This window comes from Chrysemys picta, chromosome 13 (assembly GCF_011386835.1).
Source record: "Chrysemys picta bellii isolate R12L10 chromosome 13, ASM1138683v2, whole genome shotgun sequence".
In the NCBI taxonomy this organism is placed as follows: domain Eukaryota; kingdom Metazoa; phylum Chordata; order Testudines; family Emydidae; genus Chrysemys; species Chrysemys picta.
The window spans coordinates 40587943-40660031 of NC_088803.1; the positions used below are offsets into that span (position 1 = coordinate 40587943).

The 72089-nt window shown below is 41.7% G+C and overlaps 1 protein-coding gene across 9 annotated transcripts; it reads right to left on the reverse strand.

Annotated features, from left to right (window-relative positions):
* Positions 1 to 5297: 5297 nt before the first annotated feature.
* On the reverse strand, positions 5298 to 58867 carry SALL4 (spalt like transcription factor 4). 9 transcript variants are annotated; one of them, XM_065566010.1, is made up of 4 exons: positions 58708 to 58867; positions 9828 to 12344; positions 8850 to 9157; positions 5298 to 7447 (listed from the first exon to the last, which is right to left on the reverse strand). In XM_065566010.1, the coding sequence occupies exons 1-4, from the start codon at positions 58727 to 58729 to the stop codon at positions 7025 to 7027; spliced, it is 3270 nt and encodes a 1089-aa protein (XP_065422082.1). In that variant the 5' UTR covers positions 58730 to 58867; the 3' UTR covers positions 5298 to 7024. The 9 variants fall into 9 exon arrangements, with proteins under 9 accessions (XP_065422082.1, XP_023964944.1, XP_008170701.1 ...); XM_024109176.3 differs by lacking the exon at positions 58708 to 58867 and adding an exon at positions 26080 to 26366 and having other exon boundaries at positions 5298 to 7693; XM_008172479.4 differs by lacking the exon at positions 58708 to 58867 and adding an exon at positions 26080 to 26363.
* Between the last annotated feature and the right edge of the window lie 13222 nt (positions 58868 to 72089).

Sequence of the window (72089 nt, forward strand, 5' to 3'; positions counted from 1 at the left end):
TCAATCCAGCGGAGGTTGATTTATCACGTCTAGTCTAGATGCGTTAAATTGACCCCCGAGCGCTCTCCTGTCGACTCCTGTACTTCAGCACCGCGAGAGGCACAGGCGGAGTTGACAGGGGAGTGGCAGCAGTTGACTCACTGTGGTAAGTCGATCTAAGTACATCAACTTCAGCTATGTTATTCACCTAGCTGAAGTTGCATAACTTAGATCGATTCCCCCCCACTTTCCCCCCAGTGTAGACCGGGGGGAGTGGTAGGGCCAAACTTGTACTGGCTTCTAGAGAATGACTCAATCCTTGGCTTGACTCCTACTAGTAAATCTGCTGCTTCCACATTAGTAACAGCTGGGACAAATCCACTATGTAGCTGCAGTGGAGCCCTGAGCAATACAAGAAGTACAGAATGCTGCTTTGGGCAATAAGAGAGTCTAATCAACAGGGACAGTGCACTTACTGGCCCCAGTCCCTCTCCATGTACACTGACATAACTCTGTTGGCATCAGTGAAATTCCTCCCAGGCTGCATGAGCATATAAATAATAAAAAGGAAATGTTACCTCTTCAGTAAGTTCCACTACATTGAGTTTGAAAATTGCTCAGAGCACATATTTTTCTGCACTGTAGATTGCAGTTAATTTCTGGTCCCACCTGTTCTGCAAACTTAGCCAACCTGGCACCCAGTTACAACATTGCTCTCCCCTCTTAGAACTTAATTTGCTCTTGCAATATAGATGGGACCTGATTGTAGACATGATAAAAGGTCAGACGTGTCTGTTGCAGTAGCCCCACTGCAGAGTCTAGTTAAGGTCCCATCTATGCACAAACTGGAACCATATTGTAACTGAGCCATGGGACAGTATTACAAGTAGGTCACTGACACTTTAGTATAGATGAGAACCTTGCAACAATTGTAGCCAGAAGCAACACAGTTCTATTCCACCTGTAGACTACAATACAACCTTCTCTTCTGAAATGTTACATGAATCACTTGCAGTAGCTGAGTTGACTCCACTCCAGCAAGTCCATTTTTTTTCAAATAAGAGAAAGCAGTCTCTTTTCAGTTCTTTTAAATAAGTGATCTGCTTTCCCTTGCTTGTTTTGACATCTCTCCTTGCTGTTGTCTGTTTTCATTTGATTGTAACCTCTTTGGGGCAGGGACTTCTGGTGCCATATAACTAATTATGGAATGCACACACTTTAGCTGCACAGAACTATTCCTTTGAATTTAGGATGCCACTGTCATACTATCCCTGGAAGTGTGCATGGATGTACAGGGTAGCAAGTTAAGTCCTCATTTAGGGTAGCTCTTTGGTAATTAAGACTAGGTCCTTGCCTCTGCCATCTCTGACTATTGCTTCCTTTCTTCCAGCAGGTGCTGATCTAAGCAGCTTTTAAGCACGGAGAGCAGCTTGATTTGACCCAAATGTCACTGACATTTTACCAGCAGGGGTACCGAGCTACTCATTGTCACAACAGGAACAGCCTTGGGCTTGGAATCCAGCTTGTTCTAGACCTAAAAGGAGTGTTGTATTACATGAAATATGAATGAGATGCCCTGGCAATAAACTGCTAGAGACAAAACACCTGAATCCAGTTTCCCCTCTCAAAAATATTGAAAGGTTTAGAACTGAGCTATTACAAGAACAGCCTCCAGTAAAGCTAGCTGGAGGAAAATTGCAGCAACTTTCAAAATTGGTTTTCATGCCATATTGGAAAACTAAACCCATCAAATGTTTTTGTAAAAATGAAGAGGTGGTGAAATGTCCACTGACCGATCAAAACCTAAGCGTGTTCTCGTCCCAGGGGTTAGGGCTCTGACCTAGGCTGTGGCGGAGGCAGGTGCAAGGCCCTGTCCTTCCTGATTTAGAGCAGTTTTGCATCCCAGATCACTTTGAATCAGGCGGAGCAAGAACTAGAAGTAGGTTTTCACATGGCAGGCCAGTCCTTTAACAACCACGTTATGCTGCGAGTCTCTCCCGCCACCTCCTCTCCAACAAAATCTTTGCAGGGACAGCTACATCTCTGCAAATTGTTTCAGCGTTGGGGAAAAAAACAGCACATTTCATTTAATTGAAAATGTTCTGATCATGCTAGCCACCTACATGCTGGGGGGATGTAAGTGCATCCTCTTCTCCTCCACAACAGTGCTTGTGCTTTGTAAACTGCAGTCAGTTGTTGATGAAGACATTATATGGAGATATACCTATCTCATAGAACTGGAAGGGACCTTGGAAGGTCATTGAGTCTACTCCCCTGCCTTCACAGCAGGACCATCCCTGACAGATTTTTGCCCCCGATCCCTAAATGGCCCCCTCAAGGATTGAACTCACAACCCTGGATTTAACAGGCCAATGCTCAAACCACTGAGCTATCCCTTCCCCAATGCTCAAGCTGTGTTAACAACTGTCTTCAAAAACTGAAACATAGTTTGTGACACCCATTTTGACTGTGTCGTAAGAGTTGCACCCCCGGAGATAGTGTAGGAGGGAGGGAATACCAAGTGCAGCACCACTCACTTAGGTTTGCCCCAGCCACCTGCCTAGTTTGCCTGTACAGCCGAGTCTCATCTTACGCGGGGGTTCTGTTCCGCGGTTAGTGCGTATAGCGAAAACCGCGTATAGTCAAAATTACATTGAGTTGAATGGTGGGCGGACTACAAGTACAGTATTAAAAAGATTGTTTCTCTCTTTTTTTTGGTTTTTGCGGACTACGTAAAGCTGAAATCACGCATGTTAAATGCGCGTAAGATGTGACAGACCTGTAATGAGAGTAGCTCCTAATGCTATGCTACCTCCCCTCCCCCATGTCCCACATGGAATGACCTGGAAGAGAAAACAATCAACACTGATAAGGTTTCCAGGTGACAGAAATTGGTGAGTGGTAAACAATGAAAAGCACGAGCTTGCTTGGTAAACTGGGTGCACGTAAACAGGGTGCGTTTTGATATGGGTAAAATGTAAATGCACACATCTGGGAACAAAATATAGGCCGTAATTACAGGATGGGCGACCTATCCTGGGAAACAATGACTCTGAAAAAGATTTGGGGGGTGTGGTGGATCATCAGATGAATGTGAGCTCAATCTGATGCTGTAGCCAAAAGAATTAATGCAATCCTGGGATGCACAAACAAGGGAATCTTGCCTAGGAGTAGACAGGTTATTTTACCTCTGCATTTGGTACTGGTGCAACTGTCACTGGAATACTGTGTCCAGATCTTTTGCCCACAATTCAAGGATGTTGATAAACTGGAGCGATTCAGAGAAGATCCATGAGAATTAAAGGATCAAAAAATGCCTTATAGCAGGGCTGGCCAAACTTACTAACTCCTCCATGCCGCATACGACAATCTTCAGAAGTTTGAGAACCAGGGTGCACCTGCTCAGGGGCTTCAGCCCTGCTGCTGCTGAAACCACCAGCCCCAGTAAGCGAGCCCTATGACCCTCCTCCCCATTAAGCGGAAGCTCCTACCCCATCACCCTACTGCAAGGCAGAGGTCCCATGCTTTCTCCCCCCAAGTCTGGCAGGTGCAGGGGGAGGGAGAGGAAAGGGTAGAGGGATATGCAAGCCGCACTTTAACTGTAAAAGAGTTGCATGTGGCTAACAAGCCACATTTTGGCCACCCCTACCTTATAGTTCCAGTGCCTTGAGTATCACTATTTAGATTAAGAGAAGGTTAAGGGGTAACTTTATTACAGTCCACGTACCTATATGTGGAACAAATATTTAATTGGCTCATCTCTCTAGCAGAGAAAGAGCTGGATCCAAAGCTAGATAAATGCAGAGTAGAAATAAGAAAAATATTTAATTGTGAGAATTAACCATTGGAACAATTTATTAAGGGTCACAGTGGATTCTCCATCACTGACAATTTTAAAATAAAGAGTGGATATTTTTCTAAAACATGCTCTAGGACTTATCTTGGGGGAGTACTAGGGCTTGTGTTATATGTGTCAGACTAGATGACCACAGTGGTCCTTTCTGGCCTTAGAATCTATAAATTAAGTATTGACAAAGAAGGGTACCGGCTGGTGAAGAGAAGGAAAGAAGTTACTCTATATTAGCAGAGAAAGTAAGTGGGAGAGAGAGACAGTCTGCATTACAATGCAGAGGTGAAGAAACCAGGCACTTTTATGAATTGTGTTATGCTAAACAGTGACGTTTAATCTAAGTTTAACATAACAGGAAACCATCATTTTTTTTTACATACACTAACGGAGACACTTTAAAGTTTGGAATTTAGAAAGGAGGAGTTCCTTCTCTAGAAGAGAGCATAAGAGACACCTTTGGTAAAGAGCACAGCAGCCAATGTCTACGGAGCAAGTCCCTCAAGCTATGTCATGGTTCTCTTGCGTCATCCAGATGGTGCAAGAGGGACCATAATCTGCCGGCAGATGCCCAGCACTGTTCCTGTCTCAGACAGGACATGCCTGTGGCAAGAGTATGCCAGATCCAGGCCTTAATCTTTGTTGTCTGTTGTAGGGGGCATAGATTCCAAGGCTAGAGGGGACAACTGTGATCTAGTCTGACCTCCTGCATAATACACACCCTAGAACTTCCCAAGATAATTCATTTGAGCTGGCTAGCATGTCAGGGCAGGTGGGGTATGTGGCCAAGAACCACTTATTTTCTATTAGTATAGGGTCCATTAAAGACAATTCATCAGTGACAACAAGCTCCTGGTGACTGGAGCAGCCCTACCGATTTTGCTGTCTAGGATAGAAAATGGGCACATTAACACATCCCATAAACATTCACCCAATCAGTGGTGTGCAAAAAAAAAAAAAAAGGGCCAATCAGACCTGAACAAGCAGCATCTCTAGCTGTTACAAAGGGCAACTTACTCATGCACCTTAGCTTCTGGGCAGCCATGTTCAGAAATTGGGAGTCAGAATTAACCAGTCCACTTACTGAGCCATAGGTCTGCTTGGCAGAGGAAGATATGGCCATACATCTCCAAAACACACACACACACACACCCCCACGGGATATTCCCTTCCTGCCATAGACACCCATAAAACTGTGGATAGGTGTGTCACTGACGATGACCTAGCACTCTTTTCCCTTTGTAGCACAATCACAATATACCTGTTACTAAGAGTTTGAATCTATATGCATGGCATGTTTCCCCTATTAACTAAACTCCAACATGTAGCACACACTAATTAAAAAAACAAAAAAACAAACAAAAAAAAAAAACACACCACACCTCAGTGGAGGTAAAGATATTACTAGGCCTACTGGAATTTCAATTCAAAGGGGACAAGAGTACTTTACCAGAAAAATATAAGCATGAAGTGCGAAAAAGCCATCCCAAATTTATTCTCAAAACATCAACTGAAATGCATCAGATACTCAAAACTACAGAATTCTTAAGTCATACATTCACAATGCAGAAACTTGACACTTGGGATGCCTTTGGCATGTTCGACGTAACAATATCCATTTTACAGTGTAAACAGGTACTGTTGTGTTCTTACTTACAAGTCCAGCAGGAAAGGCACAACATGGCAAAAATAGATCATAAACAAGAATCAGGTGCAACAACATTACATGAACTTTTGGTAATCTGCATTTTTTGGGGGCCTTCCGCAATTGAGACTGGACTCAAAGGATTTCCTGCAGTCAGAAATCAGACTTCTTTCCATCATTCAGTCCTTTAATACCAAATGCTTAATTGGGTTCCAATCTAGCTTTAGATTTTGTTACATATACAGATCCAGCAAGTGTAAGAAGAGTGAAAAATAAGTCCATGAAGTCTTCAGGTGCTTCCACTAATACATCAGGTTTTGGTTTCATATAGTGCATGGAAGCATCTGCTTGAATCTCAGTTCATTACAGTGGTCATTTATAGAAAAATAGACACTACATCTACAAAGAAAAAAAATGAGGTAGATAACTTAGAATCCAGAGGGCTATCCCAATAACCTTCATACAATACACATGGGTCACCATGGTTTTGTGGTGTAATGCAAGTGCACAAATCACCAAGAAACTTAACGACCAAAGTGGGAATGCCATCCAAAACGCCCACAAGACATTAAACTTAGGTGTGAGTACTTTTGTATTTAAATACAGGTTTACACAAACTGATCTCCTAAATAACCCAAATTAAACATAAAAAAATAAAAAAAATAAAATAAGTTCCTCTTGCTAAGGAAACCAGTTCTAATGCCTACATGCAACAGTCATCTGCGATTCCTTGCAGAGCTTTCAGACATGACCTTCTCTTTCTAGAGGAGAAGTATATACATACCTGCCCATGCTTCTTCAGGGCTCTTGGTACAAATAACAATATTTTAGGAGAAACTGCACATCTTTGGAAGGGAGTAGTTTTGGCACTGTTCTTAAGGGACTGTCCAAGTAGTAGTATTAAATAAGCAGCAGTCAACAATACAGGGAGTATTCAATTATTAGGAGCAATGATCAAAAGGGGGGAAAAGGCCAGTAAAAGATCTTTTTACAGCTTCTGAGGCAAATTAAAAAAAAAAAAAAAAAAGTCCTGTAGCCATATAGTAAAAGGTACATTAAAAAAACAAAAACAAAACAAAAAAAACACCACACACCACACAAAGACTATTTCTAAAAAGGTGGCAGACATTCTAGAATATTTACCCGCATAATAATTTTTCATGTCATCCGTAAATACAAGTTTTTCCATGAACAGTAGGTTGTTTCTACTGTGTTCAAAACCCCCAAAGATTTCAGTTTAAACAGAGGCAAATGTTATAAACCTTTGGAATTTCAAGTTGTGAAACTTCTGTAAGGCTGTACACATTAAAGTCACACATAACAAGGAATACTTTGCAAGACCCGCATCTTTCCAAATAAGAGGATTTTTTTTTTTATTATTACTACTTTTGCAAAGCAACATCATGATTGTACTGTGGGCAACTCTTACAAAGACAACCATAAAATCATTTGCATGTCAATAGGAAAATAGGAGGTCGAGATGGAATCTCTTAAAAATATATGTTTGTATATATATTTGTTCTTTCTGCATTTCACCTTCACAAAGAGTTTTTCTAACTAACAGCAATTTTGTTCTCCTCCATGAAGTGAGGGAATTGGTGTTTTGGCACATTGTCTGCAGCAGCACCACCAGCTTTCTCCATATCCGAGCTAATTCCAGACTGGGACCCATCTATCTTGGAGACTGTTGCAGTATTTATTGCAGAACCACCCCCAATGGTGACTGGAAGAGAAGGTATGCCACCACTCTGGATCACTGAAATCTCATTATTCTTCATTGCCAAGCCATTGCTGAGTACTGCAGCATACTGGTTCCATACTGTGGGATCAATGTTCACTGAAGGAGGCACTATATCCTTTGGAAACATTTCAGATACCTTCTTTGGATCATTCCCCAACAGAGCCATGGGATTATCAATGGATAATCTTCTTCCACGCCTGGCAGAGTTATTCCACATGTGAGTTCCAACATGAACCTTGCAGAAGAGGGGGTAGGAGAAGTTAGAAGATGAGAGCTATCATAATTCTGAGCTCCTGTCCTAGTCTATCCAAGTTCTTATACCTCACCAGCACTATGGTATCTGAGCCTCAAGATAAAGTAAAGCCAAACATTCAGAGGAACGTTTATGTAGTTTTGTACTCAAACTACAGCAAAATCTTTGTTTAGATCTTTGTTACTGTAGAATGGCTTATATGCCCTACATGTTCTTGTTTACTTTCACCTGAAGTAGAACAAAAAAGAGGGAAAGCAAGAACAGAAGTAGTCAGTTACTTAGTGCATGGGAAAAGTTTATTTTTTCCTCTACACAATTTAAGATACATTGGTTCTTAAGAATAGGCTACAGGGAATATTGGCAAGTGGTGCTGAATTAAGGCAAGGCAGGGACTTTAGAAATGGTTTTACAAAAAGTCTAGCATGAATAGAATTTTGGCAGCTAACACACTCCCATGTAGTTGGAAAAACCACAAATAGCATATTACTGCACAAACAAACAGAGAACCTCCTGAAAGACCACCCCCCTACAAACAAGCAGCTATCCGCACCCCAGTCTTCATTTTATTTTCTAAGTTTGAGCATCTCTTTTCTCTCTCCCCCTCCACTCTCATCCCTCCTTATAGAGTGCTTATGCAAAGACTGTTAGAGAGGAAGAGTCTGGAAGCTCTACAGTGTCAAACCATAGCGTGGGTGGGGGAAGCGAAGTGTTCCTTAAAAGACAATTAATCTGATGATCAGGAGCACAAGGGGCAATTTTTTGTGCTTAACAAATCCCTGAACATTGTTTGTTGCAGGACTTCGCTCCAGTGACAGCCATTTCAACAGGGGACTTTCAATGTGCTTCAAGCAATAGTGGAGTCTAGAACATGTTCCAGTAAGGTGAACAATGATCATTGCTTAAAAGTATTGGGTTTGAAAGAATCAGATCAAATACAGTTTTGTTTTTTTAAACAGGGGTTTTCCCTGCATGCTGAGGTATCATCTAGATATGGGCTTCAGCTTCTAAATTCAGATCCCAAACCCACACCTTGGTTCAGGAGCATTTGGAGGTAGGGTTGCTAAACAAAGCAGTTAGAAGTTGCAGTTAAAAATTACAGTTCTTCCCCTACAGGGTTTTTGTTTTTTTTTTAAGTGGATTTAGGCTGATCTCAAGGCCTACTAGAGAGTTGAATGTATGATCCTTGCATATTGAGAAACTATAACAAACTGTCTTAAATGACCACCCAGAGGGCCAGGAGAAATTATTAGTCATCTTTAAAGTCTGGATGATTATATTAGAAGGAATAGAAGCATTTTAGAGGGGTTGTTTAAGAGACTTTCCTAGTGAAGGTGATTCCAAAGGCAGGCATCGGTATACCTCAGCCCCCTTAAGAATTGCTTACCTTCAGGTTTCCTTTTGTGGTAAAGGCTCTCCCACAGATGGTGCATGCAAATGGCTTTTCACCAGTATGGGTCCGTTCATGAATCTGAAGAGCACTTGCAGAGGAGAAGTTCTTCCCACACGTAGTGCAGATGTGCTGTTTAGCTGGACGGCAAAGCTTAGGCCGTGGCACCAGGAGAGGAGGAACACCAGGTGATAAGGTTGGTGGGCCAATAAAATGGCTAGTGCTAATAGGACGCTCACTAGACATTTCCATTTTTATGAGGGCCGGTGGTGCCCTGACAAAAGCAGCATGAATGCTGTTGCGACCTGAAGAGAAAGAACACACACATTAGGCTACCACCACTACACGTTTCAGCTCTGTTTAAACTTTGGAAGCAAGATATTGGGTCCAGATTTTTGAAGGTGCATAAGCCCAGCACCCAGTGCACATGCAAGCTGTAATTTGCAGGCACGTAGACAACCCATTAGCACCTGTTTGAGGCGAGAGGGAGACGGGGTTCTTCAAATAGGTCCCTTTGATCAGGGAGAAAGTTGTTAAATCCTGAATGCAAAAAGCTCAGACACAGCATTTGCTATGCTAGCTTTACACTTCATATACTAGTGCTGAACAGTCTGTTCCATGGTTTATCAGCATTGAAGTGTCTGGTTTAGAGAGCTAATTAATAACTTTAGGACAAAATGCAAGATCCTGAGCACAACTACCATTGAAGTAAATGGGATGAGTGTGTGATCACTAGGCAGCCGGAGGCTACAACTTGAAAACTTATCCATTCTGTGTGTATGACTTTACCTTCAAATGGGAATTTGAAATTAGGAAGGAGATTTTCAGTGGCTTGCAGAGCAAAAAGCACCCATGTTCCTTTTGAAAAGGAACCAAACCAGCAGGATAAGTGTCTTACTCCCACTGGTCTGCTGAGGAGCTCCCCTCTAGAAGGATTTGTTAGTTGGGGGACTGCAGCTACTGGTTATAACTCACCATACTCTCCATTTGGGAAGTGTAACCCAGGTTCTTCTTTGATGACCTTTCGACCAATATTGCCATAAGTTAGATCCAAAGCGCCAGCCCCTTCCATCTCTGCAAGATGGTTTTCAGGGCCCTCAGCTTTATTTCCCATGCCAGCATCTTCCTGGCTATTGAAACCTGGTGACTTTGACCTAATGCTTTCAGATTGGCTATTGGTTGGGGACAATGCCTGGAATGAAGCAGATTCAGAGGCAGCAGGACTCCTGCCATTTTGATAATCTGGATCACCTGCCACAGAGGAAGAATCATTCGTCATGCCATCACTTTCTGCCGAGCCATTGTCACTAGACTTCAGGCTGCTTTGCCGTTGCAAGTTCAAAGCTGAATTTACCATTTTCATTTGGTTCTCCAGAGCTGCAATCCCAGAAAATGCTGTGCCTGGAGATTCTGACTGTGCATCATATGGAATTGGTGGTTTCAAAGAGCTGCTAGGGCCATCCTGAGAGTCTAGGTCTTCTTCCATCTCTATGCTTTCCATGTTCTCACCTGGGCGAGTCAGGTCTCCATTCTTCTCGGTCACAGTAGGATCCACATCAGTATTATCACAAGTGTTTTCCGGCATAGGTGTATTGGGAATTTGTCCCCCCATATGCATGCGAATATGCTGCTGCAATACAACTGCATTTGTAAACTTCTTCTGACAAATTGGACAGGAATGTTGCATCTTTAGGGGGGTGTTTGCCCGGTGGACACCATAATGAGTCTTAAGGTTACCTTTTGTTGAGAAGGCACGGCCACAAATTTTACACTTGAATGGCCTTTCTCCAGTGTGAGTACGGTAATGCATTTTGAGTGAACTCTGGCAGCTCAGCACTCTGTGACAGATGAGGCACTCATTGGGGTCTGTTGTGGACTTGTCAATATTCTCAACCAATTGCTGTAGCTTAGATGTTTCTGAACCTTGCTCACTTGCTCCGCTTACATGGAAGACACTCACACTGCAGCTAGCTTGCGGAGAGCTCAGGCTCTGCTCAGTTCCCGACTCATGACTCGCTGCTCCTGATGAGGAAGAACCACCTTCGCTTTCTGGAGAAGGCCTTGGCTGCATGTCACTTGAAAACGTGTTGGCAAGAGACTCCTTGATGCATGCTAGATTGGAGATATTCTGAGGCAAGCCAGTGCCTACTGAGGTAGGCAGTGATGTCAGAATAGGCTTGCTGTCCACAATTAGGTTAGACTCATCCAGTGGTACAGACATCCCATATGGGATTCCACTGCTAGTGGGCACATTGTCCAGATGCTCAGGTACTGGATAGGGATTCATTTTAATGTGAGGGTACTTATCTTTATGACGCTGAAAATGCACTTTAAGGTTTCCTTTGGTTGTAAATCTGTTACCGCAAATGTTACACTTGTAGGGTCTTTCACCAGTGTGGGAGCGGAGGTGTATCTGCAAAGCACTATCGTTGCCGAAGACCTTGCCGCAGAACTTGCACTTATGTTTAAAGAAAGGTTCTTCAGCATTTGGTTTGCTTTCAGACACGCTGATATTGGGGGGCTTCCCTTTCCCTTTCTTTGAGGGATCAATCACTGAAGAAACTGCAGAGAGTGGATTTTGGAAGATGACAGAGCTGGATGATTGAGGTAGTAAAGGGTTTGGAAAACGAGACATAGAACTTGGGAGGCTTCTGTTTGCTTCAGGCTTCAGGGAGAAGGAAGAAGAAAGCCCACTGGCTACCGAGCCAGCAGTTGGAATGACCATGTTAGAATGAGGTAGTTTTCCATGCTTCAAGGATTCCAGTGATAGGCTTTGGCTTCCAGCTTTTTGTCCAATTAAAGCAACAGCAGCAGACAGTTGCTGAGACATCTGAGCACCCAAAGCTTTTAGTGGATCAGTAGCAGCTACTATTGAAGGATGTAGGGCATGAGGAGCCATCATGGCAATTTGGATGCGGATTTGCTCTGTGAGCTGAATTTGCTGGAGTTGCTGCTGCTGCAAGCACACGAGCTGTTCGAGGATCATTGGAATAGCATTAAAACTGGCTGCTGAGGAAGAGATGGTGTCAGAGGTACGCTGATTCACAGCCACTTTAGTGCCACGTATTGTCTGCAAAGTCACATTAGTGTTTGGTACTTTGGATTTTGGTAAATAGCTTAGCCCATGAGTTGCAGTAGGTTCTGTTTTTAGATACATTCCTCCCACTACTTCAGTCTCAACTTTCCCCTCTCTCTTCTCCACAGAACCAGTGCAACTCTTTGACTGACTGTCCTTGGCTGCCTGGCTATCCTGTCGATCATTTGGAAAGCTCTCTGTAGAGGCTCCAGGGAAGTCTTCAGGGGGTATTGTTCCTTCACTATCATTCATGATTAGGACAGGTGGATTTTTAGTGCAATTTTTCTTATGCTCAAGAAATTCAGAGAGATCAAAGAACTCTGCACAACATTTCTCACAGATGTTGGTTTCCTCTGTTCGGCACCTTTTGGAACTCATTTCACCATCTCCATCACCTGGGGCGTTTTGTGGACTCCCTAAGTGGGGAGAAAAATAGAAAAGTCAAATATTCCCTATGTATACATAGATCTAGAACAGAGGTCGGCAACCTTTCAGAAGGGGTGTGCCGAGTCTTCATTTATTCACTCTGACTTAAGGTTTCACGTGCCAGTAATACATTTTAATGTTTTTAGAAGGTCTCTTTCTATAAGTCTATAATATATAACTAAACTATTGTATGTAAAGTAAATAAAGTTTTAAAAATGTTTAAGAAGCTTCATTTAAAATTAAATTAAAACGCAGAGCCCCCCAGACTGGTGGCCAGGACCCAGGCAGTGTGAGTGCCACTAAAAATCAACTCGCGTGCTGCCTTCGGCACACGTGCCATAGGTTGTCTACCCCTGATCTAGAACATGGGTAAGTTTTTTCCAGGTTAAGGCTGTAAGTAAGCCAAAAATTTGAAAGATATAAATGCAAGATAATGGGATCTTAGACACATGGACCAAATGCAAACCTTGGAGACACAATTCTAAAGTCCTACCCCACCTCTGCTACTGATTCACTTTGTAGCTTGCTCAAAGTCACACTACATCTCTATTCATTTGTCTGTAAAGGTGGTATACTTTCCTACCCTCAGCCTTGTGAGGGAAAGAGGAATGGTGTTTTCCCCATTTGAATTAGGAGGTAACTAGTTCACTACAAGTCTCTTTACACATGTAAAAATAGAAATGAGTGTTCTAACTACTCAAAAGGCAAGAAAGTGATGGAGGGCATAGAGGATTGTTTACTTCATATTTAAAATGTATAATTAAGTTATTTAGAGGGTCAATGGCCAAATTCTAGCAAAGCCATATGAAGCTGTGAATCACTAGAGTTAACACATCGTTCCATTTGATAAAGATTCCATTGAAGCACATAACCATTGCAGATAGAAACAATGAAACTGCAATTATTCTCCCATATTACAGTATATTAGGTAGCTTATGAAAGGGGTTGATAGAATGAATAAGCCTGGTGTTATAGTCCATATACTAAAAATCAATGAAGAACTAACCATGTTAAGTAGATTACAGCTCTTCTAATAAGACTTTTGAAACCACTTCCTTTCAAGTAAATCAGACTGTATAAACACAAGAAACCTTTGTGTGAATACTAGTTTGTTTAATGTAATGCTACTTTTAAAGGACTAATAAAGCCTACATTTTTAATAGTCATGTGGAACAACGTTAAAGCTTCATCTTGTTCTAAGAAAGAGCATAATGACGTTCTTTAAAAAAAAAAAAAAAAAAAAAAAAGCAAAAATATACTCTTTTAGCAGTCGGCACATACCAGGAGTTGCCAAACTGCAGCTCTTTTATAGTTAAAGCATGGCTCACAGAGCCTGCACCCTCGCCCCTCCCATTCTCCACCTACCAGACTGGGGGGCAAGCGCTGGGCTTCTGCCCTGCAGTGGGGTGTTGGGGCTAGGGGCTTCTGCACAGTGGGGAGGGGGCTAGGGGTTTCTGCCCTCCAGGAGGTACCTGCTGGGGCTCAGGGCTTCCGCCCCGCTCTTGTTAAAACCCTGAGCACCAGCAGATACCTCCCAAAGGGCTGAAGCCCTGAGCCCTACCACCCTACTGCAGGGCAGAAGCCTGGAGCTGGTGCACCTGGCTCTCAAACTTCTGAAGATCATCATATGTGGCTCGGAGGATCAGAGAGTGTAGGCCAGGGGTGGCCAAACCTTAATAGAAAGGGGAAAAAGTATAATAATTTATTGCCTGGAGTCAAAACTGTTAATTTAACACTTAGAGATCTAGAGTGGGCAACTCACTACAAGATGGATTTGCAGTGTTGTTGGAACTATGCTGGCCTCAGATCATTGGTGAGACAAGGTGGGTGTTCAGTGTCAAATTCTTTCGACTTTTACGACAACTCTCAGGAGATTTGGCATATGCAGTGTAGTTGTAGCCGTGTTGATCCCGGGATATTAGAGACACAAGGTGGGGAGGTAATATCTTGTATTGGACAAACTTCTGTTGGTGAAAGAGACAAGCTTTTGAGCTAGACAGAACTCTTTTCCCACCTTGTCTCTGTACAAGGTGGATTGCAAGATAAGCATTCTACTGTGAACTACACTCACTTTGGGATTTATGCAACAGCACTTGCCTGTCAGACATAGTCTGTGGGGAGCAGGAAGCAGAAAGATTATGTTTTGTAAATTAGACAAGAACCCAAGTGTAACCACTTCCCCCTTCAATGTGCCAAAAGCTGAAGAGGAATTTTCCTGTTTTTCCAGACTTTTTATGTAGTTTGGGGGGTAGGGGAACCAGAAGTTTTAAAAATTCTGCAGAAAGATTTGAGAGGAAATTTTTACCTTGGTCTGAAAAAGGTGACCAAATGACCCTGATTTAGAGCCTTAAGCTCCTTAGGTCAGCGGACACCCAGGGGCCACTCATCATCAACTCACTATTGATGAGTTATGTCACATTTATTATCCCAACTTTAACAAGAGATCCCACAGTAATCGTATATGTCCATCAGTTGTGTTTTCACCTCAGAAGGCTGCAGCCCTATTTTATTCGTTAACAAGTTCCCCTTTCCTGCCACCACCTATACACACAGCATTCAAGACATTCTATCTTCTTCCAGGAAACTATAAAGTGCCCTCTGGCCACACACTGTGTGACCCTTTGATCATAGAGGCACTTTGTTTGAGTTCCATCTTTATAGGTCAATGGTGTGGAGGCCTGACACACTATGGCTTCAGTGGGAGTTCAGGGTGTTCAGCACCTCACAAGATCAGGTCCAATAATGCCAATAACCCAGGGAGCTGAGTTATTTCAGTAGTATCAGACGCTGCATTTTTATTAACTAGACTATAGAGTAAATGGTTATGATCATCAGATATTGTTAGAAGCTTAATTTTCCAGCTTACTTTAAAAAGAGTTCAACTACAAAATAATTACAGCCCCTATACTAGAGATACACATGTTACCAGGCTGCACAGCGTGCATCTTGTGCATGCAAGTAGAGGATTTGCATGGACAGACATTTTTGCACCTACAACTCAGGTGAGTTTATATAGTTTGGGCCAGAATAATTTCATGGGGGAGGATATGGCAAACCTTGACATTTGGCTCGAGTAACAGAGTCACACACACACACACACACACACACACACACACACACACACACACACACACACACACTTTTCTCAGCAATGAAAATGCAAAAAATTGTTTAGTGTTGAAATTTGTAGTTGCCCACAGAATGAAAGGCTTTGAAGGAGTTTCCTTAAGATAGGTCAGGTTAAGAAAAATTCACAGCAACATTATAGTGGAGAGAGATATAATCTCTGCCTTACAATAGCTACCAAAACAAGGCCTGTATAAGAGCAACTAAAGTAATATGTGCCTCAGCGTAAGGGGGCTGAAGGGGCATATAGACTAGGAGATGACCTCTTGGGTGCCTTCCAGCCCTACATTTCTGATTAGCAGAACTGCACATCAAACACTGAGGCCAGGTCTACACTACAGACCTACATTGGTATAATAATGTCCCTTAGGGGTGTGAAAAATCCACACCCCTGAGTGACAGTTATACCAACCTAATCCCCCATCTAGACAGCACTACGTTAACAGGAGAAGCAGCTACTGCCTCTCTGGGAGGTGGATTAACTACCCTGAGGGAAGAGTTCCTGTTAGTACAGAAGTGTCTTCATTTAAGCAGTACAGCCGCACAATTGCATCAATGCAGCATTAAGTGTAAATCTGCCCTGAAATACACAACACAGAGCCCCCCCCCAAAGAAAAAACAAACCACCACACAAAGCATCCCCCCATTCCCTCCCCCGAGCAACTCTCTTAAATCATTTTTTAAACCTAGTGATATATAGCCAGGCAGTCCCCTAAGCAAAAGGTAAAGTGCTAGATCACGGTGACAAACTCTCAGTGCTGCACCCAATACATACAAATCGGCACTCCAAAATAAGAAATAAACCACTGTAGCTAAAAACCCATTTTTCATTGAAAAAAAAATTTCACTCGGAAATAGAAGTCTCCTAAAATAGTATACGAGGCCCAACTTGATTCAGGACTCAGTCAACAGAAATGGACCAACTGAGGTCAAACATGGAAATTTTAGGAGTACTTGTGGCACCTTAGAGATTAACAAATTTATTTGAGCATAAGCTTTCGTGGGCTCAAATAAATTTGTTAGTCGCTAAGGTGCCACAAGTACTCCTGTTCTTTTTGCGGATACAGACTAACACGGCTGCTACTCTGAAACATGGAAATTTTAAAACTCCATAAAGTGGGCATTTAGTTCTACCCTTATCAATGATGAGGGAGAGTAAAACTGAGGTTGTGTTTGTTAATTACAAAAAAACCCTACTTTCCTTCCTGGAACTTTAAGGTGCATGCTGACTCAAAAGGCTTTTTAGGCTCAGGCCTTGGCTACTCTCGCAGATTCATAGCACTGCTGTGGCAGCGCTGTGAAGCGCGAGTGTAGTCGTGCCGCCAGCGCTGCGAGAGAGCTCTCTCGCATCACTGCAAGTACTCCACTTCTCTAAGGGGAATAGCTTGCAGTGCTGCAGGTGCTGATTACACTGGCGCTTTACAGCGCTGCACTCGGGGGGAGGGGGGGGATGTTTTTTCACACCCCTGAGCGAAGCAAGTGCAGTGCTGTGAATTGCCAGTGTAGCCAAGGCCTCAAAGTTTCACAGGAACGAACTCACTCCCATCCAATACATAACCCACACAATTGCAGGTTAAAAACAACACAACCTTTGTTCCAAATACTTGCAAATTTGGGATTAAGGCAGTGAGGTTTTTGTTCTGCCTTCAAAAAAACAGAACACCTCCCCCCCACCCCCCCAAAAAAGCCTCAAAGTTATACTGATTTAACTCTACTGGTTTAGAAAGATAAATTTGAATGGGAGTATCCCCCTTGTATTGATAGTAGACTCATTTTGGCAGATGAGTGCCTTGCATCAATTGAAATTAAACTGGTAAACGATAAGAACCTATGGGCCTAATCTGTAAACCCCCTCACACATATCCCAAAAGGTGGAACAAAAACATTGAGATCACAAATTTTTTTCACAAAATGGGAGATCTCGGTTTCTGGCCAGCCCTAGTTAGCATCCCTCCCGTAGCCATCTGATATTCTTGTTGTCCCATATTGTTCATTTGTTTCCCTATTTTTGACAATTTCACATTTCACTGGGTCTCAAAAGATCTGAATTCAATTCCCAATATAGACTCCTGTGTAACCCTGGGAAAAATAGTGAAGCACAGCTTCCCATCCCGCCCTGCCCCCCAATCTCCTCCTAACTGTGAAACTGAGAATACTTCTCTGCCTCACAGGGGCAGAGGGTTGAGTATAAATGAATCAATATTGGCAAGTTGCGGGACATAATGTCTTTTTTTGGACCATCTTCTGTTGGGGAGAGAGAGAGAGAGAGATCAGCTTTTGAGCTCACACAAAGCTCTTCTCCAGGTCTGGGAAACTTAGGGCTAGTCTACACTAACAATGCTAAAGCGCTGCCGTGGTGGCAGTGCTTGTGCCTTGTGTGGTCCCTGCGCAGTGCTGGGAGAGCACTCCCCCCCCCCCCTTTTTTAATTTAAAAAACACACACCACACCCCGCCCCACGAGGAGCATAGCACCCAGCACTGGGGCACTGTTTACATTGGCGCTTTACAGTGCAACAATTTCTGCACTATGGAGAGTGTTTTTTCACACCCCTGAGCAAGAAAGTTGCAGCGCTGTTAATTGCCAGTGTAGATAAGCCCTTGGGCCAAGTGTACATCACACAGGGGTATGGGGGAAAAACAAAAACAAACAAACCACCTACCCCCCTGAGAGAAATAAGGCTATGTCTACACTGCACAGCTTTTAGTGACAGGGCTGTGCCACTACAGCCGTGCTGCTAAAAGGCACAGTGCAGTGTACCCACAGTTTGTCAGCAGGAGAGCTCTCTTACTGACAAAAAACTTCCACCCCCAATGAGCAGCGTTGTCTGCAGGAGATCAGTCCTGCCAGCTGTTCACACCGGTGCTTGTTGTCAACAAAACTTTTGTCTTTTGGGTGTGTATGTGGGGTGTTTTTTAAAAACACTGTTGAACAACATAACATGTCGTTCACTAGCCAGTGTAGACAAAACCATAGTTATGCCAACCTACCTCCCAGTGTACACAGTACTACAGTAACTCCTCATCTAACATTGTAGTTATATTCCCGAAAAGTGCTACTTTAAGCAAAATGATGTTAAGCAAACCAAATTTCCCCATAAGAATTCATGTAAATAGGGAGGGACAAGTTCCAGGGAGATTTTTTTCACTAGACAAAAGATATTATATACATATACAGTACCAAGTTTTAAATAATTTTAAACAATGTAATACTGTACTCACCAATGATGTTTGTGAAGCTTGGTTGAGGCAGGGGTGTAGCAGGGCTTGACCCATTCTTCCTGCCCAGCGCACCTGTCAGGGAGTGGAGTCTCCCCGGCTGGAACGCGAGGTGGAGCGGGGCAAGCCAAACAATCTTATAATGGAATGTAATGCGACTTTAAATGAGTATGTTCTCTAATAGATCAGCAACCTAATAACAAAACAATGTTAACCAGGATGACTAAGTGAGGAGTTACTGTATGCCAGGAGACCATCAATATAGCTACTGCCTCTCGGGTGCGGTAGATTAACTGCGCCAACAGGAGGTCAGCGGCCTTGCATCATGGTGTCACATATCCGTGTTAGTCTGTATCCACAAAAACAACAAGGAGTCCAGTGGCACCTTAAAGACTAACAGATTTATTTGTGCGAAAGCACTGGACTCCTTGTTGTTTTCACTAAACACTGCTACAGTGGAGCAGCTGTACATTGTATGTGAAGACAAGCCCTTACTCGGAGTGTCACTGCAAAATGCAAAGTATAAGATTGTTTAGCATAAGTAGTCAACACATTTCAAGGGACCATTTATGGTAAAGTGGCCCATTAAACACCCCTCCAGTCATAGGGAGGAAGGGGGTGGGGTATTAGTGGATTATAGATTGTTGTAATAAGCCATAAATCCAATGTCTCTATTCAGTCCATGGTTTTTAATATTTAGCAAAGTTATGAATTTAAGCTCCCAGGCTTGTCTTTTGAAAGTATTGTGTATCCTGGGACGACACAGTGACAATGGTGCATTCAATAGTGGTAAAACAGTTGAGTACTATAGATACTGAGACCAGAGAAGACGAAGAGTGATGAGCATCTCGCTCACCAACAGAAGTTGGTCCAATAAAAAGATATTACCTCCCCCATCTTGTCTCTATTATCCTGGAATCAGCATGGCTACAACACCACCACCACAAACATTTGAGATCCTAGACAGAGAGGGGGGGGGGGGGAATCTGAACTATATCTTAAAAAAAAAGTTTCAGAGATCCTTGTTTTGATTTCTAGCTGCCACCTCCTCTTCCCTGTCTTGTAGGAACAGTCAAGTGATTGCAATCAGACCACCTCATTTATCAAAACAACATGCCTTGCTCTACCTACCCACCCTAGAAACAGTTATCAGTGACACATAAGAGTCTTAAAAACAAAATGTAAGTTTACTTCTGTGCAAAGAAAGCTCACCATGCATATCTACATCTGTGGAGAACTCTGTCCAAATACTGTAACAGTATTTGTCAAGTAGCAAGGGAGATCTGTTAGAACAGTTACTCATGTACTTAAGTAACCCCCTCAAAAATGCTTCACAGGGATCGAACCTCTCCCGTTTTCTATTCCCCCCTCCCCACCTCCGAATTTCAGGAATGTTATCTCTCAGCATCTAGTTATCCAATAAGTTAGAAGAATGCAGTAAACCCAGCAGGGGTTTTAGATTCAATCACTGCCAAATGGATTGGGGGGGGCTTCCACTATTGCGTAGGATAAGGTGGTAATTTACAATAAGGTCTGATGAAATCTTTAGACTCAAATTTAAGTTTAAAAAAAAAAAAGTTTCCTAAAGACAATTAATAAAATACCCCACACCTTTTACCTGATTTAATTTGATTTAGTGGAAAGCTATTGGAAAGAAGAAAGAGGTGAGGAGGGTGGTTGGTCAGAGACCATGAAACTAAAAAACAAAAACACCCACACTCCACATTTTAAAGTGTCTACTTCACAGTAACTGAAGTTAATATCCAGTGAGACTTAACTTTTACAGAAATTTAATCAGTTTATCTATTCTCAGTCACTTTCCCAATAGTCACTGTTAAGAAAAGGGTGTATGATTATGTTACTTGCTATCAGAAATGATTCATTTTAAATAATCAGTTTAGTAATTTCTAGTTCTGAAGGCCTCAACTAGCATTTAAAAAAATTAGACTAGGTACTTTGCAAGTCTAGCAATGTCTGCAACAAACTCAAAGTGTGCTATTTTAAGCCTATCAAGAAAAAAAATCACAAGCACTGCACAGAAAAATAGGTTTGAATAAACGTGTCAAAACAGCTAAATAAGTTTGGCTCCCTTCTCAATTTTAAGAAATGCGGGTGGTTTTATTTTGAAATTTCCAATAATGATTGCAGACAATGTAATTAAATCTCTCACAAAAGAATTCAGTCAATACCAGTTTCCAACCCAAGAATAGCTAGACAAGAGACTTGTTGTATCTCATGAAAATAATTCACAACCTAACTAAAAAAGTGTCTTCCAAGGTTTTAAGCTAACCTTGCTAACAACAAACCTTTAAGAGTACTAATTATGTTAACCCAGAATATATTAAAGTTTCACAAAAATTGCTTTGAAAATCTAAAGGTGCCAAATCATTTAGACAAATTTAAGACTCTAGCTATCCTCACATAAAAGTAGGATTTTGTAAAAACAGAGATAGCAACTCTTAAAAGTCTTAAGACTAGACCTCTAAATTCCACGTCCTTGCATGATTAACCTTCTGGTGTACTTTCAAAGGGCTTTAAAAACAAAGTTGCTGAATGCCATGACAAACCCCTTTAAAATGTCTGCAGTTACCTGCTGAGGCTCAAAACTGAAAGCTTTAGCAAACACATGTTCTGATGCTGCTATTAACAACTGAGCTTAAAAAGGCCGAACAGTGGAGGGCACTCATGTATTACACTGAAAACAATATCCATTTCTGGAGCCGGGAAGGCAGTTTAGTTAGATCAAAAATTACAAAAACCTACTTTCTCCAGAACGAGAGACTGCAATTTAAAACAGCAGTAGCGACAAACATGCAACTAAAATTCATTAGTTATTGGTGGCTGGAAGAATGACTAACAAATTAATCATTCCCTAAGGACATGTAAATAAGTAGGTTACCATCTGCCCCAAAACTATGTTAATATAAAAACAGAGGTCGAAAAGTGCAGTGGTTAAAATAGGCTACAAAAGCTACCAACATTTTTGATTACAAGTTGCAGATAAACCCGAATTCTTGGATTTGCGGAGCGAAGAACATTTCTGAACCTAAGTTTAAGGCAGACAGAGAGAGAAAGTCACTGCAACACCTAGTTGTTTAATTTTCCCAGTGTGGAAAGAGCAGAACAGGAGACTCCAAAAGCCAATGAAACCTGCCTGGATGCAACACCTCAGAGCGGAGGAAAGTCTTTCGCTCTACCTGACCCACCACTGTTTCTTCCTCAGCGCTCAATTACTTCCACCAGCAAGTCCTTCGTCCATAAACAAGGCGGCCCTAGACCACACTTAACACTAGTACAGTGTTTAAGACCAAGCTAAACGGCGCAAACCCCGCTGCCAAGGTCAATTGCATGAGAGTCCTAATTGTAAGCTTGACATCAACTTACCACCCACAGCAGGCAGGAGGAGGCAAAGGTTAGAGCAGCAGCTCTGTCAAAACGTCACATGCTGCAGGGTTTAGCAAGAGGACTTGCTCAGTACAACCAATATAATGTTTCACTTACGTAAAAGGGAAAAAACAAGCAAGACATTTTCCCCCTTCCAGTCCGTCAGCCTGCCTTACAGGCTTCACCCAATGGCTAGCATTTATAGCTCTGCAAAGATTAGCCAGCACTCGCACACCCCACAGCGAATAGTGTCATCCCTGGATGCAGTAACGTTGAATGAGCCAACGTAGAGCTTTGTTCAATTCAAACAGCACTAACTAGCTGTTAATTTAAACCGCAGCAACGGGCCACTGAAGGCGTGTTCGAGTCTCAAGTTGGGCCGCACTGTTGATACAATAATATTTCCCTCAACTATAATCTGACCCGTCTCTGAGCACCTCACACCGATTCAATGGACAACTTTTGGAGCATACATCATGTTTGCACAAGGAGTTCTGGAATCGGGCTCACATTTTTAAGGGCTCGTTAACTGACGGTTTCCTGCATGAAACTCATTGTTTTGAGAAGCTACAATTTAGGAATACCTCCTTGATAGCAGCATGCCCTGAGCAAATATAGTTTGATGATTATTAGAGAGCCCAATTGGAGTCCCAATTTGAATGGATGCCCAAATACAGGCTACAACTTCAGTTCTTAGCCTGGAAAGAATTTTTTTATTTAAGAGTGGTATACTGCATTTTAAGAACCCTACACTTTAATGGCTGTAATCCAGTACAATGGGCATTTTAAACCCTTTTGTGAAAATGCTAATTTTCAGTATGTGGTATTATTCTCAAGTGACCACCTGCTGATTTTTTTGACCTGTTAATCGATCACCAGGTTAGCAAAACCATTTTCTAGCACACTGCATTGTTCTCAGAGGCGGGTCTCAGATTGCTTTGCAAATGTTCTCTTGCAAAAGAGCGAGATAAGGGCTTGATTTTATTATTGCAATTATGCATATATTTGATCATTTCTCAGGCAATCTGGCTGGAATTTTAACTTTCTAATGGAGCTTCATCCCTTGGTATTTATGGACACGCCTAGGTCGGAGAATATCTAGATTATTCTGAAGAGGAGAGAGAAACTATGGTTAATCCCGAGTCCAGATTTTTTTTAATCATGTCAAGGCTGTTTTATTTAGCTAAGGGGTTCCTGGAGATGGTTTAACTCCCACCCACTTCTTCTGATCGTTATCACGAACAGCAGTGGAGAGATTTCTGCAACGGTTTCTAGAACTTTGTTCCAAGCTGGTATTGTAGGAGTGGAGAAAGAGCAACAACAGTCAGGTAGTTCTAGCTCAGGATGGGCGGCCCACCAGCCCCTTTCTGCGGGGTGAGAGGAAGGTTAAGAATAGAGGGAAATCTGCTCAGAGATTCACCAGCAGGGCTCCTGAATAATACAAAGTTTGGGCGGGGCACTGGGGGCAACCCGTGTGTCCACAAGTCCTTCAAGAGCAGGAGCAGTAATTCCCAGCCCTGAACACCACGTTATGCGACTCTGGGCGAAGGGGAAGCTACCCTCCAACTTCAAAAGACCGTTGGGGAAAATGTACAAAGTTTTCTTTACAGCTTGCCTAGTACTGCCAGTGACCCCTGGGTGGCGCAAGAAAGCAATGAAAGTTCCCCAATAAATTAAAGTCAAGCAATGCGCTAGATTGTGGATACCGGGCTAATTTTGTCTGTTACCGATTGACACGCACCCCTTTCCCCCCCAAAAGGCCCATCGAACCGGAGGTACGGTAGCCAAAGCAAAAAAGTTAGGACTCTACAAGGATTAAAAAACAAAAAACACTCCACCCCAATCTTGGGTATTTAATAGACAGACATGCACACCACCCACCAGGCAGGTTCCAAAGATGGTGCTTTAAATTGCTGTCCTTCCAGAACTTGCAAAATCATTAAAAAAAAAACAACAACCCTGATGATACCGGTTATGGTAAAGGATGAGAAAAATCCCTCTCTTCTCCCTCCCCCACTCCCTCTGGAGTAACTCTGCAGCTTCAGGAGAGTTATTAACCCTTTTGTTTCAGCACAGCCCCCGGAGGGGACTCTCCAGCAGTGGGCAGAGATTTACATGTGGAAACATCACCTCCATCCCCCCAGCCTAACCATATGCACAAAGGAAAACAGTCATGCATTAAACATGGGATTTATTGCCTTCTGGCCAGCTTGCTGTTTCTTAAGTCACCATTAACCGGACCCAACAATTGGACATTTCGGCTCAAAGAAAGAAGGGGGGGGGGGGTAAGAACTCGAATCTCCTGCGGTTTGGGAATAGGCGGCTCCTGTTATATCATTTTTACCTATGGAAAAAAAGTGACTAAGCATTCAATTTTGGGAGCTCTTTGAATATTTGACCTTTAAAGACATAAAAGCCGACTCACAGAATTACAGAGTCCAGGTTGCTTAGGGTAGTAAAGTCCTGCAGACCCTCCCACCCCAAATATCTCGAGTCAGTTGGTGCTTTAATAATAATAAAATAATCTGAACTATTTGCAAAACCCACCTTCATCTCTCTTGGGGAGGATACTGAAACTGATGATTCCTAATTGAGACCGGAGAAATTCATTGATCTACATAACCAGGGAAATTCAGTTCTAATACCACCATCCCCAAGAAGTTGCAGAGGTTGCTATCCAGTCTGTCAATAGGAATTATGGGACGAGTGGCATTAGATCCGCACCGATTTTTTTAAGTGTAGGTTGAAATTTAAACTGAGGATTAACATTGAAGGAATCGGCCCATGTAGTAGTCTACAAGTGCTACAAATTCTCCCCAGTTTAGCGATGCACCAACAGAAAAACCCTGGGAATGTATGAGAAGATGCTGCACAGTATCGATGAAACTTTCACACAGGATCCAGGAATTACAACGCTGCCCAATTCGTTTCTAGTGGCAAACTAACCGCACTTATACTAGGTGATCAATTCCCTCCCCCCCCCCCACTCTGCGCACCCCGCGCCCACAGATCTGTGATAACTTCACTGCAAATGTAATTTTCTTTTCCCTTTAAAACACAAAGTTCCAGAGCATGTAACAGTGGCTCCCGATATTAAAAGCCCCACACCACCCAAATACAAAACACACGCGCACACACACCACGTTAGCTCACCGGAGTTATTTTAGGAAGTCGGAAATCAAAGATGGCTGGAGGTCAGGCTACAAAAGGTCCAGGGCGATTGTGATCTCCAACCAAACTAGCCAAAGCAGTTTTTTTTAAATCCCCCACCAAAAAAAAAAAAACCCTCGTAAAAGAAATAAATCCAGAGAAACAAAACTAGCGCAGGCATGAGGGAAGGCTTTAAATAGATGGTTTGCAACTCCTTTCTCTGTCTCCCCCCCCCAAAAAAATCCTTTCCGGCTGGGTAGGGTTTGGGGGTTCACCTTGCATTAGGCTATAACAAAACTGGCTGTACTAAGACACGTAGCAGATCGCATCCTGCTCCCCTGGCGTGAGAAGGTAGAGAGCCCGGATCCCCCTCCAGAGCCAGCACACGTTAACCTTTAAGGGGGATGGGGAGGAAAGACTCTCACACACCCAACGGGGACGGCAGAGCAACACACGGAGAGATTTCTGCTGCGATCCGAGTGGTCAGCAAAGAGCAGCCATCGGGCTGGAGCTCTGGGCAGAGCCACTGGACAGTTTTAAGGGGAAGAAAAAGAAAAAAAAAAAGATCCCGTTGCGATCTCAGAAGAAAAAGGAGGATCAGGCCCGATATCAGTCGAACAATGATTGAAGATAAGTGAGGGGTTGTTTTTTTGGGGGGGTAGATTATGGGAATAAATGGTACAAACAACGAGTGGTCAGTGTAGGGTCATGATCTCGAGCCGAGTCTAGTGGGGGGGGGGGGAGGGGACTGACAAAGCCACACACGCACCCACACAAAACCCCTTATTCCCTGGCTGATTTCTTTGCACATCAATTAAAGTTGGTAATTGGCGAGCCTCCGTCTCTTACTTTGCGCCTTACCACTTGCAGCATCTGGGGGCTCCTCCTCGGAGTTGATGTGCTGGGGTTTCGCCTGCTTGCGTCTCGACATGGTGCACAAGCATCGGGAGCAAAATAGTAGCAATTATTTTCTTCTTCACAACAAATTCCTAGAGTTGGGAAATTACCCCCCTTGGGCGGAATGCGCATGTCAGAGTAATTATGATTATCAATAATGCATTGCGATTTATCATGGGTCCCTGACAGCTGATTGGCCTGAGTCCAAGGGCTCACAGATTATTCAAATAAGGTCCATTGATCAGGGAGCAGAGGGGAACGCTGGGCATTGTAGTTTTCCCACTGCTGCTCCGTCCCATGCATGTGACAAAAGCGTGTGCTCCTAACACAGCTCTGGGGGAGCCAGTCTCATCATTTCCTACTACCTGATTGGATCATATTTCCTTTAAGGGGAGGGGGGCGAAAGAGGAGCATGAATCCATCTTTGAGAGTAAACAAACAATCTGGCAGCCTGATTTTCTGTGCTATCCAGGGGGACAAAACCTTTGTTATCTCACCTGTCCTTTTTATTGTCTATTCATGGTTTAAAGATTATTTTTAAGTAAGCAGAACCTTGAAACAATGAAATGTGGAGGGCTAATTCTTCCGTTTGTCATTAGATATGATGGGAAAAGCAAGGCGCATGATCATGTGATTGCCCAACTGGATAAATTGGATGACAATATTATGCTATGGGAGGGATGGTATGAGGCGTGGGAGGGGAGGATTAAAAAAGCAAAACCCAGCATACAGAATAATGTGTATGTAAACTATTGGCACATTGTTTTATTTTCTTTCAAATGCCTTATTCAAGACTCACTTTCTTCTGGGAGGGTCACCAAAAATGGGTCAGTCATAATAATTATTAAATAATTACAATACTGCAAAAAGTAGAGTAGGTAACAAAAATAAAAAAAAAACCTGGAATTTGAAAAACTACCACCAGAAAACAAAAACTTCTTTCAAAGGATATGCATTTGCCCAAGTATAATCTCTCTGCTGTTTATTTCTACCACTTATTACATCACATCTAAAGAGAGGCACTGGTCTTGCAAACAGATCCATACCAGCAGACCTGCTGGAACCATTTAGAGTCCCACTGAAATCAATGTCCCTATGTGTGGATTTGGTCACAGGATTGGACCCCCTAGTTGGAACCCCATAGAAGTAAATTGGAGCCTTAGTTACTGATCCTACAACTTGATCTCATGAGTGGAGGTTGGCTGTGCCCACTCTGAACCCCACTGTTAGTGGCAGCAGGGATCTACACAGGGGTAGAAGCTTCTGATGCAGAACTCCTTGCATGACTAAAGGCTTAGAATAGATGATAAACTCTTTAGGGCAGGGGCCCTGCCTTTCTGTTTGCGCTGCAAAGCATTCAGAACCCCTTGAGTCCCATAACCATGATGAATAACAATATTGTTATTGCTTAAAGTATTTTATTTTATAATTTGAGAGGTGGAAAGATAACCTAGTAGGTAGGGCCCTGGCCTAGTACTCACACAATCTGGCAACAGTTCCTGGCTTTGCTACAGACTCTCTGCATGAGAGTGGGCAAGTCACTTAATCTATTGTGTGCCTCAGTTTCCTACCTGTAAAACAGGGATGGGACTTCCTTACCTTGCAGGGACATTGTGAGGATAAAAATCCATTAATGATTGTGAGGGGCTCAGGCCAACGTTCTCAGAGGAATTAAGGTACCTAAATCCCTTTGAGGATGTGGGTCTCAGATACTATGGTGATGAATGCCATACAATTTATAGATAGGAGAGGCAATATATATAAGAAACAATGATATATAAAGATACAAGAAAAATTATTACAAACCATTGTACAACATTAGTGTCATTTTAATAGTTCCTTTACAATAAAACCTGCAAATTGTTTATTTCAAAGCATCTTTTAGTAATACAATATAGCATTTGTTATAGTCAAAGGTTTATTATTCAAAATTTATTCACCAAAAATATGACCTACTGTACACCAGTGAACAATTAGTGATATTTCTAGAAAGTGGAGTGTGTGTGGGTCAGTCACATAAAGATTTTGATTCAGCAGACCAAGGTACACAGTGTATCATGATGATCTAATTATCTATTTATTATCTTAGGCTTTTCTTACAGTGTTTCTTACTGGGATCTTGTCTAGCATTTAGCAAATGATAATGGAAACCACAGAAGTAGGTTGTTGCACACATTGTAACTTCTGAAGGCTGAGCCTATTACACACTCCAAAGGCTACTGCATCACTCCATTCCACCGTTCTCTCACCCTGTGGGGAGTTAGTGAACATGTAGAATCAGGGAACAGATTTTGATTTTTAGGGTGAGCAGCAGGGTTATTTTGTGTGATGTCTCCCTGACAAATAAATAATTGCTGTACACCATCCTGATCCTGACACAACAGGATCTCAGGTTCTCTGTATAATAATGTAAGTATAAAATCACTTATCAGAAACACCATATATACTGATGTATAACAAAAGAGGTTAACTCAGATTTAAAGTTATTCTGATCAGAAAGAATCTTCGTGGAGCATTTATTCCAGTCCTGTGTAGTTGTACAAACAGAAGCTCTAGTTTCAGCCAATTTTATATTTTTAACTAACAGTCTGAAATGCTCTTAGTTTGCAAAGTGTGTCCAGAGAAAATAGATTGTTAAACAAGATTTAGATAGATAGATAGATTAGATATTTACACTGGTGAATTTTATTCTCCCTATATATTTTTTGTTCATTACATAGAGGTGACATTACATGTAACACCACTGAGCCAAGTGACAACATATTAAACACACTATTTTATGTACCAATTGGGGGGGAGGGATAGCTCAGTGGTTTGAGCATTGGCCTGCTAAACCCAGGGTTGTAAGTTCAATCTGGGGCAAAAATCAATACTGGGTCCTGCTAGTGAAGGCAGGGGGCTGGACTCAATGACCTTTCAAGGTCCCTTCCAGTTCTATGAGATAGGTATATTTCCATATATTATTTATTTTTATTATATTTTAAGGAAAGGCAAACTTTTGTAGTCAATCCACTGTTTAAGATAGGCAACTTATATGAAAGGATTTGTAATAAGCTTTAAAAAAAATAATGGGTGAAATCCTTAGTCCATTGAAGTCAATGAGGAGTTTTGCCATTGACTTCAGAATTTCACCCAATATGACCAAACCTTGCTGGAAGAAAGGCAAGCATATCATTAAATATTAATTTATACTGAAAAATAAGAAGGAAAATGAGAGGCCTGGCTCCGAGGTCTATTGTCAATTGGAATTCAGGAGAGGAGATCAGGATTGGGAGCAGAACACAACAGGATGGGGGAAAGTAGGACTAGAGGACAGGTGGTGTTATTAGAGAAAGCTGCTCTCATGATGCCTTTTCTTCAATGGGCTTCCACCTACTTATAATTTTAAATAGGATAAATCGAGTGATTCCATCGGATGCAAAAGGCACATTATTTGGAATTTGCATTATCATCTGAATTAGCATAATTATAGTTTCTGCATCTGGAAACTACAAGGCTTCTTCTTTTTTGACTTGACATTTATTCTATAGAAAAGTTCAGAGGTAATCAATGTTTTATGACCAACAATGCTGAAGAGCTATTCCTGGTAGGCGCATATCCAAGATCGCAGCCTAATTCCACATTGAAAAGTGATAAAAGGAAGCTTTTTTACACAATGCATTATGAGCATGTGGAACTCATTGCTACAAGTTAACACTGTCAGAGACAGGATACTGAACTAGATGATTCACAGGTTTGGTCTAAGCAGGAAATTATTATGGTCCTAAAAGGCCACCTAAAAATGAAATTGATCAGGACACAGGCAAACTTGACAAGTGTGCTGAACCGACGACCTAATGGGAAAAAATATATTTCCACCACTATAAACAAATATTGTCCTGTATTCTCTGCTGTTCTACTATGAACAGCTCTGCTCATTGCTAAGTAGAAAATGGTTAAATATTTTTGTTGAAATCTTGAATTTCAATAATAAAATAAAATAATAATGATAAATGGGAAACAACGTTTTAATGAAAAAATTTATTGGGGTAAGTTGCACTAGTGTTAGTCCCATTACACATCAGCGCAGCATGTTTGCATTAGAGGTTTGCACCGGTGGAGCCATATCAGTTTCACTATACTAATGCACATTTTCCCTGATGTAGATACTCCATAAGAGAGTAATCTACACAGACACTGGTGTAATCTGCACATTGAGGGTCCTGGACGGTAAAATGGTTTACATCTACTGACATCTTCCTGCGGGGGCGCTGGAACAATTTGTATAGTGGGGGTGCTGGGAGCCATGGAACCAAACTGTAAACCCTATATATGGTGGAAACCACTTCAAGCCAGGGGGTGCAGCACCCCCAGCACCTATGTCTTCCTGTTACTTTTCCTGTTACCTTCCTCTCCCTAGCATGGCAACATATACATTGCTGCAACATACTTGCTAGGTAAATGACCCCAGTCCAGACTCCTTGGGCTTACTTCTACTACACTATGTTCTGTTACCCTTTTTTGAACATGGCTGGGAAGACTCAAGTTAGCAGATATGATGCTAGCCATGACTTTGTAGTCAGTGTAAACAAGGATAAATAGGGTGACCAGACAGCAAGTGTGAAAAATCGGGACAGGTGGTGTGTGTGTGTGGGGGGGTAATAGAAACCTATATAAGAAAAAGACCCAAAAATCGGGACTGTCCCTATAAAATCGGGACATCTGGTCACCCTAAGGATAAATTATGTCAGCACTGAGCCAGTTGCACAAGATTAAGTCTTGAGATTTAGCCTGCCCCTCACTGAAAAATGGGTGGCTTCCAACCCAAGTTAAAATGGAGTCTAAGTTCTAACCCCCAACCCCAGATGAGTAAGCTAGCCTGGACTTAAATGCACCCCCAAACCCTGGTCAGAGGTTTTACTGTGTAGACAGGAGGGGGTTAAGGCTAAAACTCTGGCATTAGCACAGGCTAACTTGCAGTGTAGGCATACCCACAAAGGTTCAATTTCAGAAGTGGTTAGTGAGTAAATTGCATATTGGTAAATACATGTAGCTCTAAAGAAATTGAAATCTAACTGAATCTAATGGCTTGTATACACAGGAACATTTTACCTGCTATACTGGTATAATTATACCAGTGTAGTTAACCCAACATGATTATACCAGTATAAATCCCTATGTGAACACTCTTATTCTGGTATAGGAATATTGTTGTTTTTTTGTTTAGCTCAACTACTCTGAAAAAGGCCAGAATAAGAGTGTTCACAAGGGGGTTATAACCATATCAGTTTAAATTAATACCTTAGCTTATACCTGTATAACATTCCCATGTAAACAAGCCATAAGGGAATGGATGAAAGTCCAGCTGGATGTAACTTATATAAGGAGGACATTGAAGGAAGGCATATATATCCAATTTTGCACTAGTAGGTTAGGGGGTGTGATTTTTTTTTTTTTTTTAAACTGATTCCAGTGCAATCCCTAGTGTGGATGCAGTTATATTGGTATAAAGGTACTGCCTTATAGCAATATAACTTATTCCCCTTTCCTATGGACCTAGTTAGACCTATTTCACTGTGTTCACACTCAGGGGTGGCTCTATGTTTTTTGCCGCTCCAAGCACGGCAGTCAGGCTTTCAGAGGCACCTAACTATCTTAGGAACTTTTGAAAATCCGAGACTAAAATATTTCAGATGTAAAATATTTAACAAGTCAAGTAATCAAGAGTTGCCAAATATTTAGTGGTAACTATCCTCCATAATCTTCCCATGTCATCTAATACATGTAACACAGCTGATGTAACCGAATCATTCAAGTACATAAGAACGGCCATATTGAGTCAGACCAATGGTCCATTTAGCCCAGTATCCGGTCTCTGACAGTGCCAGATGCTTCAAAGTGAATGAACAGAACAGGGAAATTCATCCCTTTTGTCCAGTCTCAGCTTTTTGGCAGTCAGAGGTTTAGGGACGCTTAGAGCATGGGACTGCATCCCTGACCAGCTTGGATAATAGCTATTGATGGACCTACTGTCCGTGAACTAATCTAATTGTTTTTTGAATCCAGTTACACTTCTGGCCTTCACAACATCCCCTGGCAACAAGTTCCACAGGTTGACTGTGTGTTGCATGAAGAAGTACTTCCTGGTATTTGTTATAAACCTGCTGCCTATTAATTTCATTGGGTAACCCTGGGTTCCTGTGTTAGATGAAGGGGTCAATAACACTTCCTTATTCACTTTCTCCACATCATTCATTTTACAGATCTCTATCATCTCCCCCCTTAGTCTTCTTTTTTCTGAACTGAACAGTCCCAGTCTTTTTAATCTCTTCTCCTCTAGAAGCAGTTCCATACCCCTAATCATATTTGTTGCCCTGCAGTGTACCTTTCCCATTTCTACTATATCTTTTTTCGAGATGAGATGACCAGCACTTCACACAGTATTCAAGGTGAGAGTGTGTCATGGATTTATATAGTGGCATGATATTTTTTGTCTTATTGTCTATCCTTTTCCTAATGGTTTCTACCATGCTGTTAGCTTTTTTGACTGCCACTGCCATAAGCACTATCGATTTATAACTAGTTGTTGTTAAATGTGAGCAGCTCTGATTTAATTGATTAAAGCTTTTTGATAAGAGATGGCTCAGTTGCTTGGTAATCAGGACTCTGTACAGTTATGCAAGAGCCCCAGATTTCATGTCCACCCCTGCTTCATAAACTTGGGTGTGCGCAGTGGGATCACATCATTCTGCAGTTACAATTTAGAAGTGGGGTTGACGTGGCTCCTGTGGGAGTCATGCCCCACTCTGCTTAGCCATCAAATTGATGACCACGTGATTCAGCCACTTGAGAGGCAAGGAAGGGGTCTAAAATGGGGGGATCTTCAGAATTCCATTAGGGACATGGAGGTAAACATGGTAAACTGGGGAGAGCTACTACACAAGGATGATATAGAATCAAAGAACTATAGGGTTACAAGAGTAAGTTAAACTGTTGGCTAAAATTCCTAGTTATCCTCTTAGCTCTTTTCTTACCACTCTCTCCTATATTCAAAGCAAACAACTCCTCAGATAAAACATTATTTTTATAACTGCAAGTAGCAGACCGTGTTTATTCTTGGTCATGTCTGTTCAGTTACACCTGGGATGAATTTGACCCATGACGTCTAAGACAGGAAAGGGTAAGTTAGGAGATCTAGGGTTTCCATTTAAGTAAACTAAAGAGTAGCATAGGAATTGTAATATTTTGAAAGACACTCCAACTGACTCCACAGCCAAGAGGAATGAGAAGCATGTGGGCTAGGCAGGTAAACAAACAAATCTGTGGATGTTTGTTAAAATGCTCAAGTGTTTCATCTAGGCAAGAGTAAACATTATCAGCTCTATTTCTTAGAGCATAAAAAGTCACCTAGTGCAATGTCTTCTATCAGATGGATGACGTGATTTAGAGAAAGTTTAGACCCAACTCCAACCAAACCTTTACATGAGTTTGTTTAAAAAAAAAAAAATCTGGTTAACATCTTTCCCCCCCTCCATTATTTTTCATTCTCCAGCACCTCTTTCTTAATTTCCAAGTTACTGGTGAGATTGGAGGAAAAATACTAACATGCCGCAAGTAAGGCTGTCTTTATAGTATTTCAGGACCAACTGGAACCTGGCAGGAAGTCACGGGAACTTTGTGAGAAAGCCTTTTTCCCCACAATGTACATTGCACTTTACAGGATTGAGCTGCAATGAATGAAGCCTCACTATCCCCTTATGCAGTAAATAACTGTTATCCCCATTTTATAGGTGAGGAAATGTAGGGACAGAGGGTTATAGGAGTCATCCAAATTCACAGAGTAAGTCTGTTAAAGACGTAGGAATAGGTATGTCTACACTGCAATTAGACACCTGCAACCTGAATTGGGCTCATGAGGCTTGGCTAAAGGGCTGTTTGTTTGTGGTGTAGACATTGGGGCTGAACCTGCAATCGAGCTCTGGGACCCTCTAATCTCACAGGGTCCAAGAGCCCGGGCTCCAGACCGAGCCTGAACATCTACACCACAGTTAAAGAGCCCCTTAGTCCAAGCCCAGTGAGCCCGAATCAGCTGGCACAGGTCAGCTACGGGTTTTTAGTTGCAGTGTAGACATACCCTAAGGGGCTTTGACTGAAAGCCTTGTCTACACTACAAAGATGTACCATGTTTGAATGGGATTGTGAACTATTTGTTAGATAACATAATGCTGAACACAAATTAGCGGTCAGTGGAGACTAAGACAAACCTGGTTCCTCCTCCTAATAGTATTTAGTATCATAGTTCAACTAAAATAATCCTTGAAGCTTGTTTTCACAGGGAAATATAATGATACCACTATAGTTAAATGGCTACAACTCCGCAAGTGGGCACTGTTAGTTTTATAGCTAGAGCAGTATAATTATCCCAGTATGGTTCTACCAGTAAATTTCACCAGATAGACAAGTCCTAAGTCAGATATTTTAGAGCTAAGGTGCTTCAACTTGAGCCTACCTGAACATTGTCTGCAGTACAGCTTGCCCTGTTTCTACCCCTGCAATAGCGGTGAATTACGAGCCCATTTTGGGCAATATAGACAAGGCTCAGTAGTTCTGCCTAAAGAATGAAAATTACTTGTAAGGTGTAATATGACTTGGAAGAGCTTGAAAAGCCTGTATGGTTCAGGTCTGGCTAATTCTTACTTGCTGGGATGGATGAATGCTCTATGTGACCAATCAGCATTTCTGTGATTTATAGTAACATTATGTAGCATGTGTGTCATCGAGTAAAAAGTAATGTGAAAGAGAGAAGTCGAACATGAGTAATAGAAGAATAGTTTCTGGTTAGCAAGAAACAGAGTTCTTTTATCCATAGAACACTGGTGTTTTCCAGATGGCTATCAAAAAGATGCTTTGGCAGATGTTTCTGCTGACATTAATGTACATTCTCCAAAGGTTAATATATTTGCAGTGAAAAAAAATCTGTCAATTTTTCTCTACAAGGAGTTTTTAATCTAAAGTCTCATCTACACTACAAGTGAATTCATGTTTGGGGACCTCGTTAAAAATGGATGTCTCCCCCCATGATTCATGCACAGTTCAGTACCAGCCAAAATCTGGCTTCCACACAATTATAAAAGCAAGGTTATGTCCCATCTACACAGCAAAATGGTGTTGGTGGACAAATGTGTTGGAACTGGGACAAAGCTGAATTTGTAGCAAAGTTGGTACTATAGGCCTAGTCTAAAAGAGCCTGACAATTGAATTTAAAAATCTGTTTTCAGACATGGTTTATATACAGTTTTGGCCAAACAGGACCCTGATGCTGTTTGATCAGCTACTGCTGATGGTGCCAAACAGTGTTAAAGCAGATTTCAAAGCCTATGCTTTACCATGTCTCAAGCTTGGCTGTTCAGATCTAGCACAATCCATACTGGCGGACTGCACTGTGTTAGAATCTCACTGGGCCACAGCCAAGTTTGAAAGATGGTTGGTCAGCTAGTATCAAAAGGAGTCAAGGTTCTTAGCATCCTACAATGACTGTGGCTGCAGGCATTTTCACTGGTGCAGCTCTATCTGCAAAGCTGCCACATTATCCTCTTTTGAATCTCTCTTAAAATCTCTCTCTGCCGTTATGCCTACAAAATACTTGACAAAGGTTAGGCAATCAGTGTGCTGTGACTGCTGCTTATTGCACTAATCATAACGGTCTCACTGTCACAATGTGCTCCCTTATCTATCTCTTGTATTCAACTATTGTCTCATTAACTACTTAGATTGTAAATTGTTTGAGGCAGAGAATTTTATTTTCTCTCTATATATGTACAGTGCCCAGGACAGTGGGAACTTGATCCCGGATTGGAACCTGTAGGTGATACCACAATACAAATAAATAGACAAGATTCTGGCAGCTGCAGCTATATTAGCCAGCTGCTCAAAGCAAAGCTAGATGACATACTTGTAAAAATATTGTTGGCTGATGGCACCTTGTCTATGCTAGTGCTTAGCAATGGTGGAAAATTTTAGCGGGGGAGAAATAAAATTCAACACCTTGAACTTTAGTTTAGTTATGTACAGGTAAGGTCCAGCTACGCTTGTAACTAGATTAAGGGACAACTGAGTTGTCACCAAGTTCCCTTACCATCTCATTTACACCACAGAAAGGCCCTAATTCTTTTTGGATTCCCAACTTGGGACTCCTTGAAAGAGACAGGTTTTCAGAGGATTGGTGCTGAAAACCACTAGTCCCTTTTGAAAATCCTGACCCTGTTTCCCAACATGGCTACAGGTAGCCTTGGTTAAAGTCTCATGCAGACAGGGATCTTTTTAGACAATTCCACCAGGAGAATCTACACTATAGACTCCCCTCTTCGAAAATGAATAGCATGGTTTCTTAATACCATTGTAACATGGTTTTAACCAGGCTGGGTGTGAGCTGAAACCACGATACAGCCATATGAGGCAGTAACTGTGTTTGAAAAAGAGTTTTAAAATGCGGTTACAAGTCTTTAGTATGGACTAATAGGTCTCATGTTTTATTGTGCGACATAAGCTGAGAGCCACAGTTTAAGCCAAGAATTCCTTTTGCTGACATAGCTTTTGTATCCATTTACATTTGAAAAGGGCAGTTGGTTGAACAATACTCTCAATACTGGGTGGCGTAAAGAATCGGTTCAGTGCTTGACACCTTTCAGCATGTAAAGGACAAAAGCTTGAAAAACATTTTTTCATATAATATCTTTTCCTGTTTGTGGCCTTTAGTCTTTAGAATGCTGTGAGGCTGGAGCCGCCAGTGATCTTGCTAAGTAGGTCACACCATAAACAGGCTTATCAGAAAAATAGCATGTTGCGTAATGTGAGAAGGAAAAATATATAGAATGGGCTGAAAAACAAATCTATGGTTCCCTTAAGTGACCAACTGTCTCTCTCTCTCTCTCTCACACACACACACACACACACACACACATGCGCGCCTTCAAAAATGTTTATTCCTATTTTAATGCTATTTTACGTAACAATCTCAATATTATCCAAATAATGGCCCAGATTCTCCATTCTGGCTGGTGAAGGAAAGAAGGGGACAAAAAAGTGGCTTTAAGTAACTTTTGTGCCTTTTGTGTTCTTGGCCCTCCCCATTGTCCAGTGTAAATTAATGGAACCTCAAAAGCTCTCTCGTGTAAACATGCTGATGTAAGGTGAGCGGTTCTGCAAAGGTTAAAGGCTCTCAGGGAAGAAGAAAATGGGAGAATTGGGCTGAGTAACATACTTTCTGATTTATGCACATTTTTCATACAGGAGAAACTCAACAGGGTCAGTGAGATTCCTAGACAAGGCAAACTTCGGTTGCCTTGTAGCTTACTAGCCGTTTCCAGGCATAGATTTGTAATTAGTTACCAGGCAATAAAATACCTCCTTGGCATAGATGGTTTTCTACTAGAAACCTGGAAAAATTGTTCCATCTTCCAATCTGGGATCTCTAGCAGATGAACATCCTCCAAATCTCCCAAAGGCTGAAGTAGTGATGGCTCTGAACCCCTACCAGCCAGACACAAACATTTCTCAGTTGTTTAAAAATAACTGAAATATGAAATACTTATCATAGTCTCTGTGGCTGTAACCTGGGATGCAGCTGCTTCTGAACAGAGGAACATGTAAAGATGATCTAAAGGCATACATCAAATAGATACAAGTTTCCAATTGTGACCTTGCTGGGACACAGAATGTAAAAGAAGAGATACATTTTTTCTTTCTTTCTGTGGACAAATATATACTATGCTTTTTCATTGCCTTGCCTTCCATCTCTGCTGGGCTGAGGCAGCCACTCAGGTCTGGTGGGGGGGAAGATCAGGACAACCTGATGGGGGGGAAGATCAGGACAACCTGCTTCAAGAAATGCTTAATGACTTTGGATACAAGTTGGATTGGCACCTTGGATTCCAGAAGGCGCAACTGGGGTGGGACAGGAAGAGGAGGGACAGACTGGTGGTGTAGTACCAGAACACAACTAGAAGATGACGGAGCAGGACTGGCAGCAACAGAAGGAGCTGCTTGAGTGGATGCTCTCCCCAATGGACAGCAGGATGCAAACCTGTTGCAGCAGCACCTGCACCAGTGGAATCCCCTCCATGCTACCACAGTCTGAAACCCATGCAGCCATTGGACAGTTCTGGGATGGGGTGGGCTATGAGTCAGTCCCTACACTCCTGGAATGGAAGTTCCTTGTTCACTCGATCCTGTGACTGCGTGGGGTAAGGAGAACAGGTAGACTGATGCTGTGCATACTATTACCAGTGACACTGCACTGATTGGTGTCTCTGGCAGTTTTCACTGCACATAGCACTTTTCAATTCTGTTAGTGTTTCACAGTATGCTTTTATTACTTGCAAATTTTTTAATAAAGTTTCTTTGGTTGTATACTACATTGATTGTGGATGCTTGGGAAACAAAGAAGAGGCAGGAAGTTTTATCCAAAGCTTTATGGGTCACTTAAAAGCAATGACAAATTGATAAAATGGTATGAGTACCACAACACTGCACAGCATCACATTTACCCATGCAACACCTCGGCAAGGCAAGGATGTGTACACAGAAGGCATTCCTTGTTCTCCTAGACCTAGCCCCAGTGATGACAGGTGCACTTCCTGGTTGCCTATGCCAAGCCTGCAAACCTGCAATGTCTTGAGGCCACTCCTGGCAAAAGCTCTCCCCCTTATCTTCATAAATGTTGGGCAGTGTACAGCCCGGCCCATTAATATGAATGGCATTGGGCACATTGCCATCCAAACAGGTTTGTAGGCAGTGCCATCTTGCTTTCAGCAGCCACATGAGCATTCTACTACCATCATGTAGCTACTCAGTGTGTAATTAAATTGTATCCAAAACTCTATTCTTCTTCCAGGTGCTCTTTATTTTTCTGCCAGGCTTCTTGAGTCAGGGAGGTAGAGGTTAGGCTGGGTCCTCTAAAAAACAGTAGGCAGATACTTCATTAATAACCATATTATTTGGAGGAAGTACGTCCCTTCTTGTCCAAATAGGTCAATACCAGTATCTCCTGAATGCTCCAAGTCATGCACCCTACTGGTGCAACTCACATTGGCGTTCATGAACCTGCCTTTGTAGTTGACCAAAATCTGCCCAATGGGCAAATACTATCCTTTCCGATTGACATAGTCATGTGTTCCTTGTGGTGGGCAGACAATGGGCACGTGTGCGCCATTGACAGGTCCAGTGCAGTTCAGGAACCCCATTCTCTCAAAGCCAGGAATGTTAGCAATATCCACCACCAGTGGGTAAACCACAAAAATTGCCTGACAAAACTCCACCACAGCACCAATGCAATGACTTGCCAATGCTACACTGATCTGTAGCAGTATGGGGTAGCCAACTTCCAGATGGAAATAGTAACCTACTTCTGGACTGATGTGGCCTCTCTCATCCACATGTCCTGGAGCTGGAGGGTTGAGGCAACTAAGCTCCTCACACAACTCTAGGAAAGTGGCCGTCTGCATGCAGAAGTTCTGGAGCCACTGCTGGTCATCTCAGTACTGCATATTGATTTAGTCCCATCACTCCATGCTTGTGGTTCTGCATCTGATGGGGGAATCCTCAGAGATTGCAACCAGCATAATCTGTCTCCACTCTGCCATGTCAGCATCCAGCCTGCATAATCTCCTCGCCAAGACCGGCCACCACCTTCTGAGGACCACAAGCCACTGCTGAAATGCCTTCCACCATGTCTTATACCTGCCTCATCCTGCATTAACAGCGCAGCCAAAAGCAGGAACAGTTCATTGACCTGGCTGGATCCATTCCTTGGCACTGGTTGGGACAGACAGAAGTGAGAAGCATGCTGAGTTGGGAGGGCTTTAGTTAGCTGTGTTGGTGGGCTAAGAATACTTCTGCACAGGGGCTTGGGAAGGACCGACAAAGTTGCTCCACAATAAATGCAAAAAAAAGGCTCAATTTAACTAACACCAAGAACCCTGGAATATGCCCCCAGAAATCCTAGAGCCCTGCCCGCGTTACTACAGCACCAGCCTGGACATGGCTACACAAGTATGCATTGTGTGGTTATGTGGATGCAGCTATCTCAAGGGCTGTAATTGGAGCAAATCCCCAGCATAGACAAGGCTTAAACCCAGATCACTAGTTACTGAAAGTCATTGCAATCTATTCAGAAACTACTGGGTCCCTGTACATTAAGGGCACATTCAGCCGGAGACCGTACTAAAGTGATGTAACTTCCAGCATCACTGTACCTCTTTCAGGTGCATCTTTGGCTTCTGGCACTGAAAAAAATCTGAATTTCCAGTTTTTTCCAAGTTACATTTAATGATCCTTCTTCATTGTGACTCTAACAAACACTTTTTTGCTGGCAATGGACAAGGGGGAAGGCTTCCCGGCTCTTTGAGCTCTGGTCAAGTGAAAAATTTTCGAAGTTTGCATCTGTATTTGGAGCTTGCCCTGTAATGGGCAAACCAAAACCACGACTTCACAAATTCATAGCTAAACATTACAGCTCAGGAGCATCCAGGAGGAAGTGTGTTTAACAACACAAACACACGAGACCAAATAGGGTGGCCTAAGCAAATCTGTAGCTCCTTGAGCCATTCTGTCAAGGCATGCAAAATCCTGATTATCTGCAACAAAAAACAACTTTAGCAAAAACAGGAGGTCCCACCTTGCTGGAATTCCAATTATTAGAAGATAACACTGGGAGCTGCATGCCTATAATTCCCCACACCCCTTTGCTGATCATTTAGCTCTTAATGTTACCTGCCTTTAAAGGTAACTTGACCCTCCAGAAATAACTGGCTCCTGATTTATTTATTTTTTCTAAATCATAATGTTTATGTAGTTTCCCGGAATGACAACATGAATAAATCACCCAATGCATCAAGTTGTTCTTGTGATACAGGAGCAACTAGAGATCAAATTAAATGAAATTAGACAATCAAATATATGTTTGCCATAACAGTATGTGACAATAAAATAGTAGGTTAAATAGTAATTTTGTTCCAAGTTACTGAGCTCTCTCATTAAAGTCATGCACTCAATGTACATTCAATAGCTAAAATATACAACTAACAAATACTAATCATTTTTAATTACTACTATTTTTATTAATGGACCAAATCTTAAATTCCTTACTTGGTGTATATTCTGTCCTTATTCAGACAGATACACACTGAATTAGGGTTACCATATTTCAGCGAGCAAAAAAGAGGACGGGAGGAGCCCCGCCCTAGCCCCGCCCCTGCCCCTCCCACTTCCCGCCCCCCCTGACCTCCCAACCCTCCCCCCGTTCCTTGTCCCCTGACTACCCCCTCCTGGGACCCCTGCCCCTAACTGCCCCCCAGGATTATCTAAGCCTCCCTGCCTCTTGTCCCCTGACTGCCCCAACCTTTATCCACACCCCCACCCCCAGACAGACCCCTGGGACTCCCACGCCCCATCCAACCACTCCCCACCCCCTGACAGCCCCCCCCCAGAACTCCCAACCCATCTAAACCCCTCTGCTCCCTGTCCCCTGACTGCTCCGATCCCTCTCCGCACTCCTGCCCCCTGACAGCCCCCCCCAGAACTCCCAACCCATCTAAACCCCTCTGCTCCCTGTCCCCTGACTGCTCCGATCCCTCTCCCCACTCCTGCCCCCTGACAGCTCCCCCCCAGAACTCCCAGCCCCCTACCCCCCCCGCTCCTTGTCCCCTGACTGCCCCCTCCTGGGACCCCTGCTCCTAACTGCCCTCCAGAACCCCACCCCCTACCTAAGACTCCCTGTTCCTTGTCCCCTAACTGCCCCCTCCTAAGACCCCCCCCCCAACTGCCCACCAGGACCCTACCCCCTACCTGTACCCTGACTGCCCAAAACTTTCTCCACTCCCCCCAAAAAGCCCCCCCCCCGTTTCTTGACTGCCCCCTCCAGAACCTCCCTGCCCCTTCTCCTGCCCCCCTTACCCTGCTGCTCAGAACAGGGTGTTGGGCTCTGTGCGAGCCGGACACGTGGCTAAGCTCCCCAGCACAACAAAACCCGGTCCCTGGCCCTGCACAACAAAACCCGGTCCCTGGTCCGGACCGGGTTGCAGGGGAGAGCTGCCCTTGTATCAGCACAAAGTGCTCTCGCTCCCGTTTTGCTACGCTGCATGGCAGAAACCGCTCCCAGTTGCAAAAGGGGAGGGCTGCACTTTGTGCTGAGACACTTGCTCAGAATGCAGGGCGGAGCTCCTCTCCAGCTGCTCCGGAGTCCAGCCCGGGACTTTCCTGCAGCCCTCCCAGCCGCTTGCTCTGCTGTGCCGGGGGAGGGGGGAAATCCCGGACATTGTGAGTGCTTTACAAATTCCCCCCGGACGCTATTTTTAGCACAAAAAGGAGGACATGTCCGGGTAAATCCGGACGAATGGTAACCCTAACTGAATTCAACTGGAGTAAGGAGCTGAGGGTTAGGCCCATTGTTATTTGATATACATACTCTGCCTGAAATATGTGAAATTCTTTTCACGCAAATAAGGAGACAAAGGACAAAATTCTGCCCCCATTGCAGTTAATGGGACTTTCACCTTTCTTCAGTAGTGCCAAGATTCTACCCAAGGTCCCTGCCCCAAAGAACTTATAGTTTAAACAAGACAGTGAGCACATGATAGATGGGGCATCAGATGCAACAAATCATTACAAGAAAAATGATTAAATTTCCCTGGGGAGGAGGAGCCAGGAGGAGGAGGTTGCCTTGCCATTGGAAGAAACCAGGGGCTCCACCAAAATCTGTCATTCTCAGGGGATTTTCTGGAGGGTAGAGTCATCGACATGCAACCCTTTGCCTCTGCATTGGTGCTCTGTCCAAATGGGCCCCAGATAACATAGTGCTAGCAGGAGATGCATTACCAAGAACGCTCTTAAATGCCAGCTGTACACAGAAGCCCTCTCAAGAGGAAGAGTTACAGTGTGCAGTTACTTATTCTGATTTGTGCTGTGGGCTTGCAGGGACTGGACTTGGCTGACCCCGCCTACTCTCTGCCTTTCTGCCTCCATTTAAATCCATAGGAGTTGGGAGCCCACAGAGAGGTACTCATAGTAAGCAAAAGCATGCATTGGAGATAGCACTCCTCCATGTCCATGTCCATGTCCCTACAGCCATAAGGCAGGGACTTCCCTCCACACAAGGAACATAGGAAACTTATTAACTCTTGAATACTGCATATAATAAAATACCAACTATTTAGGGCCCAATTATAAAAGGGTGGTGCTTTAAAAAAAAAAAGCCATTTGTACCCAGTTTATGCTTGCAATGCACTCACTGGTGCAAATCCAAGTAGTTGTGCCTCTTCCTTACAGTCAGTGCAAATCAGGTAGTTAGAAATCCCCAGATTTCATTTTGTACCCACCGTTCATTTTTTTCAGGTTAAAAAACCTCCATGCAAATTTTGTAGATGACACTTGTGCCTGCAAAAAGAGAAGATGGGCCCCAGCCCCTGAAAGCTCACCCCTTCCGTGACCTCTTACTCATTTTAATTAAAGTGATTATTCAATGGACTCCAGATGCTACAAAAAGGCCCCATCTTGTTAGGTTTAGAAGCGCAAATTCTCTCAAATTTGCACATCATAAGAGTAAAACGTATCCAACAATCCATCTGTAGCTGAAAAGTTAACCTTTTCTCAATGTTTTTCCAATTCTCAAGCCTGGTTTGCTGTGATGACTTTAGCATGAGCAACCTTTATCTCTTGGGTAGTTAATTAAGAGAGGTCAGATTACCTTGAGGAGCCAATCACTTTGGGGATGGGGGTTGTTTAGGTTGTAATTTAGGACAGCAGGGATTTTGACTTCTAAAACTTGCTTCTCTAACTTTTTTTCCCCCCATGCCTGAGTTCAAAACTTTTTTATTTTGCTTGAAAAACCAGAAGAGTGGAAGAGATTGGTAGTCACCTTGAGTATACAAAAGACTGACCAAAGAGGGGGAAAAAATTGCAATTTCCTTTATTTACTACTAAGCTTGCTCCATTCCCTGTTTGTGTATGACTTGGCAATGATATATTGATTTTTCAGAGGTTTCTTTTTACAATTACAAAAGAAAACGAAATTACTGATTGGGAAGGAAAACTTCTTTGTATCTGTTTTGTAAAAGAAACAGCTTTGTGTATGTGTGTGTGTAAGAAATAGAAAATGCATTAAAAGAAGAAAAAAAAGAAGAGGAAGATGATGATGATCCAGAGATCAATACAGAGAATTAGCTGAAATAGAACATCTTGTATGTTTTTTTAGAAAATCATTTTTTATATACTAAGTACATTTGAGGACTTTGTTCCTAGCAAAACCTTTTCAAGTTGTAATTTGAGTCCAAGCCACAGGTCTTCGTGCAGATTTTAAATGACTGAGAAATCATCTTTGATTTTGAGCAGGGTAAAAGATTAGAGAGAACTTGGTCTTTGGAGATTTTCTGAAGCTAACTTAAAAACAAAATTCAGCCCTCAGCCATGTCACAAAGGAAGTAAGATTATTGCCTGAGGGCTGAAGGATTTGGTCATGTGTCATCATTTTACCTTAAGCATATTCTCACCAGCAACCACGCACCACACCATAACAACTCTAACTCAGGAACCAACCCATGCAACAAACCTCGATGCCAACTCTGCCCACATATCTACACCAGCAACACCATCACCTAACCAGATCAGCTACAACATCACTGGCTCATTCACCTGCACGTCCACCAATGTTATATACGCCATCATGTGCCAGCAATGCCCCTCTGCTATGTACATTGGCCAAACTGGACAGTCACTATGCAAGAGGATAAATGGACACAAGTCAGATATCAGGAATAGCAATATACAAAAACCTGTAGGAGAACACTTCAACCTCCCTGGCCACACAATAGCAGATGTAAAGGTAGCCATCTTACAGCAAAAAAAACTTCAGGACTAGACTCCAAAGAGAAACTGCTGAGCTCCAGTTCATTTGCAAATTTGACACCATCAGATCAGGATTAAACAAAGACTGTGAATGGTTAGCCAACTACAGAAGCAGTTTCTCCTCCCTTGGTGTTCACACCTCAACTGCTAGCAGAGCACCTCCCTGATTGAACTAACCTCGTTATCTCCATACTGATTTATACCTGCCTCTGGAAATTTCCATTACTTGCATCTGAAGAAGTGAGGTTCTTACCCACGAAAGCTTATGCTCCAATACTTCTGTTAGTCTTAAAGGTGCCACAGGACCCTCTGTTGCTTTTTACAGATTCAGACTAACACGGCTACCTCTCTGATACTTGACACATTTTACAGGATATTACCTCAAAATGACATAATTATACAAAAATCCAATGCAGAAATGGCAAAATGGCACATCCACCTACTCACTGTATACAAAATTTTGAATGCTGATTCTCCTAGACATGCTTTACAAGTAAGCATTTGTCTGGGCTGAATACGAGTAATGGTAAAATCAGGTTCAATCACTTGGATTTTGAATGCTAATGAAGCTTTCAGTACCAGTAATGCCATCTACAATAATCAGCTTTCACATGAACAACGAGGAGTCCTTGTGGCACCTTAGCAGTGTTTCTCAAACTGGGGTCGCCGCTTGTGTAGGGAAAGCCCCTGGTGGGCCGGGCCAGTTTGTCTACCTGCCCCATCCGCAGGTCTGGCTGATTGCGGCTCCCACTAGCCGTGGTTCGCTGCTCCAGGCCAATGGGAGATGCTGGAAGCAGCACGGGTCGAGGGACTTACTGGCCGCTGCTTCCAGCAGCCCCCATTGGCCTGCAGCAGCGAACCGCGGCCAGTGGGAGCCACGATCGGCCAGACCTGTGGACAGGGCAGGTAAACAAACCGGTCCGGCTCGCCAGGGGCTTTCCCTACACAAGCGGCGACGGCAGTATGAGAAACACTGCCGTAGAGACTAACGAATTTATTTGGGCATAAGCTTTCGTGGGCTAAAACCCACTTCATCAGAGTATCTGCTGAAGTGGGTTTTAGCCCACGAAAGCTTATGCCCAAATAAATTCATTAGTCTCTAAGGTGCCACAAGGACTCCTCGTTGTTTTTGCTGATACAGATTAACACGGCTACTGCTCTGAAAGCTTTCACATGGTCATCCTCATTGTTTTTCTGCTAGTTATTTGGAGCAGTCAGTGTACACAGTTCTGCATCAAAACAGAAAAAAACAAGGTCCCTGCCTCAAGGTGCTTACAATCAAAACAAGATGAGCAAATGAATATAAGAGAATGAAAAAAAATCATCTTAATTCCTTAGCATTATATGGGCCCCGATATTCAACAGTGGGTCCTGATTGTAGAAGCCCACAGTTGCGTGGGCAGCTGATCGGATATACACAGTGGACGAGCACCCATTTGGCACAACCATAGGGTAACCAGATAGCAAGTGTGAAAAATCGGGACGGGAGTGTGGGGTAATAAGTGCCTATATAAGATAAAGCCATGAATATAGGGATTGTCCCTATAAAATTGGTACATCTGGTCACCCTACATACCCAGCCACTTCACTTGCATGTGCATACTGAGCCGCGCCTTACATTTCTGTTGCCAACTCCTGCTATTTTGTCACAAGTCTCATGGTATTTGACATTTTACTTAAAGCCCCAGCACCTGGAGACAAATGAGTATGTCAGTTGTTATTTTTTGTAAGCTTCTATCACCTCTGGTTCCAAAAAAAAAAAAAAAATTGAAAATGTTTCCTGAGTGCACCCTAAAGACTCAAAATCCCATTAAGTAAACATAAAAAGAACCCAAAATGGATTGTTTGTGAAATTGCATGATTTTAAAGTCAATTTTGTGATTTTAAGGAGGGACCTGACTCGTGATTTTTGGGGTTGGTATTACTGCACTTTGCTCACCTAAATATGGAATTTGCATATGCAAACCAAGTGCATATCCAGTTTTGCGGGCACAATTAATGGTGTATATGGAAAAGGGGTTCAGAAAATCAGAGTTCACCTTCAGCCTGACTGGAAATATGACTCTCAAAGTCTTCACAAGTTCTGGTTTAAATCTGATATTCACAACTGGTAAATGAAGCATAGTGCACATAGATACACATCAATTTGCACTGGCACAGCTTGCAGGGGGAATTAAAAAAAGGGAAAAGAAAATCTCAAGGGAGATGATGCCAGGAAGTGAAGTAATGACTGAATAATAATAATTTTAAAAAGGCATTCTAACCCCCTAAGAGAATGGCAATCTATTGGCTCAAAGTGACAGATTCTTCGCTGGTAGATAGATTCCTCAGCAACACTATATACGTGGATCCAATTTGGGCCTCCTGACATCAAACTGATTTGCCAGATTGCCTTAGATTCATTATACTCATGAGTTTTAAAAGCGTTTAAAATATTTTCACACAGATTTTGCAGAACATAGTAAACATAAACAACATAGGAGATGGGCGAGTTCAACATTGCAGCAGCTGCATAAAGGCCCAAGCCACACCCACCAGAATTCTGATTAACAGGGCATTAAGGACCTGATTCCATACACATTATGGAGGTCATACTGTAGGGAACAGTCACATGCTCTAGGGAACAATCCTCCATTGGCCTGGATGAGCTATCTAGGCATTTATTATTATTTATTATTGGTATTACAATAGCGTCTAGGACCCCTAGTCATGGACCAGGATTCCGTTGTGTGAGATGCCATACAAGCAGAGAACAAAAATATACACTGTATTAATCACTGTAATATCAGAGCACCCAACCTTACTATATTCTTTGATTCTAGGAACATAAAAATTGCCATACTGTATCAGACCTGATGTCTCTGATGGTAGCCAGAAGGTGTAAGATGGTTAGTAGAAGGTGTAAGATGGTGGGTGAAAAGTGCAAGAAGGTGTAAGGACCTTGCAATAGGCAGCTGTGGGATAATCAGCCCATTAGTCAGATCCTGATATCTAATAATTAGAAATTGACTTAAAACCCTAAAGCATTGGGTTTAATATTCCTTCGAACATTTTTGTTACCAATAACAATTATAACTGCATATTTCTGCTATCCATATAAATATTTAACCCCTTTCTGAAACTTGCAAAGTTCGTAACCTTGACAACTTCATGTGGCAAGGAGTTCCACAGTCTAATTATGCACTATATGAAAAAAATATTTCCTTTAATTGATCTTTGAATGTCCCATTATTCTTGTGTATTAGACAGGAAAAACTAATGACAGGTTTCAGAGTAGCAGCCGTGTTAGTCTGTATCCGCAAAAAGAACAGGAGCACTTGTGGCACCTTAGAGACTAACAAATGTATTAGAGCATAAGCTTTCGTGGGCTACAGCCCACTGTTCTTTTTGAGGAAAAACTAAAGCACCTGAATTACCTTGTCTGCATAATTCGCTCTTTTACATACTTTTATTATGTCCCATTTTAGGGGTTTTCTACACAGTAAAACTATTGTGAAATAAACTAGGGTGTAAATTTAAAGTGCAATAACCATTCCACAATAGCTTCCCATGTAGCCACTCCTAGGCCATGTCTACAGTACAAGATTATGCTGACCTAACTTCCATCAGCATACAGTCACCACAGTTATTAAATCCCTTGAGCGTGTACACACTTGGCTTCTTGTGTCGGAGGTGCGCATACCCATCAGGAGCACTTGTATCGTCAGTATGGGACATTGTGGGATGGCTCCTGAAAGCCAGTAACAGTCAACATAAGCAACGCAGAGTCTACATTGACACTGTGTCGATCTAATTACATTGACCAGGAGTCTACGCCACTCAAGGAGGCGGTGTTACTAAATCGGTGTAGAGAGGCACTTATGTCAGCAGGAGCCAAATTTAAGTGAAGACTCTTTCACAGCTAGATTGATGCAAGGCAGCATCTCTTGACTTAACCACTAGTGTAGACCAGGCCACAGTCTGCATTAAGCGTGCTTTCCAAAGTGCATTAAGTTAACCACACAAAGGCACTCAGTGCAGAATAAATTAATCCACACAGGGAACTAGTGTGGAATAGCTATTCCACAACAGCTATTCTGGGCTATTTCCCCATTAGACAAGCCCTTATTCATCCCCATTCAATTGTAAACTATCTTAAATCCCACTGTAGTGAGATTACAGCATAAAGAAATCAATCCCCATGCAAGAGCCTGGGACCCAATTTTCAGAAGTGCTGATTCAAAGGCAGCTGTAAAGGCTCAGCACCTTATAAGATCCAGACACTAGTTTTCTAACCCTTACTCACTTGAACAGCACCATTGAAGTCATTGGGCCTGATTCCCCACTGTCTGGCCTCCTGTGCAGCCATTTATACCGCTGCCAATTGAGTACAGAGTGAGAGTAAAATGGTATTCTTCTGCTTTGTAGCACTTTGCACCCACTTTACACAAGTGACTACACAATTAGCAGGGCAGTGTCGGATCAGGCCTATGGGACCATCTGTGTGAGTAAGGGTGACAGGATCACTCCCTAACAAGTTCAGGAAATTAAAAAATAAAGAAACAAAAATTTGGGGCTAATAATTTATCTTCTGGAGTCCTAACAAGTATTTAACCTTTTGCAGGATAATTATTGCTTGAAACTATGTCAGCAATAACAAAACAAGACTGGTGGAGAATCCATACATTATAACTGTTGGGTCATACCATAGTAATGTGGGTGGGCTGAATTTAAAAAAAAGATACATAGTGGGAGATAGCCAGAGTGCATTTAAACTAGCCTACAGAAATGAGACTGTTCTGTATCTGAATGTACTCAATGGAAGAAAAATATTTTGCTTATAAAGAATTTTCATAAACATTTCTGAGGATGGGTATGTCATAGGATGTGCATTAAGAGTAAGTTAAACAAGATGGTATAAACACAGAAATGGTCTGTAATAGGAGAATAAATAGCCTGCCTCTGCTTCCGCTAGAAGCCATTGTTCAGATAGTGCATTCTGTGAAAACACAGCCATGCTGGCACATTGGTCTTTAATTAGAACACAACAACATACTGCAAGAGATCAATCTCTGGGACTGCAAATAAAATCTTTAGCTGCAAATAAAAATAAAGTGGACACGTTTTCTACTATCACAATCCCTTCCTAAGCAGATTCTTCAGTGCCTAAAATATCTTAAATATATACAGAGGCACTGGGAAGAACAATTGAAAAATAGCAAGAAGCTAGGCCATTACAATGGGACTGCTCATCGGATTAAAGTTAAGCATGTATTTAAGAACTTTGCTGGTTAGGAACAAAGGGCTCGATTTTCAAATGTGTTTAGGTGCCTAAAGATGCAGATAGACATGGGATTTCAAAAGTGCCTAAGCAAGTTAGGCACCTAAGTCCTACTGAAATCAAGAAATAGGTGCCAACCTGAGTAGATGCTTTTGAAAATTCCACTATGCACTTATCTGCATCTTTGGGCACCTAAATTTAGGCACTTTGAAAATCTGGTCCAATGTGCTTAGTACATATAGGATTAAACCCTCATTTTTTACTCAGCGCTTACTCTGGCACATTTCCTGCAGACCTCACTTTGAGCTATTGTGTGCTCAGCACTTCAAATCTGTCAGCTGCCTAAATATGGATTTAAATGCCTAACTTTAGGCTCCAATTTTTGAAAATCTCAGCCTAACTCTGTTACCACATCCAACATATCTGAGGCATGTTGAACAATAATAATTGAATTCAAAGGCGCTTGTCCAGATTAAGCGCAGCAATAGATTAAAAATGCACATGGAGTTTTGGAGCCTGGTTGGAAAATGGGAGTTATCTAGTTTGTTGTATTAAGCACTAATTATATGTTCATGGTATCCATCACACTAATATGTTTCCTGTGTGATGTGAAAAACATATGGTAAAGAGGAAATTATTTGTGCATTTTATAGGATTGAACTAGTGTTTCTAATATTTGAAGGGAAATTGCAAGAATAATTTAAAAAGTGCCACCACCAATATCTAGTATATTGGAACCTAAAGAGATTAAAAGTAAATAACATGTGGACTAAAATTCACCATAGCCAGTATAGCTAGATCAGTTAGAGATGTGATATTTTGCCAACATGGCTATACTGGCAAAAGCCCTAGTGCAGAAGCAAAAATAAAAAAAAGGGCTTTTTGGTAGTATTTTTAGCTTATTTTGCTTGGGGAACTGGTATAAGCAATACCAGTAAAAGGGCTTTTTTTGCCAGTACAAATTGCAGCTACGCTAGGAGTGTTTGCTAGTATAGCCAAGGGCCACATCTACACTAGGAGCTCTTTTTTGGTCTAGGAATACTAGTATACCATCAAACCACTCCTAGTCTGGACACAGCTATACCAGCAAAACTATGCTTTGCACCGATAGAGCAAAACAAACTATGGTATATCTGTAAAAGCACAGCTTTGCTGGTATAACTGAATCTACACGAGGGATTTCTGACGGCAAAGCTATGTCAGGCATCTCTTCACATCCCTGACCAACATAGCTAGACCAGCAGAAGTCTGTAGTGTGGATTGCTTCATTACTCAAACTATCCAAACCTTCCATTTGAATGCCATCAGATATATTCTATGATATATGTTTAAAGTCTCAGATCATGTTCATACTTGTAACTCCACTGTCCTAAATTTTCAAAAGTGACCAGTGGTGATTTCAGGTGCCTAATTTTTTGTTTGCCCAACATGACACATGGTAAAGGGACCTGGTTTTCTGAAAGTGGTGCATACTTCATCTTCTGAAAATCAGGCCTCTTTAAGGCATCATGAGATTGCGCGTCCAAATTCAATAGTCACTTTTGAAAATGTAGGCCATTGATTTCAATTAAGTTACACCACTGATAAATATAGTCCTTATTCCTTCCCCATACTACTCAGCATCTTCAGATCTGAATTAATGTCATTGCCACATCAGTAAAGTCTTCAGGGCAACAAATGGCATAAACACATTAGAATATGGGTCTTTTATTTATTTATTTGTTTTTAAAAAGAGTTTGTTTCCTCAACGCAGTAGTTAACTCAGATGTTGTTTTTTAAATTGTTGCTGTGCTGTGTTTTCTGTCTGTGGATAGGTGTTACATTATTCCTGTGAGAATGTTGACTGAGGGTGGGTGCAGCAACAGCTGTGGAAACCATTCTCAATCTAATAACACTGCGGTGGCATCTCCAATGAAAGCAAAGTGATGCTTTGCCACCTAATGAGCAGAGACAATTTCCATGTTAATAGTAAACAGGAATATCTGTGTGAGATGTGGTAGCTTTACTGTTGTCCAGTCTTTCTTCCACCCCTTCTCCTGTTTGTCTTGGGGCCCTAGTCCGATTAAGTTCTTTTCTGTGTGTTTCTACTCAGTTCCACAAGCTGTATCACTAACAAGTCAGTGCTATTTAGTTTTATTTGCTCTTAAAATGAGAAGCCATTCTCAGGCTGTGTTGGATGATACAACTATTTTGCTACTTACCCTGGATAATAAACAGTTTGGAAATTAGTTACTTATAACAGTTTGGTGTTTATGTGACAGAAACTAGGACAAGGAGCTTGATTCTGATCCCACTCGTGCTAGTTTTTGTGTCAAGCCACTTCTGAGTTGCATTGATTCAAGTGAGATCAGAATCAAGTCCAATATATATCCTTCAGCATTTCAATTTAAATGTAATAGCTTGCTAATAACCAATAACAATCAGATAAAGTTACAGCTTTCCCCCCATCTTACATGAAGAAAGAATGAAATATACATAAACCTTGAGCTCTACTAGCGAAGCACAAATTTGTATGGCTAAGTCCAAGAATGTCTCACTTCTAGGCATAAACAAACTGCTCTCTTATTAAACACGGTACCAGCTCCTTGCATAATACTGCTGGACACTGTCCTGGTATGGAGCAACTCTTCATCCACAGACTTCCGGCTTCAGAGGGGTAGCCGTGTTAGTCTGTATCAGCAAAAAGAATGAGGAGTACTTGTGGCACCGTAGAGACTAACAAATTTATTTGGGCATAAGCTTTCGTGGGCTAAAACCCACTTCATCAGATGCATGCAGTGGAAAATAGAGTAGGAAGATATATATACACAGAGAACATGAAAAAATGGGTGTTGCCATAGCAACTCTAACAAGACTTCCACTCTAAGGTTCGAGTCTAAGGTGCCACAAGTACTCCTCATTCTTCAGATTTCAGGCTGTGATTTAGATGCTTTAATATAGCTTTTATATTTCAGCTCCAAAGAGCAGGTACTGGGTCTTGTTCTGTGATGAGCACACTGTGGGTACTTAGGAATTAGCACTTAATCATGTTTTATCTTTAAGCACATCAAGTGGACACACTGAAGTCATGATGGGACTACTCACATGCTTAAAGTTAATCACATGGGTAAGTGGAATGGCCCAAGCGCTCAGCGCATTGCAGGACATATCCTTTAAGGCCTGATCCAGCCCCCATTGAAGTAAACAAGAGTCTTTTCATTTACGTCAATCAGCATTGGATCAGACCCTTAAACAATAATGATAAACAGTGAATAAATCCAGCAACAATTTCTGAAATCACTCCTAACATTAAGACTCCTGTTCTCGCTGAAATCTGAAACGACTCCTGTTCCATCTTTGCATCTGGATCAGTATCACTAAAAATTCAACCCAAGTGGAAACTCTGGAAAATAATCCTCACTCTTAAACACTCCACTCTTTACATGGTACAAGTATAATTCCACAGGGCATCCTCCTGGGAGGCAGTGCCATTTCAGTGTTGAGTAGGCTAACTATATGCAGATAAATAACCAAACAATGGCCTTTTGTAAAAGGGATCAGGAGTGAGTCCAATATAATTTAACATACAATGGAACAGTCTAAGAGATGTGCAAATCTAAACCACCGCCAACATTCTGCGGTTTTTAAATTGCATGATAGGATCACATAGCCCAAAGTTAGACAGCAGGACAGAGATGAAGGACCAGGTGCTCAGCTACTGTGAATTGGTGTAGCTCTATAGACGCGAACTGCTGAGCATCGGCCTTGACATCTTTAAAATGCTCACAGTATCATGGGTCAACAACTACAGCAAAGATACCAATAACACAGGATCTCACATATTTGAGTCAGAGGGGAACTTCATGGTCTCTCTCTCTCTCTCTGGGATTATTAGCCATTGGATTTGCTGCCCTATGTAGTGCTTGTCTAGTTTATGGAACTTTTAAGAGTTTTAAGAGCTGAGTAAGATTAAGGGGTCCCTGAATAGTGGCTGTCTTGTGCCATCTGCCCCAGAGGTGGCTGAATTTTAGTGGTGATGTATAGAAGTAGTTTGCAAAGTGGTTTGCAAAGCTGAAAGTTTTTATGGAAACATGATTCATTATTACTATTTTGCCTAAAAGATGAATGCTGAAAGCTGGCTCCCAATGAAATGGGCATGTTTGCAGCCAGCACCAATTTATTATCCAGTGAAACTTGCCTTAATAAAACACCCATAACTATTTCCTAATTTTAAAAGCCTTTAAGGCTTCAAAGGTTGCCTCTCCAATCAAGTTTTGATTTGCTTTAGGGTCACTACTGACACTGGCGCCAGCGGGATGTGTTTCATCTATTATTTCGCACAAAGAAGTCAAATATTGCACAGTTGTGTGTGGTATCATTGTGAGGAATGCAAGATGGTTTCGTCTGAACTCCATACTGAAGTGAGCCACACAACTGTGTAATACTGTGCCCTGACGCACACGCTTAAGCATGTGCATAACTTTATACATGGACAGTTTAATTAAAGTCAGGTACAGCAATGGGACTACACTTGAATTTTGAATAATATATGTAAGTGCTTCGCTGGATCAGGCCCTTAATATGTGTAATTTTCCTGATGTCAAGGGGGATGAGGGTTGACCTGCAAAAGATTAATCAATTCCGTTTTGATGCTTAGCGGAACTTATCCAAACTATTTTTTTGTTTGGCTAGAGTTCTGGCTGGACACCATATGGAACAAGCTTTTCAATGAGAAATCCAGTACTTCTTTTTCTCTATTTGGGTCAGATTTAAAATGGGAACATATTTACGCTAAATTTCCTGAGTGAAATCCTGACTTCATTGAAGTCAACAGAAAAACTCCGAATGATTTCAATGGGGCCAGAATGTCAACTTCCACGTTATGAAATTGGATCTGGTTGCAAAATCCTCTGGATTTGGAATTCTTCTGCTTTGGGGTTTTGGTTTGGCCATAACTGAATGAATGGTCAGCCATAAAGTTTGGATCTTTGATCAGAAATCCTCCAAAGCTGTAGGGTGTTCTGATCCAGCATTTTGTTTTGTCCCATTATTCCCCCCCCCCCCCGCCTTTTTTTTTTTTTTTTTTTTTAACCCACATGTTTTGGCATTTCCAGCACTAGCTGAAACCAAGAATTGAAGAGAAATTCACAAAAGTTTATTAAAAAAAAATAAAAAGTCAACCAGATTTTCTTGATCCTCAGAAAAAGCTGGCATTTTGGGGCAGATGTTCAGGTTAGCTCCCATTTCCAGTTCAGCTAACCTGAGTTCAGAATTCAGAAAAGGCAATAGAAACTTTCAATATCCTAGAAATCACTGAGGCCACAAAAACTCCCCTTAAACCTCTGTCTTCGGAAGACACCCAAAGAAGATGAAGGAGGAGTCAAACTTCTCAGTAAAAGATCTGCACAGCAATAAGGTAAGAAAATAACTCAATGGCATGTATGATAAATTGTAATGTGGAATGCACAGAAAGATATTTACCATGGGGCATTGTCTTAAATTTCCTCTACATGTAGTATGTTACAGAGTTGATTCCAATAAGCCTATTCTTTGGTGCATAATATACACTATCATCACCTGATTAAGGCTTGGTTGAGCATTGTATGGTTAGTGATGGTATAAAGGAGGTGTAAGATAAGAAACTGTTTATATATGACAGAGAAAACACATTTTAAAAGTCGGTGAGATGGAATTATAACAGGAAAATGCAAAAAGGGGTGAAATTATTCAGTATAAACGATGGAAGAATTTTATTACCAATCTGACTGCGTTATAAATCAAGTACTCTGTAAATGCAATAAAACAATTGTTTAGTCTGCATGATTCATACCACAAACCTCAGTATTCTGTGTTTTGATCTTATTGCAGCAATAAACTGTCTAGACAGCAATTAACAAACTGTTTTTCCTTCAGATGTTTGGAGTGCCATTGCCGTCCGATCAGCACTCAGAATACAGGGCTTTCTCTTCTATTCCTATTAATTATCAGGTTGAGTGGGGGGTATGGTTAGTCATTCTCTGTAATTGTACAACATATCTCCTTAAGTGACCTGCTATAGGAAAAAATATAGATAATACTGTTTTTAAATAATTGGGAGTATATATGATTACAATTTATTTTACAACTATGCACTAGAATGTAAAGTAGAACACATACAGATAAATAACATGGAGATTTAGGCCCTGATGCAGAAAAGTACTTGAGCATGTGCCTAACTTTAAGCATGTGAGTAGTCCTGGGACAACTCCTGATTAAAGGTAGGCATGTGCTCAAGTACCTAGCAGTGGACAAAAAACAAAACAAAACAAAACAAAAAAACCACCAAAAAAACCTGATCAATCAGTTCTAGCTATCCCTTAGTTTGTTTCTTTTACAGCACAACTATAGTGGCTGCCATGTTGCCATCAAGCCCTGAACATAGCTACCTATCAGTAGGAGGTGAAGTAAAGTGATTCCCATGATTTGCTGTTTTGGAAGAAGCTTTGATGCTTCTGAAGGCACTACTGAAACTATTATTCAATCATTTCCAATGCCCTAATTGTAAGTGCATGACGCAGACAATATCCTCAATGAAGCCTCACATGCTGTTGGTAAAGTATTGCTATCCTTATTTTACAAATGGGGAAACTGAGACTCAGAAAGGTCAGGGACTATATTTTTGAAAACAATTCCTAATTTGGGGTATGTCTACTCTGCAACTAAACACCCACGACTGCCTGTGTTAGCTGACTCACGCTGGGGCTGCTGGGCTTTAACACTGCTGTGCAGATATTTAGGCCGAGTGCTGCCCTTCCTGGATTGTCAACTTGAGCCATGTGGAGGCTGATTTTCAGGGGTGCAAAGCACCCATAACCCTCATCTGAAGTTAATGGTAACAGCCATGTCTCACTTTTATGGAATGTAGGGCATTTATACAATATATTTGTTCACAGCAAATACTGAGAGGGGGTGTGTGTGTACATATCTATAAAAGCAGGAAAGTGTCTCATCATCTTGAAAAAGAAGTAGAGGTTTCCCTTGAATAGCTTCTTATTGCTGACAACTCATAATATTTACAGGGCATGGATACAAACAGGTCTAGATCCTCAGTTGGGGTAAGTCAGCACAGCTCCACTTCATTGACTTCATTGGAACTATGCCAATTTATACCAGTTGAGGAATTAGTTTCAGGTGCCTGAATCTGGATTTTCTGAAAATCTGGCCCTTTTATTTTGTTTTATCTTCTTGCTGGACAGCTCCCCAGTTCAGAGAGACAACGTGGGTGAGGTAATAGCTTTTACTGAACCGATTTCTATAGGTGAAAGAGATAAGTTTTGAGCAATACCGCTACAACAGCAGCTCCCTAGTTTCTCCTTTTTTTATTCTGCATGAAATTGACCTGAGATTTGTTGCAGATGACCAGCTTATGGCTTTGGGCTGGGAAGCATGACACACATTCCAATGCATGAAAAGAATATTTAAGTTTTGCTGTTGTGAAATTAAATCCCTATCCAGGCATGCTCCTCCAACTGTGGGCTTGACCCTGCTTCCATTGAAGTCAGTGGGAACTTTGCAATGATGATTGCTTAGATACATAGACAAATAGGGAAACTATACAGGAATTGCTAAAGGAGTATGCTGAGCTGACATCTTTCTTTAGTTTCCAGAAAAACTCCAGAATGGCCTAGTTGTAAAACAAACAAATCACAAAAAATTAAAAAAAACACTTAGATTTTGAAGTTTTGGACAGAACAAATTTTGTGTTTGTGAATTTGCTTTTACCAAAATGCAGGGTTTTAAAATGGTTTTGTGTTTCCTCTTTTTTTCTTTTTTGACACTGACAAGAGGGAAAAAAGAGGGATTAAAGTGGTAAACAAGAAAAAACAAAACACATGGGCCTGATTTTCAAGGATTAAAGACTCAATTTATGCACCTGAGTATGTAGTTATGTCTTCTATACAGAAATAACTGATTTGCCTACATAATTTAAGCAAGATGCACAATTACACATGCAAAATGGACACACGAACTGTATATGAATCCTCATCTTGTGCTGATACCTAGATACTAGAGGTAGCTGGAAAACAAACAAAACCAAAAAAGCCCAGTAAAATTATCAAGAATAATTTTCATCATTTTTACTGTTTTTTCAAAATTCCAGGCTGTTGATGACATTTTTCAAAAATGGAAACATTTCCATCAGCTCCTGCTGCTTCAAAAACTGGAAAAGAAAGGGGGAAGGGGAAGGAAGAGTCCGGGGGTTAGGGAGGGGTTTGTCAAAATATAAATAAAAATGCAAACAAACAAAACAAACCTGCTCCAATAGGTACTGGGCATTGAAGGGTACATTTAAAATGCACTGCACAGTTAAGCCAGGTGATTAGCGCATCTGGTTCTGAGCACCTAAGTTAGTTTAGCCCAAGTGTAAGTATCTCTACAGCAAAGCCCTACCTGCATTACTGTTTCCTCAGAGTTTCTGTACTCACCCATGTGTGTCTGGGGGCACATCCCATGGTTCTTTGTACTGAGCTGCTCTAGGATTCTTTCCTGTTCTACTGTGAGAGAACTTGTCTGTCCTTAGGGGGGAACTGTGGGAAGGGCACTGGAGGACTATCAAACTCCAGTTCTTTTGTCTGAATCCCCACTGCAAAGCTTGCCCAAGGTAATCTGGAGCCTGGGTTCTAATGTATGCCCCCAGCTGTGTAAACTACCCTGGATTTAAAGCACCTACAAACCCAGGTGAGAGGGTTTTCCATGTGGGAGGTAGCTGAGTTGGGCTAAAATAGAGGTAAGAGCCTGGGTGAACTGTACAGTGAAGCCACATCCAGAGAGACACACCTTGCTGAAGGCACCAGAGATGTGATGCTTTATTAGGATTCTCTTTTATCTGTCTATGAAATAATCTAATTATTTTAGTTACTTCTCTTTTTTGTCATGTTAAAGTTTTTTTTTTTTTTTTTAAATCAGCATTTACCATCAGGGTAGGTAAATTTGCAGTTGAGATTGTGGTATTTCCCACTCTAGGCAAAGATCATCTCTTTCTTATTTGGAGGTACCACTGCTCACACTGAACAGTTCTCTACTGAACAATCAGCCCTAATGATTTCAGTGGGGCTACTTAGCTGATATATGATGTAAGGATTGTAGGCGCTCTCTTTTAGTAAAATATTCAGATCATATATCTGATATACAAGATATGTCTTTCACTCTCCATCAGCACTTACCTTTCTCATTTCCTAGGCCAGAAATGCTAGATACGTAGTAGGGTTGGTCTGATTCTGTTTCATGAGGCAATGTCTATTAAGAACTTGAAAATGGCGCCATGTTTAGTTTTCATTATGCCATAGCAATTAATTTCTGCATAGCTAGTAGCCAAGACTGAAGTTGTTTATGGCAAAATAAATAAAACAAAAAAATCTATCCAGCCCCAGTCTTTGCGTGAACACATCTAACAAGTTATTGATTGAATAACTGATAAATTCAGCACATGCTAACTACAGTGGACATATCTGGATCTCAGGGCTTGACCTTTATACCCAGAGGGGGTGGAGAAGATATGGAAGTAGTCTGTATTTGTGGGAGAAGGAGATCAGAAGTGTGGGAACTTCTGTAAACATCAATCAACACTCTATAGTCTGCTGACAAATGCTGTGTTAATGTTTGTTTATTTCAAAGGCTTATGGTCAAAGTGTTTTACATAACTTTTAAAAATATCCTGTTTATTCAGTTGCTTTATTAAGATCACCCCTTTTGGAAGCGCGAGAAAGAAATCTGTTCTCTTTCTGATTTGCTTTCCCTCCATTGTGTATGAACACTAGGTAGTTTTTGTAGGGCTTCTCATGAAGCCTGAGCTGCTGATGGCATTGATTTTTTTTTTTTTTTTCTCCTAGAGAAAAATCTTTGTTTGGTTTGAAAGAAAAAAAACATATAAAGAATTGCACAGACTTTGTAAACAAATATAAGAAAAAACACATATGGTTGGTCAAATCAAATTTTGGGCCTAATACCCTTGATGGTGCCCTTTTAAATTAACTTTGTAATCAGGAAACGTCCTCAGAGAATGTTTTTAAAGAATTTATATATCCTAAAGGAATCAGACAAAACTTTAATTTACTGGGCATCTGGCTACGAGCTCTAGACAAGAATGTAAGTAGTTGGGAACATTTGACTGGAAATGCAAAATCTTAGGGCTATTTGTATCAGTATTTTTCCATTAGGTGGGGCATAAAGAATCATTGTGTTTTTCATATGGAGTGTAGAGAAGCTTTTACTGAAAATTCACCTACTTGGTATATTTTCTTGATCTTACATTAGTATTTAACAATGTCACATTTCCTCACGTTGTGTTGGACGGCTGTGCAGGACATTCCCTGAGGAACATTCGTACATATATGATTAGTCTTTTCTAAATTATTCCCTTGGTCCTCGTGAGAAGGAATTAAGTTCAGGGCAAGGTTCTATTGAGGGGGAAATCTTTCATACTTCTGGGATTCTAAATAGCTGGTGTTCAATTGTATAGATTTGTAGCTGTGCTATGTGTGTCTATCAGTGTTTGCTGTGCCTATATTCTACTTCTCCTTCAAATGTTGATAAAAATAATCTGAGACATGTTCATCTGCCTCACACATCTCTTTAAAGTCACCCATTGCCAGCACAGATTAGAGAATTCATTACTTTGCTCTTCTGAAGTTCACTCTAATTGAAACCACCAGTTGTGCTGTATTGATCATGCCATGTCAGAGAACCAATACACTAACACCAGTACTCTTAACTCAGAACATGATGTTTGGGTGACTTTAGGGAAATCACTACATACTTACTGCTTTAGGATTTATTTCTTCTATTCAGCAAGCAGATTCCTCCAAGAGATTCAGGCTCTGTTTTTTCTTGTTGTGGAGGAAAGAGAACTATATCAAATAGGATATCACACAGTTGCTTCAGGTTCTTTCATTGTTCAAGCTACTAGGCTGATATAACTCAGCTAAGATAAAGGGAGAAGCTGATATTCTAATGCAGGTTTCCTAACAGGAACATTTTGCTCTATGAATATTGCAAATCTAAAATGCAAATATCCCTGTGAAGTGAATAATCCTGTTACTTGGGTGTTAATTACCTGTCTGGGTAGTTCTGCTGTTACTACAAACTGGCTACAATCCTGGTCAATGACTTTCAGTGTGGAGCACCCTGCCTATAGCCATTAAATAACTTTGGTGCCCGTGTTCCCCTCTCAAATCCAAATATATGTGGATGGGGAAAATAGTAGTGAAAAATTCATGGGGGTTTAAATGCATGGCCATTGAGCTATGTGCTCTCCTTGCTCTTCAGGGGCTGTGAAAGTGTCTTAAATGCAATAGTCAAAGCCTAATATGAGGCAGAAAATCCACAACCCTCACCCCCACCGCCTCCATCCCCATGAAGCCCTGGCCATGTACAGGGAGGGCACCTTCCACCATAATTCATCCAGCTCTCCCCTTCATCCCTTCCCATTAATTACAGCATAGGCAGTAGACCTAACATTCTGTTTTTGGCTTCTGGGCCTCCACAGTGCTTGGTGACCTCGCCAATGGAAATCAGAGGCCTTGTCTTCACTGCTAAAAATGTGCATTTTTTATTTTGGGGTAACTGATGTGCATGAACAATCCCATGGTAAACAACACAATAAAGACTAGGCACTTCAGTGTTACTGTGAAGTAAAACCAGCCCTATGCCTCCTCCAGGGATTGACTTCAGTGAATTTACCATGTGGGGGAAAAAACGGCCCAGTCTTCATGGTGTTTTTACCTTGGTTTAGCTTGCATACGTTAGTTATCATTAGGCAAAAATACATTTTTTTAAGCACTGAAAACAAGGGCATAGACGGCAGAGGGTTTAGTTCATGGAACTGGTCTGAGTAGCCTGAATGAATCCATTGCTTTTATTTGTTTAGACTGCAAAGAGGGGAGCACACGCTGATTTGATGCGTTATTCGTCTCCTTCTTTGGCACACATCTCTTGTGGCTTTTCCATGCTTTTGCCTCTCCTTAAACTACACAGAAGGAGGAACCCAGGTGCTGTAGACACCACCAAACACACATCAAATAAGGGAGGGATACTGAGATGTATAGCCCTACACTTGTGAGCATACAATTTTGCACGTGCACAAACTTATGCCTGTATAACACCGACAGACCCCGGTCGTTGGTGGGCTGGATCGAACCTAGGACCTTTGCAGCTTAGTGCATGAGCCAAAAGCCAACTGGCTGTACAGCAGACTCATTTTATCTCTCTCTTTAAGTGGTCTCGGTGCCACTACATAGGACACAACACCACACCTAGGAGGCATGTGGATTACATACTTCCCCTAGCTGAGGAAGTGCATCCCGAGCTTCAGCGACTTCCCAGTTGAAATCCCGGACAAGCCCCCACTTGTAACACTGGTTGTCAGGGGGCAGGATCGAACCTGGGACCTCTGCAACGAAATGTATGAGCCTCTCCCACATGAGCTAAAAGCCAACTGGCTAAGCTAAGGCTGTAGAGCTGATTCATTTTATCTCTCTCTCGCTAAGTGGTCTTGGTGCCACTACATGGGACACAACACCACACCCAGAAGGTATGTGGGTTACACCTACACTTATGCCTGGTGCAAACTTCTGTTGCAAATTTTTCCATGCACCCTTTAAATAGCTTAATGGCTGCGAACACACAAGTGACAGCACTGGCCTATAATACCCACTAAGGCCAAATCTGAATCCTGACATTAGCATGCATTTGGGTGTTAGCCATAGTCTAAACTACAGAGTTAGGTCAATGCAAGACAGCTTACGTTGGCCTAACTCTAAGTGTCTACACTAAAATTTCACTCCCGCTAACATAACTCACCCGCTACATTGACTTACTAACTCCACCTCCACGACCGGCATAGAGTCAATGTCGATGGTGTAGTTAGGTTGATGCAATGTCAGTATAGACACTGTGTTGCTTACATGGACTGTTGCTGACTTTCAGAAGCCATCCCCCAATGCCCCACACGGAGAGTACAATTGGTGTAAGTTCTCCTGGTGAGGACATGTACTGCCGACACAAGAAACAAAGTGTAAACATGCACAAGCGATGGAATTACTGCGATGGCTATATGCTGATGTAAGTTAAGTCAACTTTATTTTGTAGTGTAGACATGCCCTTAGACTATTTGAAAGTTGTTTGCACCCATGAAGTTCAGGCACAAGTAGATGCCAGGTAGGAGCCTGGCTGAAATTATACCCCACAATGTGTTTTATACCTCATTTTCTAAGACCAATCTGTGAATACTAAGTGACAGTTGGACTGTAACCATTGCTAGATACTATGTTAAGAGTTAAGTCACATACTTGTACTATGGCCTTCTGATAGGATTTTAGGCCCCTTTATTCACTAATCAGGGGCAATTAACATGGCATCAGCTATACATGAAACCAACATTATCTTCAGAGTAGAGACAATACCTTCTTAAAGAAACAGACGGTCCAATGCATTTTAGCTGCAGTTCTCCTGTTGTCATAAAGAAAAACAAGTATTTTTATCAGAGGGGTAGCCGTGCAATCTTGGTTTGAAAAAACATGTCTTTACAGCTCATTCTTATTATAAAGCTAGCACTTTTTTTTGTGCAACAGAAAACAAAGGTTAAGGATTATACTGAAGGAAGTTAAAGGAAGGTGGGTGGGTGAAAGAGAGGTTTGGCATGTTTTTTGTGCTGCTGTGTTGATATTGCTAGGGGTATGCTATGCTCATTGTACTGTCAAGCAGCAGAATGGTTTAGTTACAACTCGATTACTAAAAATCAGGCACGTCTCAGTTGAGTGGTACACAACTTTATTTGTTGTTTTGTTTTTCTAGAAAAGCGAAACCATTTTTTTTTACAGATAACCAAAAAAACAAAAACAAAAAACCACAAACCCTCTATTTTTAAGGCTCTTGTGGAAGCACATTGGAGGTGGAATGAGATGCTGCCAACACTGTTCTTGGAACATTCACCTTAATATTCTCTGCCAAACAGCATGCAGCTGTTTGTGAGGTTTACTTTTTCTTTTAACTTTCCTTACTATTATTTCTTCTTTATACCAGTGACCAAAAGCATGATGGTCACTTCACAGAACAAATAAAAGACATGGGTCAGAGCTTACAATGTTGTTTTAGAAAAGATTCATATTATCTGTGGGTGGCAGAGGAGGAAGTACTGCTCTATGTTCAACGGAAATATCACTTGGGCCATACAAAATGTTGAACTCAAAATGTATTACACAAACCTCACCTGATTTATTCAAAATTCATAGCAGGTTCTTCAAACAGTAATCTGTCAAAATTCATGGGCCTTTTGATAAAATTTGGGATGAGTTTTGAGAAAATATAGGTCACAATGCAAAAGAATCCAGGGTGACCCAAAGCTTTATAGCAAAATAAAGTGAAAATATAGTTTTACATGACTTTGACTCAAAATCAGGTAAAGCTCATTTATTTCAGCTGACCTTCACTTCAAAATGTTAGGTTTATTTGAATCTCAGAGGGGGTGAAAAACCACATGGGTCAAAAATCAGATAAAATGTTCACACAAACCCCTATAATTCTCAAATCCCTATGTTTTACACTGCTGTAAATATGCCCTTTAATTGAGAAAACAAAACAAATAAAAAATCCTTAATAAATGCAAATGTTGCAAATGCATTTTGTTAAACTTTAAAATGAAGAAGCCAACTAGTGAATCTAATTAACTGGACACAGGTGAGCCTTTATGAATGGAATGTAACATAAGCACACAAAGTAATCTCGTTACACTAAAACAAGAGATTAAATACCATTTCCTGCTAGGTAGTCGCTGTTAAGTATAGTATTGATGAAAAATATGCTAACAACACCTTCTGAAACGCATAGTTTAGTTCTCATTAGCTAATCTCTTGAAGCTATTTTGTCCCCTTAGGTTGTATTATACATAATATCACATGCACACCAAGCAAAATGATTCAATACATTCATCACAATATGACAAAATATGTAGTTTGATTCTAAAGAAGATTTTTAAAAATAATCAGGCTAATAAACATGGTTTCTTTGTAAAAAGTAACATAGGGTCCTGTGGCACCTTTAAGACTAACAGAAGTATTGGGAGCATAAGCTTTCGTGGGTAAGAACCTCACTTCTTCAGATGCAAGAAGAAGTGTCTTGCATCTGAAGAAGTGAGGTTCTTACCCACGAAAGCTTATGCTCCCAAAAGTTCTGTTAGTCTTAAAGGTGCCACAGGACCCTCTGTTACTTTTTACAGATTCAGACTAACACGGCTACCCCTCTGATACATGGTTTCTTTGGTTTGCCTTTTAGCTGGTCTCATCTAAAGAATCTCAAAATAAATGGACAAATCCAGATTTGCCATGGACATTGTTACAAATTTATCAGCATAACAGCACAGAAAAAGTGTTGGTCCCAAAAACAATGGTCCGGATTCTGATTTCAGTTTTACTAGTATAAATTTAAATGGATTCAAATGTGACTATTATGGAGTTGTTCCTAATTTACATCTATTGTAAATGAGATGAAAATTTATGGATTCTTCTAATATATAATGTATTAGCTTTGTGTCTGGGGGAAACTGTTAGGGAAAGTGCACTCTGTATTTTAAAAAACTCATTAAGACTTTTTTTTTTTTTTACTTAAAAATGATCTTGTAAAAAGTTAAGTATTAACTAGTTAACTATTTTAAACCACTGTAATGAGAACATATTTCCCAGATCTTGAAAGATAGAGTCAATAAGTTGTTTTGCAGCTGTACTAGTATATCTATATAAGTTATTTAATCTATTTTTCCAGAAGTGTAAGGAGAGATGCAAACCTATGTCATAATGGTAGTTTCTTTCATCTACACATGGGCCCATCTTTATCTGTAGACTAGCATTCTGTTTTCTTTTCTCCCTCTTCATTTCCATAAACAATATGCACAATTCTCTCAGCCATTCAGTCAGCAAATAAAGGCAGAGGGCTAAGTAAATTTGCTTCACACCAATTATTTTTGTGAGGTCACCGAGTTAAGCATTAAAGAATACTGAGGTGGATGAGCACGCAGGAACAGTGTGATTTGTGCTGTAAAGTCGACAAAAGAACTCAATGCATAGCAGAATACAACATTTACTAGGAAAGCTTTGTTCCACAAGTTAATAGAATAATCCTTTCCCTTAACATTAACATTTTACTTCACAGCCCAGTTGCACTTTATGGTCTTTTCATTTTTGGCAGTTTCGGACGATTTCAGAATAGGAAAGAAAATGAGGAATGTGATTTCAGAAAATATTGAATTGATTGGTAAATCCAGCGATGAGATGTTTCATTTCTATATACAGCTTAGGGGTGAGAATTTGGAAAGTTTTCCTTCTGTGGTCACACAAAAACAATTCAAGCAGGAATAACTTTGGCAGTCAGAACTCAGAAGGTATCAACATAAGGGGCCAGGTCTTCAGCTAGTGTAAGTCAACATAGCTCCATTGACCCAGTAACACTAGTTTACACCAGCAAAGATCTGGCCCAAGGACACTAATCTGTTTACTGTGCCAGGCTGTGTTGTGTAGAGTAAGCAGCTGAGATAAAATGCAGTACACTATGGGTAACAGATTACGGGCACACTTTGGTCTATCAGTTCAGGTATTAACAAAACAACAGGGCACTGTTTACCTGATTTTGGGCCCAATCTTACCCCAATGCAAGTCAGAGGGAGTTTTGCCATTGCCTTAAATGGGAACAGTAGCAGACCCTATGGACCATTTTTTAAAATGTGCAATTTCCCCCCCACTTCCTCCAAGACAATAAACACATCACTACATGAGTAGGGCCCTATTAAATTCATGGTCCATTTTGGTCAATTTCATGGTCATAGGATTTTAAAAATTGTAAATTTCATTATTTCAGCTATTTAAATCTGAAATGTCATGGCGTTGTAATTGTAGGGGTCCTGACCCCAAATGGAGTTGAGGGGGGCTGCAAGATTATTGTACGGGGGGGTTTATGGTACTGCCCCCCTTACTTCTGCACTGCTGCTAGCAGCGGTGCTGTCTTCAGAGCTGGGCAGCAGGAGAGCAGCGGCTGCTGCTGGCTGGGAGCCCAGCTCTGAAGGCAGAGCCGGCATTAGTAGCAGCGCAGAAGTAAGGATGGCATGGTATGATATTGCCACCCTTACTTCTGCGCTGCTGCTGGTGGGGCGTTGCCTTCAGAGCTGAGTTCCGAGCCACTGCTCTCTGGCTGCCCAACTCTAAAGGCAGCGCAGAAGTAAGGGGGGCAATACTGTGACTCCTCTAAAATAGCCTTGTGACCCCTCTCTGCAACTCCCTTTTGGATCAGGACCCTCAATTTGAGAAACACTGGTCTCCCCCGTGAAATCTGCATAGTATGGGTAAAAGCACATAAAAGACCAGATTTTACAGGGGGAGACCAGATTTCACAGTCTGTGATGCATATTTCATGGCTGTGAATTTGGTAGGGCCCGAGATATGAGGCTGAATCCTGTTGTTTTTATTCAGGCTAAACCCCATCACAGCCACACACCCAGATCCTGCTTCTCCTCAGTGCAGTCTGATACAAGCCCTGAAGGGCAGCAGAACGGATTTGCAGGAAGGGAGGACAAGTGGAGAGCCCATGATGCAGGGGTTGTCCACAACTCATTGTGCTCTATAGGTGGGCTCCATAGTATGGGGAAGGGGGTGACTGGGGTGGCTCAATAGCTGCACAGAGCTACCAACCAAATAGTCAGAAACAGAGGGGGAGCACAGGAACCAGTTTTGGCCACTGAGCCTCCTCCAGTTTACCTTGACTTTGCCTACAAACAACATCGTTCCAATGGGAATTTTGCCTGAATAAGAGCCCAGAAAGGCCTGAGCAGGTTTTGGCCTGTGGAATGCATTAAACTAGGTGTGGGAAAGACATTTTGTGTGTCCGTTTCTTTTTTAAACTTTCAAACAAAAATAACAAATTCACTAATTCAGCTTATGAGCCTGACTCTAGATCCTCAATGGGCTACTCAATTCAGAGAAGAATTGTTATCTTAACTTTGACAAGCCACCCATTTTGGTTCACATTCCCATTGGGCTCTACAGTTCTTCAAGACAAGAGAGCCTGTTCTGACCAGTTTTACACCAATGTCCCTGCACTGACTTCAACTATGTATTTACACCAGTCAATCACAGTCAGGCCCGAAAATTGCAGGAGATTTCTGAATATAAAGGCAAACAATGAGAACCTTGGAAAATATGACTGTGCTTGAAAAAATAAGAGTCTGGCATGGGTTAAAATCAATGGGACCAATCACTGCAGGGTGTGGCCCTTTATCATGCTTCACAATAGGACACGAATAAAGTGTAGTGCCCCATTCTTGTACCTTTAATAATGCCAAGTAGTACTTCATCCTGTGAACAATAACCTATGTGCACTGGTAAAAGAAATGGAATCATATTACACGGAAAATAACTGCATTCTATTGTCAAAAATACATTTTGTAATGTAAATGAAAATAAATTGAAGGGTATGCCATGGATTGGCAAAACTAGATCAAAAGCAAAATGTATACTAGACTGTGTACACTTTTAGCAAAATTCTGGTTGGCCCTTTTGCAAGTGCCCTGAAGGCCAGACAGTATTCCAGTTTCTACTCTCTCGAGCTTCTGCCTTCCTCCCTTGGAGGCTTACAGCCCCTCAAAGGGAACAAGGAGGAGCTGGGGCGTTAGCTCCACCCATCCATGCAAGTATTAGCACAGTTGGACAACCATGCAGGTGGTAATATACTGCACCCCACTGCTTCCTCTGGGGTGTTGCATCTTCTCCTCACCTCCCAGTTGTGCCTACAAGGGCACAATCGGGGTCTGCTTCAGTGGGTTTTGGAGTTAATGAGAGCCTTTCCATTGAGTTCTGTAGGCCTTGGAGCAGACCCCCCAAGTCATCTGTGAGTACCTTTAAACTGATTTTTAAAAAAAGGTATCAGATCAAAGAGTGGGATGGAAATACTTCGGAATTGCTGCACTATCACAGCAGAGATCATTTCACTATCATGCCTCAGACATCTCTGGAAGTACTCTGTGTTTTCTTGCCAGTCAGTATATCAAGTTTTGCCATGAAGAACTAATTAAATATTTAAATGTCTTTTTTCCAACCTCAGATTTCCCTTCCACATATTGCTCCCAAGGAGAAAGCAGTATCTCTGTGCTCAGATATCACGGTAATGAGCATGAGCTAGTTAGCTCACTAGAAGCATAATACACTTAACCCCCACCCACATAGACAACATTAGAAGATAATAATAGCTTGTTCCTTATAATTTAGATATATTTAACAAAGCTGAGAAAAGTCTTTGTGCTGAAACATCATTTTAACCTTATTTTTACCTTACATGCTTTAATAGTCAACATTAACACAGCTCCATCAAAACAGGAAAGATTTCAATAGCTTAGTAACTCATTGGGTGAGCTCTTTCTTGAGACAGTGACAATATCACTTAATTACTGTCAAATAGACAAGCAGAGCCTTCGTTCAGTTACAGTATTTAATCCGGTAAAGGCTGATGGAGATCAATACTTGAGACTGGGGAAAGTTGTCATCTTTAGTAACAGACAACAAAATTAATACACTATTTGCTTTTTCCTTGTGATGGGTCAATGATAAAATCCAAGGTCTTTGCCTTTGCCACAAATATTTGATTGTCTTTTCAGCACCTCCGGTCAATAACAAACACCTCAGACATCTCACTGTCTCCAGTCCATTTTCAAAGAGAAAAGAATGTAACGTGTCAGACGTGTGTCCATTGCATTAAGCTTGTGAAACTCCCTTCTGTTTAAAATTTCCCCACTGTGTTGGACAACCCGGCTGGCCCACATGCCAGTGAATTGTTACTTCATTACATATTATAGAGCTATGTGCACCAAACTAATCAGACTGATGACAAAGGGTTCACATCCTCCAGATAGCAAACACTGTTGCCATTTTAATCAAAATCCACATTTTTATAAGATGATTAATTCCTACTTGCAGTGATGGAATATGTTCATTACTGGAAATAAAAAGTGAATTTTAACTGAATCATCTTTCCTGTTTTCTAATGCGTCTGCATACTTGAATCAATGTGACACACACACTTTTCTGTAACATCGCCAGCGAAATACAGACAGCATTAACAGCTTGAAATGAAATTAAACTCCACAGTTTTGACTCCAGTAAAAGTTACTCATGCATTTAAATAGTGGGACTTCCTAGCCCCCAAATATCTTCCTTTCTGAAGAATTGTCTCAGGAAGGGATAGCATCAGGGATCATAAATTGTCTTTTGGCTTTTCAACACTTTACAGGCTCCCATGCATCTCCAACAATAGGACACGAGGGATGACTCTTAACAGCTCATTAAGGCTGTTTTTGCCAAATGCAAATAATAAAAAGGACTCTTAAAAGGCTGTCTCATTTTTATTCAGAAAAGCCTACTACGGAATATAAAAAGCTGCCATAAAATGGAAATGCAATAGTGCAGTTATCTTCTGTGTCCTTGTTAAGATTTCCATGTTAACTTGACATCTCAGGGGCATTCCTGGATGGATTGCTGACTGGTACTGGTCTGCTAATGAGATGGCTACCTCAAAAGGGCATGTCATTTAAAAATCAAATATTGTGTTGGGAGTAGATAGATTTGTGAAAAAAGCAGAAGAGACATACCCGTGCAGTCGGGCAACGTTTTCCTCACTCTTTGCTTGATTTCCTAATACCCATTAATTTGCTCCATTTAAATCCTGTTCTCTGACTGACTCTATCAGTGGAACTTTTAGGGATTACATGGTACTTTTAATTAATAATATATGGGGGTACATGATGGCTACCCCTGGAATGGCATACTGATAGGGAAAGGGCGTAAAAAAACCATTTACAAACCCACTGCATCCGCACAATCCTTGTCTATGCTAAGCCTTTGGTTAAAATCTCCCATCGTACCTGTGGAAGCAATGGCAGAAAATCCCATCATAGACCAATAAGTGGGATAAAATGGTGGTGGATAGTCTACATGAGTGCTCCTACCATTACTTCCATTGGTGGAGCTGCAGAGGAGACAGCACAGTTCTCAGGATAAAGCTCACTATAGACACCACCTCACGGGGCTGGTATGGTCTATATCCCAGCATTCCAGTGTACTAAGGAAAGGGGCTGCTTGCCTGCCTTGCAGAGTAGCATCTGTGGGGGCACTTCTGAGCTGGGATGCCTGCAGTGAGGGAAGCATTTGCTGAGGCATAATGCCTCCAGGCACTGATACTTCTTCTCCTCAGTAATGCTCACCCTTTGGAGAGGCATAATTCGGTCTCTATCTGCCTATCTACCCATCATCTTCAGTCCCAAATTCCAGAGGTGCTGGGCATGGGAACTTCCACTGAGATCATGGTATGCAGTGTTTTTGTAGAGAGACAAGGTGGGTGAGGTAAGATCTTTGATCCAGTAAAATATGTTACTTCACACACTTGATCTCTCTGATTGACTTCACTGGGAGTTGTGGATGTTCATTACCTCTGAAAGCTAGGCCTTTACTATTTTCTATAGCACTCCTCACTGTGGTATCTAAGGGTTGTATCTGAGTCCATACTGAGTTGTGTTTTATAAACACGCATAGGCACTTTGGACCTGACTCTTTTCACACACAGGGCACTGAAGTCACTGGAAAGACTCCCATTGCCTCCAAAGGGTATTAGATCAGTCCTTTACTTCAGTGCAGATCAAGAGCAACTGTGTTAAAGTCACTAGGATTACATTGGTTTACCCCAGCTGAAGTTCTAGCCTAATGGACTTACACTAGTGTTTAATACTAGCATTGGTGTAAGGAGAATTAGGCCCTGTAATGGAGGAATTCCCTTCATAAAACCA

Coding starts and splice junctions, on each gene's coding strand:
- SALL4 (XM_008172479.4), bottom strand. CDS start 26,161: ATGTCGAGACGCAAGCAGGCGAAACCCCAGCACATCAACTCCGAGGAG. Junction 12,345..26,079: donor TGCAAGTGGTAAGGCGCAAA/GTAAGAGACGGA, acceptor CTCCCCACTTAG/GGAGTCCACAAAACGCCCCA. Junction 9,158..9,827: donor CTTCCCAAATGGAGAGTATG/GTGAGTTATAAC, acceptor CTTTCTCTTCAG/GTCGCAACAGCATTCATGCT.